Consider the following 68,530-nt stretch of genomic DNA (forward strand, 5'->3'; position numbering starts at 1 on the left):
TATGACAAAAATGCTGATTTTACAGTGACGAAATTATTGTATCGCTACAGTTCAAACATTTAACAAGCTTTCTGCTTTGTTCTGTATCTCACTGTACAACTGTATAGTGACAATAAAGGCATTCCATTCTATTCTATGATGCAAACCTTTCTCCATAGTATATACAGTATTTTGGAGAATGTATAAAATGTCACTGCGTGTGTGTGTGTGTGTGTGTGTGTGCGTACGCATGTTCTATGTGTATAGATTCTTTTCTTACATTCCTACCCTACCATGACAACCCCTTTCCTTTGCCTTCCTAATATTCCGGTTTCAGTTTAGTTCCCACAGTTTTTTTCATCTACCGTCTCTCCTATGGACTTTTTAAATGTCTACAGTCAACATAGCCCTGTCCTCCAGCACTATCAGAGGCAGGAGCAGCAGCAACCCCTCAACAGCAACATTGTACCCCATCAGGTGCATTGCACTGTCCCCACCTGGTGACAGTGATATGATATGATCCGATTCCATATTAGATTCTTGATGAATTTGGGTTGTTATTATTCAGCCCGATTCTATGTGGCCCTTTTTTTTTTTACTTCAAAACTCTGTTACAATTACTGCTAAAGGTTACAGATGTTTTAGGCAGGTGCCTAGTTTAGTTTAAGTAACTAAACTAGGCACCTGCACCCTTGTCATTTTATTGATTTGAATACTTTTAGCACTAATTATTGGAACACAAAATTTGTTTGGTAAGCTCATTGACCCTTGACCTACATACACAGGTAAATCCAAACATGAGAAAGGTGGCCAATTGCAAGTGTTTCTCCTCTTTGTATCTTCTCTGAAGAGTGGCAACATGGGAGCTTCAAAAAAACTCTAAAATGACCTGAAAACAAAGTTTTTTCAAGATCACGGTTTAGGGGAAGGATACAAAAAGCTATCTCTGAGATTTCAGCTGTCAGTTTCCACTGTGAGGAACATAGTGAGGAAATGGAAGACGACAGGCGCAGTTCTAGTTAAAGCCCAAAGTGGCAGGTCAAGAAAAATCTTAGATAAGTAGAGGCGAAGGATGGTGAGAACAGTAATACTCAACCCACAGACCAGCTCCAAAGACCTACAACATAATCTTTCTGCAGATGGTGTCACTGTACATCGTTCAACTATTCAGCGCACTTTGCAGAAGGAGATGCTGTATGGGAGAGTAATGCAGAAGAAGCCTTTTCTGCACACATGCCACAAACAGAGTCGCTTGAGGTGTGATTAAGCACATTTGGACAAGACAGCTTCACTTTGAAATAAGATGCTGTGGACTGATGAAACTAAAATTGAGTTATTTGGACATAACAACAGACAGTATGCATTCTAAGAAAAACACACGCTACCCACAGTAAAATGTGGCGGCAGTTCCATCATGCTGTGGGGCTGTGTGTCCAGTGCAGGTACTGGGAATCTTGTTAAAGTTGAAGGTTGCATGGATTCCAGTCAATATCAGGAGATTCTTGAGAACAATGTTCAAGAATCAGTGACCAAGTTGAAGTTGCTCTGGGGCTGGATATTTCAACGAGACAAGTACCCTAAGCACTGGCATTCATGTGGAGCAACAAAACACCCTTATGTTTGAACCTGTTCACTTTGGCCAAACTGTTGTTTGCGCAGTCCAGTAAGGGAACACCATTCGGGTTCAGATCAGGTGGTCCTAATCATGCCTCTCCATGTCTCACTGTTGTTGTCCACGTGAGTGTTGAAGTCCCCCAGTAAGAGTATCCAGGTGCAGCACCCTTGAGCACCCCTCCCAAGAACTCCAAGAAGGCTGAGTATTCTGAACTGTTAACTGCCATAGGTCTAGGCTGCTGGGGGATTCGTATGATGTGCTGAGTGTTTCTTCTTCAGTCACCCTTTTAACTCACATTTTCACCCCAAACGCTCATGGCAGATAGCCGCCCCTCCCTGAAGCCTGGTTCTGCTGGAGGTTTCTTCCTGTTAAAAGGAAGCTTTGGGGTTTTCTCTGATTTCTTTCTATTATTATAGGATCTTTACCTTACCATATAAAGTGCCTTAAGGCAACTGTTGTTGTGATTTGGCACTATATAAATTATATATAAAAACTTAAATGAATTGAACTGAATAAGTGCATGTGGCACCAGGACACCCTAGGTCACAGGTTGTTGCTCGATTTTTTTAATCGTATCCATGATCTGCGACCATATGTTCTGGACACTTGAGTAAAGAGAAGGGGTGAGCTGTCAACTGATCACCACCTGGTGGTGAGTTGAATCAGGTGGTGGGGTAGGACGCTAAACAGACCTGGGGGACCTAAACATATAGTGAGGGTATGCTGTGAACATGTAGTAGAGGCCCTGGTTCACAAGAGCTTCAACATCCATTTCCAGCAGACCTTCTGATTTGACCATGTTCAGCAACTCTATTGCGGAGGCTGCTGCACTGAGCTGTGTCTGCAATGTGGCTGGCCTACTGGGTGAGGTTTTCCAGGTATGCCCCATCAGGAGGAGGCCCTGGGGCAGATCCAGGACATGCTGGAGAGATTATATCTCTGAGCTGGCCTGAGAACCTCTCGGTGTTCCCCCAGATTAGCTGGAGGAGGTGGCTTGGTTGAAGGAGGTCTGGGCTTCCCTGCTTAGGCTACTGCCCCCATGACCTGGGCCATATTAAGCAGAAGAAAATGCATGGATGTTCTGTATCCCTTTGTGTTTATGTTAATCCATCATTCATAAAGAATAAACGTGTTACATATTAGATGATTATATATAGGTTTATTTAGCAAGCCTAAACCTGATGGTAACCTTTGAAACAATGGATTTCTCAGCTGTCCAGTTGCTCAGGGATTGGTCTTTGCTTTGTATCAGAAAGTGATCGTCCAGAGTCAAAATTAATTGTACTTCATCTCCCTCAGAGAAGCAGCTGACATTCATCTGTTCTGGTGGCCAGCATGTTTGAGACAGTGCTGGCTTTGACACTGGAGCTGAAAGATTTATATAAAAGATGCTGAATAAATACATAAATAAATAAAACAAGTTCCTGAGGAACTATTCTTTTTTTTTAATCAGAAAAACAATGAGAATTATTTAATACTTTAAGTTGTCTCTTAGCTATTTACATTGTTTTTAAATCCTGTTAAAATGTAAAACTATTAATTTGTTTGTCTTATTCTTGAATTTTTATTCAATTTTCCACTTTTCTGTTTAAATATTAATTCACAGTACATTGTACATGCATGTTTTCAATATCTTCTAAAACAACAAAATAATTATTTTTAACCTAATAATTAATCATTTTACAAATTATTCTTCAGTAGTAACCGCAAGTACGCTGCTGTAGTTGCTGATACAAATTAAAGCTTAGACATTATTAGGTTTCATTTCTGAAATTTGTTTATCTTAAGTCATTCACCGCCATACTTTTCGACCTCTTTTACAATTTGTGCATTCTGTGTTTTGTTAATAGCATAACCTAAAAAAAAAACCTGACCTTGAACAAAATCTTGATTTTAAAAAATAAACAAGCAAATAAATACATAATAAGTTACTGTGTACTTTTAAATACACTTTAACATTTTTCAGCAATCTTCCATAAGGATCGAATTCCTCTAACAGCTAATATCCTGAGTGTTTCTTTATAGCTTTACCTAACTTAAGTGTTCCGTTGTTTATGCTTTGTGACTTATCCGCAAATTCCTTATTTAATTTTATTTTCCCCTGATGATTTGTGGTTAAAATCCTGTGTTTGTCATCCTTCATGATTAAAAGTGAAGAGTTAGCTTTGAATGGCAGATGAAAAATTAGCAGCTGTCCTGCAGCTCCGACACAATGATGGTTTCCAGGAGATTTTTCAAAAAAGGCATACAATTGAATCTAAAAGCAACAAAAAAGAAATTTTTAATATTTTTTAAAACGTTTACACCAACTGGAAAACATTATTCATTATATTAAATTATTTTCCATCCCATCCATTTTCTTTGGCATGTATAATTCAGGGTAGCAGCGGGGAGAGGAGCCTATTTCAAGTGCCACGGGGCAAGATACATCCTTAATTTTCTATATATAAAAAAACAAATTCATATATATTTAAAATTAAAGTTTCTCCAAGATGATTTCTATCTTTACTGTAATTTATATTTTAAAAGTCAATGTTTTAAATTTTATTTTATTTTTATTAGTGCAAATGATTGCCTTCTGCCGCAGTCTCATTCAGTGTGTCTTTATTGAAACCCAGGTGAAATATCTTACTTTACAGTGAATACCTTTTGCCAAAGCCGTTGTTGCCAGAACTGCAATACTCATGTAGAAGGAATTCATTGTTTCTATTAGGGGTGGGCGATATAAACAATATACGATAGAAACTATATAAATTTGGCCAACGAGAGATACTTGACCGCAATAGCGCATGTTGATGATGTCATCAAGCTGCGCCTGTTTTGGTCGAAAGCATCGCAGCGGCTACAACCATTATCATCTGCAAATTATGGCGAGCGACAGTCATAGCAAAGAGATGAAGCACTTTTGAAATATGGGGAAAGCCAAAAACTGCGCTTCCTGCACTTCCGTAACATTGATTCATTAATGCTGAATTCTCTCGCAGCTGTTCTATCCATGTTGTTGCAGTATATTAATAACTAACCTTGTATTGTGGATGAATAATCTCAGTTGTTCTCCTGACTGAAGTTTGGCCCATGTATAGCATCCTGCTATGCGATTGCATTTGTCCCTAAGCACCAGAATCCCTCACGTTAACTTTTATCGAGTGGAAAAAAAGTTGGTGTTCATCCTCCAGCTTCACTATGCTAATGTTATGCAACATTGCTGTGTCACTAGCAATCACGTAGCACAACATTATATACCAGGTAGTCCAACTTCAGTAACCCTGCAAACGCCACTGCTGTTTAGTTTTCTGTCTTCATTTATGTTGGAAGTGGTAGCAGAGCTGTACGTTTTCAGAAACGTAGTACGTAGTTTCAAAAATCTCTCAGTCAGAACATGCTATATCATGTTTAAGTGGAAACTAGCGAGCTAACTTCCCGTTAACTTCTAACTCCATTAAATTTAATAAATTCTGTTTACATGGATGCCTGGATGTTAAACTTAATTGTTACACCTGGTAAAGCAGCAACGCTGATGATTTTCTCAAAAATGAAAGAATTTAGACCGTTTTTAACTCTCAGTGTTCATTTTACTTTGGGACCCAGATTACTCCGCAAAGCTCCTCACTACGGCAGCCGTAATGCACTGACAATCCATCAAGCAGTGCGGCTTACCAAAGTTGTACTAAAACATTTTTTAACAGATTTCTGCACGCCAAAATTGGTTCGAGGTCAGTAAGCACAACCAGAATTCATACATAAGACACACTCTTGATTTTTGAGAAAATTAAAGGATTTTAAGTGTGCCTTGTAGTGTTGAAAATACGTTATACAGAAGAAAAGAATATATCGCGATATATATCGTTACCGCACGTGCTTCAATTATACCGCGATATGGATTTTAGGCCATATCGCCCAGCCCTAGTTTCTATAACACAGCAGTAAAAATTTGATTAGTGGCAGTAATTCTCTTACTTTGAAGTCTAGTTCTTAGGTTTTTTTTCCTGTGCCTTGGTGTTTAGCACAGTCTTCATGTCTTTTGTTTTGTTCCCCCAGTCAGTTGCGTCTCTTGTCATTCCTGCCCCTGTGGCCGTGTTCTAGTTCGAGTTTTGTGAACATTTTGAGTTTTGAGAACATGAGATATGTGGTGTGCAGTAAGAGCTCATTTCCTGTTATTGAACTGTGTTCTCAGAATTGTGGTGGACATATGCTTAAAGCACTTTTTCCATGTCTTGTATGGTATACCAAACTCTGTTAAGACTCTAACAGGAAGTTTCAAATAAGACATAAGAACCAAACATGCACTAGTGTGTTTAGACCACAACTTTTTCCATTCTAACAGTCTCTGCTTCAGACAAGTAACGACTAGGATGTTTATTTTTATCTACAAAGATACAATAGAACAGAGAGACACACTAATATAATGAAAGAGAAAGAGATTTTTTTAATGTAGTCATTATATATATATACACACACACATATATATATAGCTGTAAATAAATGTGTGTGTTGTCAAAGTGTATGACAAAACACACAAACTTGCCATTTTCCTAAAAAAGAAGCTACTTTAAACACAGAACATACTGTATCGTGCAATGTGGTTACCTTTGTCTCCATCTTGTGTTTAAAAATGATCAGGGTCTTTCAGTTTGTCCTCTTCTAACATGTTCCTCACAGCAATAACAAAATTTTTTTTGGTTATCATTCATGTTAGTCCTTTTGATTGCTGAATCTTTGAGTAATTATGATAACTCAACAATGAAAAAAATAATAACTAATAACAAATAATAATAACAAATAATCAATAACAAAAAAAATGTACACAAGCAAAAAAATTCATCCATTCATCTTCTTCATGGCTGATCCACTTCAGAGTCAACGTCAGTGCTGGAACCTATCCCAGCTGATTCTCCTGAGTTGATTTTGTTTAATTTGTTAGGAGTTATCACTCTAACATCTGTGTAGATAATGTCACTGTCAACATCATCTGCGGAGGGAAAAATAAACAAAAAAGTGTATTGTGTTTTGGAGGAAGCTATATTGTTTTAAAAGTCTTTTTTTCCAAGCAATGTTTATGTATTTCACTTACCCTCATCAACAGTTGTTGGTCTTGTTTTTTTACAAAACTGTTTTACAGCCAAACTCAAAGCCACAACGATAAAGAGCGTGATGACAGTTGCTATCACAGCCACTGTCAAGGTTGTAACAGAATCTGAAATTGAAAAGCAAATGTCAGACAATATTGAATATCTTGACAAAATGAAAGATACCAAAATGCTTCTCAGATATTTATTTATATTTTGTTCCATTGTTCCATCCACCTGATGTTGAACATACAGTAAGATCATAGGGCATGTAAATGGTAAATGGCCTGTATTTGTATAGCGCTTTACTAGTCCCTAAGGACCCCAAAGCACTTTACACATCCAGTCATCCACACATTCACACAGGTGATGGCAAGCTACATTGTAGCCACAGCTGCCCTGGGGCGCACTGACAGAGGCGAGGCTGCCGGACACTGGCGCCACCGGGCCCTCTGATGCCACCAGTAGGCAAGTATGTATAGTATGTATAATAATTTGTACCCACAACAATTCATAAGTGACATCCAATACCACAATTTGAAGACACTGAGGCTGAAATGTAAGCTGTTTTTGTCATAACCACCTGTGTGGCAGGCAGAGGTTGTCCAGCAAATTGCAGGACTTAAATACAAAAGGATGAACTAAAGGGGGCAGCTTTTTTGCTGTAACAGCAAAAACTCAGGAACACTAAGTACAAGTAAACAAAACTGAAACAGGAAACTAAGAACTTGGAACTTGGAGCTAAGAGTAACCAGAAATAACGAAGTACCTCGGGGAAACACACAGCAACTAGGACGACGCAACAATGGGACAGTGGGCCTAAATACACACCGTATCACAAGGCCATGGGAAACACTAGGGAACACAGCTGGAACTAATACAATACACTGAGACGTACACTGTATAAATATCAGGAACAGAATGACCGAGGGACACGACTTGGAAACAGATGAATAAACATGGAGACAAAACTATACATGATAGAAAACACAGAGAAGCAAAAATCAGTAACACAGGAGATACAAAGTCAAGACCAAGCAACTGGGCATGAAAGGGAACTTACTAAAAGAACAAGTGACTAAGAACCAGAAATACAAGTGATTAAATGAGGAAACTGGAAAAAAAAGACTAAGAAACAATTTCTACCATCATAAGAACAAAAGGTCAAAAAGTCCATAAAACATAAATGCTGGGTTACAGACCCAGCACCATGACAATTTTATCACATATATATTTAAATTCCTTTAAAGTAAAATATGTAATGATATATCAGAAAATATTATTGAAATGGTAAGCAATAGATTTTAAAATACTCTACCTTTGCAGGCTGCCAGGTGAATAACTGTTTCATTTCTGCTAATATTATTCCAAACTTGGCAACTAAGGTTTCCAGTCTGCTTCCCATGTAAGTCGACAGTAAGATATGAAAACTGGGATGTCCCGATGTATGGAGATTGGTTGTTGTCTTTGCTTTGTGTAAGTATCTGACCATCCAAATTCAAAATGAATTGTACTCCATCTCCTTCAGAGAAGCAGCTGATCTTCATATGTTCTGATGACAAGCATTTCTGAGACAGGCCTGGCTTTGACACTGGAGCTAGAAGAGACAACAAAAAGGACAAAGAAAAAAGAAAAGAAATATAGGTAACAAATTTCAGAGTAATCATTCGTTTTTGTTTGTCTAGGTAATTTATATCTGTTTGAGAGCTATATACTTTTAAATCCCATCAGATATGATATGTTACTGTATTTGATCCAATTCAGCCTTTGTCAGGATTCGGCATGGGAATCAAGAACTCATTCTTGTAGAGAACCGGTTCCCAATACTCAAATTCCTTGGAATGTCTATTGATCTGAATTATTGGTTCCAGTTGCACTTGTGCTTCAGTCAGCTGATTTCAGTTTTTGTGTGGAGGAGGAAAATAGCGGTGCAGTCTACAGCGGGTATATCTAGAGTGAAATCTGAGTGAATGCTGACCTCAGCCCAGCCAGACCCTGAACTTCAACAAATAACAAACTGATGAGCATTTAGGCTGCACTCTGTTCATACCTCTTTATGTTTTTAAAGTAGAATCACTGTGCTCTAGTCTTATTGTGCTGGTTGTCATTTTTGCGTTGTGATTTTGGCTTTGTATGAAGAAGTATTAGCGCCACATTAAGAAATTTTTTTTGGATCATTTTGAAAAAAAAAAGTCAAAATTCATATAATAATGTAACAAGTCAAACAGTAAGGTGTTTTGTGTAATATGTGTAATTATTACTTTTTTGTGTAATGACCCCAACACTGATCACAAAAAGACAACATGGACAAACATTTGACCAACAGCATGCAATTAATTTGTACAAATGTAATGTATTTGATAAGCTGCTTAGCGATGGTGGTCACTCACAAAGTGGCGCCAATGAGAACGCAATGAGAATCTATAAGGAATCAAATCCATAACTGATAATAATAATGCAATCCAAATCGCTAAGCCTTAAACAGATTATACCTCAAGATATTCTTGTTTGCCAAGTCATAAAATAAATTAAACTGTTTTTTTTAACTGAAGTATATATTTGTGACCTGAACATCTTCATTAATATTAAAAAGGTAAGTTCACTGAATTCGTCGACAGTAACAAAACAGCACATTTTGCTTGACTTAATCAAACTTTTTTTTTTAAAAAAAAACGTTTTTTAATTTTCTTGACTGAGAGCAAATGCATACTAGTAGAGTTTATGCATTTATGCATTTTTGCATCTGCAAGCAAACATACTAAAACATTCTTGCATTTGCAGATTTAAAGGTTAAAAATTAATATTAATTATTAGCCCATCCACCCTAACACCCAGTGAGCTTATGGCATGGCTAGTTGACCATCATCCTTCTACAATATTGGTAAGAATTGAATCAAACTTGCTCATAGTGATTACCTAATCTGCCTTTTAGTGAAATTTGCACAAAACTACCACCTAAGTAGACACCAAATTGTCCTCTATGTCAAAATCAGATTTGTCATGTTACAGATAATAACTTTGATGAACTGTGAGCTACTCCATTACTGGAATTCTGGTTCTAAATTGTTAATCAGTGTTAACTTTCCAATTTACAGTCCACCATCAAACACAAGCACATTGCTGCAGTTCCTAAAATTAACTAAAATTCATACAACTTATGAAAGATGTATATTTAAGGCTGAAATATTGTCTATTACATGTCTAACATTTATTATGATTTTTAAGTAATACTCAGACATGTTTTTAATTTACTAGGTTTGCAATGTGTGCATTTATAAATCTTTTAATAAAACATAACAGTTTGTATATCTTAACATTAAACATTATTTTGAGTTTAAAACAAAACAAACAAACGAACAAAAAACAACTTACCTTGTATTTTTAGATATACATTCATTTTTTTCAGTAACTTTCCATCATGATCATGTTCTTCCAACTGGTAATGTCCAGAATGTTTCTTTGTGGTTTCACCTACTTTGAGTATTACAGTGTCTATGCTGTCTGACTGATTTACATATTCCTTATCTAATGTAACTTTCCCGTGATTGCTTATTTTCAAAATCCTGTGTTTGTCATCCTTCGTTATTACAATCGAAGTACCATGTTTGTATGACAGATGAAAAATTACCGGCTGTCCTGTAGCGCCAAAACAAGTTGCAGAAGATTCAGAGAAAATGCATTCACCTGAACCTAAAAGAAAAAAAAAACATATTATGTAAAATATATATTGAAATGAAACCAAATATATAAATAAAATAAAACTGACAAATTATATATTTTAATTTTAGGCTCATCCAGTATAATTACTACCTGCACTGTAAGTACTATACGTAATCCTCAAATATAAATCTTTAACTATAATAAAAAAAATTTTAATTATAGGTCATTCAATCAATATTTTTGTATTGAAAGCTGAGTACAACATACTATTAAACTGAGTACCTTTTGCCAGGGCTGTTGTTGCCAGAACTGCAATGCTAATGTAGATGATAATCATTGTTTCTGTAACACAGACGTCAACATTTTGAAACATGTCACTTTATATTTAAAGTTATGCTCGCCCTAGTTTATTCAAACATTTACAAGGTTACATACAAAGCTCTTTTTGTATAAATCAAAAAAAGGTTAAATAATATCTAAAGAATAGTATACATGTGTGATTATTAATACTTTTGTGAAATAAAACTTTAAAGGCTCTATCTTGTTTTAATCAGTATCAATCTGCATAAATTCAAATTAAAAGCTTTCACTCACCATTTAAGGAGGGCATGTGTTCTATGAGGTAGTGTGAGACTGCACTGCTAATTTTTAATAGACTGAAGGTTGTCTTATGGTCATCCTCCTTGCTGCTAAAGAAAGCAGCTACTGCACCCACAGCTGTACAAATTGGTCTAGCTAGCAAGCAAGCAATTTATTTATATAGCACTTTCAGACAACTCCCAGCTGAAAACAAAGTGCTGTACAGTTGACATGAGAAAAAAAAACAATACATTAAATTAAATTTAAAAAATAAACTCTAATAATTGAAATTAAATTAAAACAATAAAATCAGTGCATTAGATTAAATTAAAAAAGTAATATCAGGGTCAAACTGTGTCATAAAGGAATAAAAATGCATTCTATGAGTTCCGTGCAGAGGCCTTTTGAACCAGCTGCAGACAAGAGAGGAGACACTAACTCCAAAATACAGTGTATTACAGTGCATTACAGTAATACAAATGAGATGAAATAAAAGCACGGATTACACTTTCAAAATGCGGCCTGGATAAAATAGGTCTTACCTTTGCAAAGCGTCTTAAATGATAAAAACTGGACTTGACAGTAGCCCTAATTTGAGTGTCTAATTTAAAATCACTGTCCATCTTAAAACCCAATGATCAGCTGTGAATTGTTAGAAACCACATAATTTTCCATTTGTAAAATGAATTTACAAAAATGTAATGTAATGTATACTTTATTGCTCCCCATGGGGAAATTACTCTCTCTGAATTTAACAAAGTCACTCAGTGAAGCAGTGGGCAGCCACAAATCAGGCGCCCGGGGAGCAGTGTGTAAGGACAATATCTTCCTCAGGGGTACCTCAGGGTAGTTGTTCAGTGGATTTGATCCGATCATGTGGCAACGTGCTTCTTTGAGGGATAGCTCAGTAGGTAGCATCTACTGAGCTATCCCTCAAAGAAGCACGATGGCCCTGTGGTTAGCACTGTTGCCGCACAGCAAGAAGGTCCTGCGTTCAATTCCACCACCAGGCTGGGGTCTTTCTGTGTGGAGTTTGCATGTTCTCCTCGTCTTTCCACGTGTTCCCTCTGGGTACTCCGACTTCCTCCCACTGTCCAAAGACATGCAGCTTGTGGGGTTGGGTTAATTGATTAGTCTAAACTCCCCACAGGTGTGAATGCGGGAGTGAATGTGAGCACGAATGGTTGTCTGTCTCTGTGTGTTAGCCCTGTGACAGACTGGTGACCTGTCCACAGTGTACCCCGCCTCTTGCTCTATGACAGCTGGGATAGGCTCCAGCACCCCCTGCGACTTTGAAAAGGATAAGTGAATGGATGGATGGATGAAATTAACAATCATTTTCCTTTTTTCATATTTGCAGTGTATTCAGAAACTGGTGCATGTTAAGGGGATATTTAAAGGGATATTGTTAGGGTGTATGTTTTCTTCTTTTTAAGGTTTGGTATTTGTATATGATAACCATGTTATTCTTGGCGAATAGCTTGCCTCTTGATGCCATTGTTCTGACCATTATTTTATTAAAACTCCCCATGGAATTCCTAATGGTTGATAAAAATTTATGGCTTGTAGGCATGACATTTTTCAGCTTCTTCTATAAAGGGTCAATGGGAATGTTTGGGGCATGCCAGAAAAAAGTTTTAAAACCATCACTCATACAGTTGCCTGCCTTTTTTAGAGACAACTAATATAATAACAAATTAAGCCAAGAGTGAGACTGACAGTTACAAACCACAGTTTCTTTCTTTTTCTGTCACTGTCTCATCTGCAGCATTAATGTGAAACTAACAGGCCCATAAGAAACTTGTCTAACCTCTGGCTTAAAATCAGTTAGACAGAACTTTGAAGACCAAGTACTTTACATTTGATCTCACAACAAAGCAGATTGGTGGAAACTTGGATTACTTTTGAGATTAATTTGGTCATTAAATAAAACAACAATAACAACAACTGCTACACACATTAGGTGAACCAACATTACTGTTTTTGATATTCTTGCACTGTAGCACCGCGTTATAAAATCAGAGGACAGATTTTCTATAGGTAAGGTCTTTGGACAACAGTCCGAATTCATGGTTGTTTGGTTAACTCCAGATTCTAAATTGGGGCAAGGTCTGTGTATGTCTCTGTCTATCTGTTACTCTATTGTGATGGATATTCTTCATACCTCACTCTACACAATGTACAGTACTTTTTACTTTAGCTTATTTACATAAAAGCTAAAAAGAAACCAGAGCGTTATTTATTAGCTATTGCCATTTACTTTGCAAGCACAACAGGTGCCTTAAATTCAAGGTTGGTCTCCAAATAGCTTAGTGAATATAGGTCCAAACAATGTTGTTGGCTCTAATTTTGAGAATTAAGAGTTTAAAAAATATAACAAAATATGGAATACCCTTTGTCATAAAATGGAAAATTTAAAAGTGCAAATTTAAAGCCTATCATATTTAATTGGAAATGCAACAAAGACAATATACCAAATGTTTGACTCAATCCCTGCATCCTTCAGTTAGCATGTTGTGGTATCTTTGAGCAAATACTGATCCCTAAGTTACAAATGATACCGTGCGTCCATTGGGTTACATTGGATTTTGTGTGTGTGTGTGTGTGTGTGTGTGTGTGTGTGTGTGTGTGCGTGTGTGTGTGTGTGTGTGTGTGTGTGTGTGTGTGTGAGAGAGAGAGAGAGAGAGAGAGAGAGAGAGAATGTTGGAGATTAAAAAAATAAAAAGAGCTGTATGAATGTGTGTTTGGGTGGATGAGACTTGCAATTGAAAGTTGTTTGGCTGTCCAGTGACATGTTGCTTATTATTTTGTTTGTATTGTTTGCCTCATTACATTCATTACAAGTCAAAACACTCAAAATTGCTCAATCCTCTTTGTTTTGTACAGCTTTCATCAGTCTCTGGGTTCTTGCAGTTCTGCTTCAGTTTATCTTGTCTCTCAGGGTTTTCTGTAATTCTCTCCAATGAAGACTATCATTACTTTTAAAAAGCAGCCTTGAAGCAAAAACTAAGGACAGAAAAAAATGTTAACATACACATGGAAGAATTGGCTGCAACTGAAAGTAATATAGTTGAGATGATAGTAGTTGCAGATATATTTGTGTTCCCTTGCCTGTACTACAAAGTCATTCTGGTGATGAGGTCATCCAGTCATGTTTGTTGGTCTAAGTGGCAAACTGTCAGGTCTGCATACCTGAAAAATGTTATATGTTGCAATGAATATAATCATAATGACTGGTACCCCAATCCCTGTAATCGCCTTCCAGTAAGAAATGGAGAGGAAAGATGAGAGAACCCATATGGAAAAGAAATAGTAAAAACTTATATGATTTAACTCATGAAAGTGGCCACTTTAAGGAGTAAATCATATAAGGCTTACATGATTTACTCATGAAAGTGGCCACTTTCTCATTACTTTCATATATTGTTTTAGTAAGTATCCAAAACATACACGTTTCATTATATAATTTTTCAAGGGATCTTATATCTGTTTTCACTCTTGTATGCTTTTCATACAAGTTTCACACAAGACAGATACAAACTTTATAAGATTTATATATATCTTTTCCATATGGGAATGCAGTAGCAGAAAGCAGAAGAGGAGGTACAAGACAGCAAACCAGCGGCACCTGAACAGGTGCGCGTTATTTGTTTTTTCAGTTGTTTTTTGTTTTTTTAGTGTCTGGTATGGGATACCACAGCAGGTTACCAATGAGGTTTAAGAAAAACAAATATATGTGTAACAAAAAAAGAGATCACTGAAAGAATGTGGACAAGGAGACCAATTAGAGGAAAAGCAGCAAACAACTAAAACCCGTGCAACTGAAATAACATAGGGTATTATTTCAGGAAAATGTGACACCAGTAGTTTTCTTTCAGACATTTCCTAACATGACCTCACTGAGGGTTTAGACTTAATTATTTCCATTTTTTCAAATGTGAGGATCACACATTTAATTTTAACTTTCAGAATTTGCTTAAGGAGTAGCACACTGTGCCCAGGAATGCTCTTAAAAAGATACTTTCTCAGAAGAACAGACATAAATTATTCAGTGTTTAACTGACAATGCTCAGTTATTCATGCTCAAGGGATTCAAACTAGGAAAATACTGTATGACAGTTGTTGGATGGAAAATAATAAGCCAAAGCACACAAAAAAGAAGATCAAAGGCTCATACACATTTTTTAGAACTACTTCTCTTAATCAAACCATCAATGGCAGATCTTTTGCAGTAAACAATAGACTTGTAAAACTGGAGCCTCTCAAGTGTATTGACTGAAACACAAAAGAAAAAGTTATGAGAGGGAAAAAAAATGTAAAGGCAGCCTAATGTTATAGAAACAGGCCTGCAAATAATAATAAGCAGATGACAGGTGAACAGTTGAGAGCTGTTAGTTTTAGAGAATATATGAGAAGCTAGTTTGAGTGAGTGAACTATAATTAAAGACTGTCTGTTTGTTGAAAAATAGTAACCGCAGTCTCTTGTTAGTAATGGTAAAGGCGTTGTAACAATATAGTAATTAGTAATTTGTTAGATTAGTTGTTACTGAAAAACGTAACGCCGTTAGTAACGCTGTTACTTGTAACTCTGTTATTCCCATCACTGGTTATGTATGCTTTTATGACATCAGACCACACAATAAATAATACCTGCAGCAGAAGTCCTTCTCTGTGGCAGCAGGGCAGGACAAGCTATGGTCTTTTGGTTTGGACAGAAATGAGTAAGCATCTATTTAAAGTCACTGATGTCATATTAAGGCACTTAGTGCTGTATCATACTTTTCTTTACTTGTACAAATATGTACATATACTGTAGTAGCTGGCTAATTTAGACCGATACGTTTTTTAAATATGCATTTCTAAGCTGCTGTATTGAGTACAAGTATAGAGGCACAGAAATCATCTCAGGATTAAACTGTTAATAATAATGTATAGGAAAGAATGTTCAAAGGTACGTTTTACATTAAGTACAAAGCAAGATCTGATATCCTGTGTTAGTATTGTTCCTACGTCTTCATAATAAGATAAGGTCCAAGATCAGCATTGCAACTGACCAGTGCTGTCAGTGTTGTCTGAGCATTTATTTAGCATTATATAATAAATAATTAAAAACTATCACTAGAAAATCAACAGGAAAACGTAACTTGATAACATAATTATTATATTGCAGAAATTATTAAATAAACCAAAACAACTGAAATGCTTACTATTTGTTTCAGAAGACAGTTTTAAATAAACAAGAGTATTTTTTTTCTTTTTCCCCACATTGCAAAGCTATGACATCACAACATCATGATTTGTCAGTTGCAAAGTTGATCCCGGAGCAGTGTTATAATGGTGATACAGGAACAAGCATCCCATTGCATCACTCTAAGATATAGGAATATGAATATATTACAATTTTTCATTTTAAAGATTTTGAAGAAAAACAACCCGTGGGGTCATTTTTGACCCCATGTGTGCATCTAGGTGTTAAGACACAAAGAAAGAACAAAAAAGAAAAGTAAAAGAAGTAAAACTGGAGAGAAAAAGCTCTAGTAGTTCAGGGAGTTCTTATAAATTTACATACCATGTCAGTAGAGTGGGACTGGAGTCTTTGCGGTCTGATTTTGGCCCCAGGCCCAAGTTCCAGTTTGGGACTTTGGCCCCATCATGTGGCTAGTACGGATCATTACATTATTTGCAATTCAATTCTTGTGTTTCACATAAAGGGTTTTTACAATCAGGCAGTCCTGCCTGTGCTCCTGAACAATGACATTTAACTACACATTGTTAAGTTGTCTTGTTGCAACTGAAGAATTCAAACAAAACAAATGCTGTGTGTGTGTAACAGTGCAACAAAACGTTACCTGTACTTTTACTAACTGCTTAAGTAGTGATGGTTATTAGCCGCTAGCTAACTGGGTGAGGGTGTCATGAGTCTGTAGCTCTGCCCACCATTTTGGGGAACATATTTTGTTTTAAAGTATGTTACAGGGCTTTTCCCCTGCCTTTCTGGTGGGCTTGTATTTCACTTAACCCTCAGATGCGCCGGCGCGTCAAAATCACATGACCAATTTAAGACAACACAGCTTCAAGATGCAGTGACTCAGAGTCCCCATTTCAACTTGGGTGAAAAGTGTGGACTTCAAACTATATACCAGCTTTTAAATTGTGTCCTAGGCCACGTAAAACCTAGTAACTATAAACTATCTAATATGCATATCCACATAATTATGGATTGTTATAATTACGATATTAAAAAAAAACCCACACACATGTATTTTAAAAGAAAATACATTAAGACACAGATTATATTAGATTTATATTTCAAATATGACAAAAATGCTGCTTTTACAGTAGCAAAATTATTGTATCGCTAGAGTTTAAACATTTAATAAGCTTTCTGCCTTGCACAGTGGATATTCTGAAATACTGAATCATCATAAATAAATTATTTAATAGTTATTACTTATTGTTTATTGTTAGTGCTATGATAATAAAATAATAAGAATAAAAAAATATGGGAAGGATTCTGGATCAGCAATATGATTTATACCTTTTCCGGTATTCTCCAGTATTGCGGAGAAAATGGACCTCACAGTACGACTGCAGTACATTTTCCAGTTTCATAAACTACTCCTGCATTTGGGGATTATTGAATGAAATGAGAACATAAACTTATTGTACCTTTTCACTTGTTGCTTTGCAGACTTTTACACTGAGAGTAACATCATGAAGTGTAAATTATGTTTTAAAACATCATATAAAAATTTCATATATTTATTATTCTACTGATACTGATAACAAAATCCTAAAAATATAACAACAAAGCATCAGCTGTCTGCCGTGCAGTAAGAGGTCTTTTCTGTAAAGTGCTTCTCAGAAAAGCAGTGAACATACCATTATAGATTTTTTTTTCTTTCATCCACTTGGTACACTCATCAACATAGTCAGTATTACCAAATATTACTAAGTTGTTGTTTTTTTAAAGAAACAAACAGGAAGTTTCACATAAGACATGAAAACCAAGCGTACCAGAGTGTGTTCAAACCACAGCTTGTTCCATTCTCTGCTTAAGCCATAGTAACAACCTAGGGTGTTTATTTTCATCTACAAAGATGGAATACAGCAATGAGATACATTGACAGAATCAAAGAGAATGAGATGTGGCCACATATACAGAGTATTTAGCATTTAAGTTCCTTAAGTGGTGGGAAGTAGCATTTTCACATTCATAAGAATTGCTGTCACTGGGGAGTTTAGTCATTTGCACAGGAGACATTGACTTTTACGTTGAAAACAGTGCAATGTACAAGTCTGGTGACTACAGTAAAGAAAAAGAAAAAAACTACAGGAAAATGCAGTAAAATCACAAAATTGAACAGTCATTGAGAATCATTACATATAGTAGCATCTAGGAAATAATAATAAAGAAATACATGATCCTACACACCTTCAATAAAAACTTCAAATACTTCATTTTTAATGGCCATTGAATTAGAAACCAGGATCTAGGGTAAAGAAAAATTATTTTCTCCCTTTTCCAAGTATATAAAAAGTTCTAAAATACTTTCAAACATTCAAATGCAGTTTTAGTAAAAATGTCATATAGCTGCACAATTCAACGTAAATCGCAAAAACTCTCAAGTGCTATAACGTTAGCCCTAATATCAATTATATTGTGATTTAAAAAGTGATCTTCTGTGTGTGTGTGTGTGTGTATGGTTGCTAAAATTTGAACTTTTTTTAATCAACTACAAAGCAAAATTCAACATTAAAGCAAAAAAAAATAAAAAATAAAAATAAAAAACCCCAGGTCAGAACAATCATATATAACATAGTTTCCTGGAGTTCGATGCTGGTTTTAGTATGTATTTATTGATCCATCCATCCTAATAGTTGCTTATCCGCCTAAAGATCAAGTTCAGGGCTGGAACTTTTATCATGTTGATTTTTCTGCATTGGGTTTCAGTGCAGAAAATGCAGTTTCAATTGGCCTCTCTTATCACTCTAACATCTGTGTAGATAATTTCATCATCCAAATTACCTGTGGGAGAAAAGCAAGCAAAAAGAGTGTTTTGTGTTTTGAAGGAAACTATCTTCTTTAAATAATCGTTTTCCTGACTATATTTCCTATTTTATTTTTTCTTTATTTTATTTTACTTACCCTCATTAGCCTTTGCAGGTCTTCTTTTTTTGCAAAACTTTTTTATAACCATACTCAAAATCACAATGACAAAGACCATGATGACATTTGCGATCACAGCCACTGTCAAAGTTGTAACAGAACCTAGAATGCAAAAGCAAATGTCAAACAATATTGAATATCAGGACTCTGTTTGAAAGCTGAAGTGTTTAATTTAATTTGCTTTAATACTTTAATTTAACCTGTTTAAATTCCTTGAAAAGAAAGTGTGTAGTGATATGTCAAAAACTATTAATCTGTTAACCAAATATACTACCTTTGCAGGCTACCAGGTGAATAGTTGTTTCATCTCTGCTGACATTGTTCCAAACTCGACACATAAGGTTTCCTGTCAGCATCCCATGCAAGTTGATGGTAACCTTTGAAACAATGGATTTCTCAGCTGTCCAGTTGCTCAGGGATTGGTCTTTGCTTTGCATCAGAAAGTGATCGTCCAGAGTCAAAATTAAATGTACATCTCCCTCAGAGAAGCAGCTGACATTCATCTGTTCTGGTGCCCAGCATGTTTGAGACAGTGTTGGCTTTGACACTGGAGCTGAAAGATTCATATAAAAGATGCTGAATACAGAAAGAAGGAAAGAAAGAAAGAAAGAAAGAAAGAAAGAAAGAAAGAAAGAAAGAAAGAAAACAAGTTCCAGAGGAACTATTCTTTTTTTTAATCAGAAAAACAATGAGAATTATTTAATAATTTAAGTTGTCTCAGAGCTAATTACATTGATATTAAATCCTGTTAAAATGTAAAACTATTAATTTGTTTTGTCATACGAGTTGAAAGTCTAAGATGAAAATTATAATGCAATCATGAATCCTGTTTTGTCAGTGTATCTTATTTTTGAATTTTGATTCAATTATCCACTTTTCTGTTTAAATATTAATTCACAGTACATTGTACATGGATGTTTCAATATCTTCTAAAACAACAAAATAAATATTGCAAATCATTTGAAAGGTTAAAGTGGTAATCAGTAGTTTTAACCTAAAAATTAGTTATTTTTCAAATTATTCTTCAGTAGTAACCGCAAGTACGCTGCTGTAGTTGTTGATACAAATTAAAGCTTAGACATCATTAAGTTTCATTTCTGAAATTTGTTTATCTTAAGTCATTCGCCACCAATACTTTTTCACCTTTTTTTGTTTTGTTTTTTTACAATTTGTGCATTCAGTGTTTTGTTAATAACATAACTTAAAAAACCTGAGATTGAACAAAATCTTGATTTAAAAAAATAAATAAACAAATAAATAATAATAATGATAATAAACTTACCTTGTACTTTCAAATAGACTTTCACACTTTTCAGTAATATTCCACGATGATCGAATTCCTCCAACACGTAATATCCTGAGTGTTTCTTCACAGCTTTACCTAACTTAAGCATTTCATTGCTTATGCTTTGTGACTGATCTGCATATTCCTCATTTAATTTTATTTTCCCCTGATATTTTTTTGATAAAATCCAGTGTTTGTCATCCTTCATGATTAAAAGTGAAGAGTTAGGTTTAAATGGCAGATGAAAAATTAGCAGCTGTCCTGCAGCTCCGAAACAATGATGACTTCCAGGAGATTCTGAAAAATGGCATACAATTGAATCTAAAAGCAACAAAAAAGAAACACATTTTTAAAACATTTACACCGACTGGAAAACATTATTTATTATATTAATTTATTGTCCATCACATCCATTTTCTATGGCATGTATAATTCAGGGTAGCGGGGGGGACAGGAGCCTATCTGAAGTACCACGGGGCGAGATACATCCTTAATTTTTTATACTAAAAAAAAAATTCATGTAAATTTAACATTAAAGTTGGTCCAAGATGATTTCTATCTTTTGTTTTAAGTCAATTTTTTGAATGTTATTTTATTTTTATTAGTGCGAATGATTGCCTTCTGCGTTACTCTCTCATTCAGTGTGTCTTTATTGAAACCCAGGTAAAATATCTTACTTTACAGTGAATACCTTTTGCCAAAGCCGTTGTTGCCAGAACTGCAATACTCATGTAGAAGGAAATCATTGTTTCTATAACACAGCAGTAACAATTTGATTATAATAACATATTACTTTTAATGCTAGAAGAAAATGTATAATGAGGTTAAAAGGTTATGTTTAGCCAATCTTACTCAAGTAATTGTGAGGCTAAGTTAAAAAGTGCATTTGATAAAAAATAACACAATAGTAATAATCATAATCATAATATTCATAATAAATTAAAAATGATATGGGCAATCAAAGTGAAATAGCATATATGGATTATTGATCCAAAATGCTAAATTAATTATCAGCTTACATAGATTCAAATTCCAAGATGTCACTCACCACATTTAAAAGTTGGTCACGTATTGTTCGCTGCTGTGTAAGACTCAGTGACTGATTTTTCACTGGCAGAGGGTTGGTTTTATGGTCTTCCTTGCTGTTTGCTTTCTCTTATGATAAGAACGGAAGCAGTTATATTCAAACCCAGTTTACTAAGAACTCTATTCTTACTAAGAGCTCTGTTCTTCTACTTTACGTTCTGTAAACTATTTTTGGTTAGTTCATCTTACATCTGGCAAGTATGCAATGGAACAAGTTAAAAGGTACAATAAGTTTATTTTCTCATTATTATTATTTAATTGTTAACAAAAAGATTTGAGAAGAATTACACTTACTTTACATTTTACTTTTTTCTCTTTAAAAGAGGCAATGTTTGCATGTAATGAACCGTAACTAAAGACAGAAAACTGAAAATGAAACACATTTAAAATTTACATTCACAAATTTGTGTAAAAAGTAATTGAGATACAGCAATATGCAGCAACTTTATTTCACAATCATGTTTCTACATTTCTCCTTAACCTCCTAAGACCTGAACTCTTCTACGGCATGCATTTTTAATTTCTCTTTGATATTTGGGCATATTGGGGCCCGATGAATGTAAGAACAAAGAATTACCAGATTTTTTTTTTACCTTATTTTTGTTTTTAAGAAAAATAAGAGCCAATTATGAGGATATTCGTTTAAAATTTTGATAGGACAGTAGCAGTATAATGTCCTCGTAAGTGGATATCAGGCCCTTGTAGAGCAAAATTGAGTATTTTGGTCTAAATAGCCAGGTCCTAGGAGGTTAAAAATAGTTATTTACAGGTCAATGCATCAAATTATGGATAATTTCAGATACAAACTAAAAATAAAAAATTAAAGAAAGACAGAAATAATAAGAATCAAATTCCTTAATATCTTGATTGATCACTTGAGGACCTCGGTTTCTTGTTGAAATATACAACACCTTTGCTGAAAAAGATGTTTTTCTTGCTAGGGGCATATTTATCTAAACACCCCATATACCTTTAAGCACTGATGGTGAATTTCATTAATTTTTACAAATGTACTAAATTCTTTATATAAACAGATTTGAGATATGTATTTGCTGAATCATACTCATGAGAACATTGAGCATTGTTCAGAGTGTGACAAATCTAATTACTTACACATGGACTGAGTAACGCATATACAACTTTTAACTTATAAGTGCAGATTTTACATTTATTGCCCATAATATCGTACAGACCATATGGTCTGTATTTTATTGCTTCTAGTTACTTGTGAAAAGCATTGGCCCCATCATGTGGCAAGTGCTGATTACTGCATTATTTAGTCACTCAAAAGGCTTGCATGGAATGATAACACTAATTCTAGTTCACAAGTTTGATGTAAAGGTGAATAAATGGTTTTAATGATTTTTATCAGAAAACGGATTTGTTAGTTAAGAATATAACAGGAATTATTATTCATCCCTGTCCTTACAGTATCCCTACCTGGCAGCTCCATATTCAAAATCCGTTGTCCAGTGTATCCAGCATCCCTCCTCCAATGCATCTCAAATTCACACCTTGTGTAATTTGTTTTATATATTCTAATCTTGTTCATCCTGTTCACTCCCAATGAAAATTCTTTAGCTTTGCTACCATTAGCTCAATCTTTTTGTCAGTGCCACCAATGAACTATCTCACTACCAACTTGTATTTTTACCCTGACACAAATCATGCATGATACTCGTCTCCACCCACTCCAGCCTGCCTACAGTCTCTTCACCACTCGTGTACTGTCCAGTGCTTTGGTTGACTCCAGGTATTTAAACTCATTGACCCTCATGCACCTGAACACCAAAGTCCACATAGACCTTGGACTCATCTGTCACTCCTACTGCACACCTTATCATTGTTTTGCTGTTTTCTTACATCTCCTGCACCACCATCACATACTTCTGACTTCCTCATCCAGTACCACAGTTCCTCTCATGGCACTCTGCCATTAGACAGAAAGGAAAAAACACACACACACACGTGCAGAAAGCTCTCAAAATATGTGAAAATCCCAGTGGGGCCTTCATCAAATCAGTGAAACTGTACAGGAAAGAAGGTCAGACATCAACTAGGGAGAAACAAAATGTAAAAATGGACCAACAGTGTCATTTCCTATGTAGCAGGTTTGTCAGAGAAACATTCTCCAATATAAATATGTATAAAAGCACTTTGAGTGGAAAATGTTAGAGCAGATAAGCACAATAAACTGTAAGAACCAGATCATTTACCATACCAGATGATCACAGGCCTTTGACTCCTCTGCTCTGTTATAAGCTACAAGAAAAAATGAGCACTCTTCAGATGTTTTGTAACTTTTGACAAAATAAATGCGCTATGTCTCTCTGTGCCTAGTTGGCATCGACACCCCCCCACCACCACCACCATCTAAGCAGCTGGTGGGTTAAATCACCGTTACTGCTGCGACCTGGGGTATGTTCTGTGTTATATACTACTTGCTCTCTACAGCATGGTAGAGAGCACGGGTGTAGTAAAACTCATATTTACAGATTTCTCTACACATTTATATATTTAAAATTAGAGCTCCCTCCTACATGGTTCTGAATATACAGACATCGACTGAGGTACAAGTATACAGCTCTACACTCATGTTTTAAACAAGAATGCTACAATAATAGTCTGTACATATATTTTTACAATATCTTGTAGATTAAGTAGTCAGCATTGTATTGCTTCTTGTCACACCCTCCATGTGCTGATCACTGTATTACTTGCAAGTCAAATGTATCTCTCATACCTAGTATTTTTACAGTTGCTTCTACAAGTTACATAGAGGTTAGATTATTCCAGAACAATCACTCATCACAAAACAATAGATGTAATGAAAAACAATTTTTCTTGTAGTAGAAGCAGAAGGACGTAAACTGACGTCTACATGGGCAAAGATTTTTGCGTGGTACAGAGATGAGATAATTTCAATGGCCAAGTCAGTATCTAAGTTGTCATGGTCCCCGTGTCTGCCCGGCTGACCCAGGTTGGCTACATATGTTTCTTGTTTTCCTTTCCCTCTCCTTCTCCCTCACGCTCGCCGTGTGTCGCCTGGGCGGAGCTCATTGCAGGCTCCCGCCCCTGGCCCTCGCACCTGTGGCTCATTTCTTCACCAGTGTCCACTACTTAAGGCAGTGGCTGGAAACATGTCATCGCTGGACTATTGAGTAACCTTGGTAGTAAGCTTCCGTGCGCTAGTTTCTAGTTGTCTCTTCGTGTTTTTTCTCGCTGGATTAACCGCTTGTTCCTGTGCGCAGGATTGTCTTCCCCTTGGCGCCCTGGGCGAGCTGAGTTGCTGGTGTGCTGTGTTTTTGGAACTGTGTGACGATTTCCTTGTGTGTGAAGAGCCCTTGTTTCCAGACCTCCCCTCCCCTTACGCAGCAGGAAATTAGGGGGAAAGTCATGTATTTTTGCACAAAATCAAAATTCATATATTTTGTATATATTTGAACTTGTTTATTTTTAAAATTACTGACGTATACCTGACATGAATAATTTTTAAAGATTCTGTCAATTTAGCTTGAGTAGTAGTATTAATGACATAGTTATCTGGTGCAATGTTATACAGCACTGTATTAAATATACACATTTAGAAGATTTCTGACATCCGGCCTCATAATAAATAATATGAAAAATGTTCAGATATCTTCTTTGACCATCTTTGACCACAAATTTCAGCCAGTTCTGCTGCAATCCTATGAGTAAACACAATAAAATACTTTAAGGTCAAAGGGCAGAGTCACACAAATTAGGAAAAGTTTCCATTAGATCATCTTCAAGCGTTTAAAAAATATTTTTTCAGAATATTATATGGCATTACAATGACACAATGATGATGAATATAATGTACTTGACTAACATCTTAACTAGGCTGACATCAGCATAAAACATCAACATTTTAAAATAACCCCTGCCTGTTGTGGGGAGTTCTCTCAGTGCTATTGTACCTATTGGTTTAGTTTATTAGTTAAAGTTTTTAAATTCAATGTACTATGTACTTATCATTTCTGCCACTCTGCCCTCCCTCATGGACATTTTAATTCCCGCAAGATATAAGGAAAAGGCCTGAGACTTCACCTTAAGCATCGCTGGTGACCACTCCCACCTTTCACCCTCCCTCTTCAGCTTCCTTGGGGGAATGACAACATCTAGGCTCAGTCCAATAGACTGCTGAGTAGCTTTATCCACCAGGCTGTCAAAGGACTGAACTCAGTTACATTCATATTTTTTATAGCCGCTGACTGTGACTGTGACTTTTAGTCAACCATTTGCACCATGGTCATACCTGTTGCTTTTGGTCATTTGCACTAATGTTCTTGTACATGTCACAAGCTGCTCTATTCATTTATTTTATTCATATCTTGCACATATCTTCTACATAGGTTTGATTTTTATACATCACCTAGAGCATTTTGATTCTCCTGTATGTCCTGTACATGTAGAAAATTGACAATAAAAGAATCGTTGAATCTTTATTACTCCTAAAAGTAACGTAAACAACTACTTAAAGCATCTATATCATACACTCTTGCTTGCATTGTATCTGGACAGCGACCATCTTAAATCATGCTAAATATTATATGGATACTACCATGACACCTGGTGGTATATCTTGAGGTACAGCATAGCAGACACAAGCCTATGTCAGGATTAAGGATAATCTAGACAAATAGAAAACACTTTAGTTTTGCACTGTTGCTTTTGGTTACTTGTAAAGACGTTTTCCCCACCATGTGGTGAGTGCTGATCACTGCATTACTTGCAACTCAAATTGTCTCTCATACCAATTGTTTTTACAGTTTCTAAATGTTACCAGATATTCAAGATTATCACAGAACAATGAGTAATCACAAGCTGATGAATGTAAAGGAAAACACTTATTTTCATTTACAAGTTTTATGGTAAGATTAGTCCAAATTTAGCACTTTCTACATTGTGACTATCTTTGTTCTTTGTTTGAAAGCTTTGTATAGCCAAACAGTTATTACTATATACAAGATATGTGTCAAAGATTAGAACAGACTTTTTTATTATATTTCCAAAATGCCACACGATCACAAACCTTGACAAATGATTACTGAGCTATATATATGTCATGATTTTAACAACATCTAAAGTATAGTATACCACTTTCTATTAACTTCTTTGTCACTTTGGCAGTATCATATGGTTTAGCAGGTCACTGAAAGCGGGATACAGTGGTTGTCACAACCGGATCCGTACCAGAAACCCGATGCGTACCGCACTGATCCATAACCGATCCGTCCCCCTTCTCTCAACGGAGAGCTTCCCCCGATTGAACAACAGCGCTGTAAAATAAGAAGAATGGCACCTAATTACAGACTTAAACAAAACAGAAGAAGAGAACATCTGCACATGCGCAGTAAGGATCGGGGAGTCCTGATCCATAACTAGCTTTTTATTTTTCATTTATGTCTACATTATATTGAAATGTTTCATTATTGCAAATATTTTAAGAGATACTTATTATTGTTAACATCTTAACGGATACTCTGACCCATAACTATCATAAAATGCTTCAAGCAGAAGTAGACGCCTTTCGCACATGTGTGGTACGGATCGGGTTTCCAGTTCAGATCAGGTAGTGACAATGGTCCCTCGTTTATCGTTACATTCGAAAAATAACCCACAATAGGTGAAATCCGCGAAGTAGCCAACTTATACAATTGTTATAGATGTTTTAGGCTGTAAAACCCCTCATTACATACACTTTATACACTTTTCTCAGACAGGCATGAACATTTTCACACTTTTCTTTCTTGTTTAAACACTCTCAAAGTTTAAACCTTCTTAGAAGAATAAGTCTAGTATTATAGAATTAAACCAAAGGCACTTTGGTTTTGGTTTGCCTTTGACGGTGCAAAACGTTTTGTCGACATTGTTGTGTTTGTTGGGGAGAAAACTTACAAACATACAGTACAGCACTTCAGAGTCACACTGCTAGCGATTGAAGATTTATGTAAATTTGACAACCTGAACGCATTCTGTACTGGACAGGAGACAGGGCACGAAATTGATTGACAATGGCCTACAGCCAATAAGGACGCAGAACACAATGCGCTGTTCAAAAAAGAAAAAAAAATACATGGAAAATTGCACAAAAAAAGGGGAGAAAAAAGGGATCACTGTATAGTTTGTGGTTCTAAAAGTCGCGACAATCCACACAGTGAAGATTACTGACCTAAAACAAGAACCACAACTCACATTTGCTGTGAGCACCCATACCCCAAATCACAAGCAAATCAGCAATTTGAGCACATGTATGAAAGTATTACTGACCAGTAAACTTTATTGAGTCTCCAAGATTAGACAGGTTTAGATTCTGGTTAAAATTCTAACAGAATTAAAGTTCAGATCAGGTCAGTAGGTTCAGGTCAGTAGGTTAAAAGAAATGGGACAAAGATTATCACGGAAAACAAAGCACAATAAAGGCAGTCTTGCATTTAAACAGAGAGAGCATAATGCTGAGGCAAGGTCAGAAAAAATATTTGATGACAACATTCATTTGCGTGTTAATCGGATGCTGTTTTTCTTGCATGCTGTTTGACTCTAACATCTGAGTAGATGATATTGTCTTCACTATGATCTGAAAAATGAAAAAAACAAAAAAAGATGGTGAAATAAGGTAAATATTCCCACTGCACATATTTATGATTTGCAAAAGTATTTTTATGATTATCAAGTAAACTGATTTTTTTCTTTTTTTGTAAACTGAATGAAAAAAAATTAAGTGAAAATTAAGTGCGGTGTTTCTTTTATTTTATTGACAGTCATGGGGTCAGTTTTCTTATTGAAATGCTTTACACCAAGAAAAACAGCCAAAACAAGAAGTAGAGTGCCAATGCTTGCTACCACAGCCACAGTCACAACAGTACCTAGAAAATATATAAATATATTGTATATATTTATAAGTATTGTATATATTGTATGTTATTTAAGGGTTACATGACCTGAAGTCATAGTCTTTAGATATGTATTTAATATTGATGCATCAGAATGTATATTTCCAGAACATTTTTTCAGTAAAGGGAATGAAAACACACTCATACACAAGATAGCTGTGACATAATTACAATAATCAAATTAATAGATTTTTTTAAAACTGTGACATAAAATAGAATTAAATAATTTAATGTAATTAATTACCCGTGCAGCTTGTAATGAGGATGATCTTTTGGCGTCTGCTGACATTGTTTTGAACAATACATGCCAGTTTTCCCATCAGTTGAGCATGTAAGGTGACGGTAACCTTTGAAATGCTGTGTTTTTCTGTACTCTTAGTTGTGGTCTGTAACAATAGGTTATCGTCCAAAGACAACATAAACTCTACTTCATCTCCCTCAGAAGAGCAGCTGATTATCTTCTCTTCTGGTGACAAACACAACTGAGATGTAGCTGGCTCTAACACAGGAGCTGAAAGACATAGATATATTTGCAAATATAGTCATGCATGTAGATGCAGTGCTGTTTGAAATTCAAAAGATCCAGTGCCAGTCCTGCAAACTATCATCATTATGCTTGTGTAAGTTTTTGTTTTTTCAGTTTGAAAGTGAAAATGGGAGTATGCAACTAAAAACACAACATTTTTATAAATAATTCAATTTAAGTTATTTATTTTTAAGGCAAACTTTATAATACAACCTGCGACTAAGGCATAACTACCCTGTGATTACTTGTAATTTCAGGTAACAAGTCAGGTAAAAATTAAAAGACTTTGATCATTTCTATTTATCTTTACACCACATTTCTAAAGTGTACATTTCTGTTAAATGTTATTTGAAAAAAAAAATATTATTCAATCCTACCTTGTATATCCAGATAGATGTTTTTGGTGTGCAATAATGAACCATTAGTAGAGCTGTGTATTTCCACCATATACTCTCCAGAGTCATTTTTTGTTGACTTGTTGATCTTAAATGTCCCATTTTTGAAGACTGTAATATGATTCTTGTATTTTTTATTTATTACATTTAATGAATAATTTGACAATGTTAAAATGTTACTTGCATTCTTTTTCAAACTTGTCTTTGTGTGTGTATTAGTAGGTAGGTAAAAAATGAGCGGTTCGTCAAGTACTCCAAAACACTTTTGTGGTCCAGGTTGAGTTAAATTGCATTCCAAAGCTCCTAAAAGGGAAAAAAGAAGTGGGTTTTTTTGTTTTGTTTTTTTTAAAGTAAAAATCTTACATGTGATGTACCCTTATGAATACAGTAACTAATTAAGAATTCTAGAAAATAGTTGCTTCAAAACCCTGCCTCTCTGTGTTTAAGACAATTTACACCATATTATATAATGCAACACTGTAGTAAAGTTAATAAATATTATTGTAAAATACTTGCTGTGAATGACTTTCAATCTTAATATCAAAATTATAAACATAGCAATTTTGTTCAACTCTATACAGCAATTGCTAAAATGTACCTTGCGCCAGAGCAGTCCACGCCAGAGCTGTGATGATCATGTATACCAAAATCATTTTCTGTGGTGATAGAATTAAAGTATTACCAACTGTTAACAGTGGACATAAATGGCCTCTTTTATTCCTCTTTTAAACCAAATGTCTTCTCAGTCAAAATCTGAACACTGGCATCTTCAAAAGAGGGAACTTTATCCTTTAGGTGCAGATGTACAGCTCAGTATTGACCTTGCGAAGTAAACAACAAAATTCAGTTTTATTTTAAAATGAAGAAGAAAAAAATAAAAATAAATTTCATAAATGCTACACTCAGATAATATAGATATATGATGATTATCTATATAATTGGAAGACAGTTTTAGAGATACAAATATACAAATTTAAAAAGGTTATACTTTTCAAAATTGTAAAAAAAAAAATTGTAAAAGTCACTCACCACATTTACAATACAGGCTCTTCTTTTGTAGTTCATCGATTGGCTTGTTTCTGGTCTTTTTGTCTTGTGTGGAGAGAATTGAGGAGGCAGTTACACTAGTACTGTAGTCATTATCGGGTCAAATACTAGGCTGCATGTAGTATTCAGAAACAATAGGTATATATTCTATGCTACCACCAGTACCTTTGGCAAATGCTTTTATTAAAAGCACAGCCTTTTCCTTTTTTTGTATTCTTTTCCATCAAACCAAGAAGAAGAGCTAAAATATTCCAAACTACAGGCAGATTAGAATTAGAAGCTGGAAAACACAAATATCCAGATGGCATAGTAAGATATGGTTGATATGTATATCAAAAATACATACTCTTGTACATGGTTGTATTCTACTGGGCATTCAACATAAAATGTTTGCAGAGTGGCCGATACTAAATGACGCACATAGCCATAAATAGCAAGATTTAACTTCAGATTAAAAAGATAATTTAGTAAACATGTGCTGTCTTTTGCATTATTTCTTATTATCTCTTCTGTTTTGGATCATTTTAAAATTAAAAGTATAGTAGCTGTTGTGCATTTTTTTTAAATCATAAGCGTAGCATTACTCACATGCACCTTCCTCTTAGTGGCAGCAGGATAGTTTGGGCAATCTACTCTATTTGTCTTGTGGTTTTCTTAGAATGTAGGAAGTATGTAGAATCATTGAACTACTCAGAAACTTGGGGCGTTATTTTATTTGTTCTCATTTTAACGACAATACAAGTTGCCAACTAATTATGTCATATATTAGTTGGATAAAGACTGCTGGTGTAAGTTAGAATAATTTTTCAAACTGTGTAGATGTTTGAGTTTAAAGTTCTAAGTATAAATTATGTGAGCTGTAATATCCTTAATTTAATTCTACTATTGACTTTTCAGTTACACTAACAACTTAAATTATAACAAAGAAAATGATCTGAGATGATTAAACTGAAGTGGAAAAGACTTTTTCTGTCGGGGAACCCATTCTCTTGAATAATTTCCCTGAGGAGATCAGATTGGTGAGCTCACGTTTATCCTTTCAATCACTCTTAAAGGCATGTGTGTGTAGCCTTTTTCTTTGTCTCCATTATAGTTATTTCTCTTTCAAAAGTGTTTCACCACCTTCTCCAATAACTAACATTGTTTCACCTTTATCTCCTCCTAAATGTTTCTTTTGGGGTTTTTTTCTATCTTATCTTGAAAGGACTTTTTAACTTCAATAGCCCGTCTTTTAAAAGTGCTACATAAATAAGTATTATTATTGTTAGTGTTGTTGCTGTTTTTGTTAAAGTATTTAGTTGAATCAGAATGGCATTTATTGGCCAAGGAAACGATAGTGTCTCTCAAGCACAACGATGTAAAACACGCAATATATAAGTGAGACAATGAACAATATACATAAACCACAATAAAAACAAACAATCAAAATCCTTATATAGAAAAAATACAGGATTACAAATATGAATACCACAGAATGTACATAAAGTGCAGTTGCAGTTTGGCAGTGTGAAGCAATGTGACAGTTCAACTATTCAGGAGGGAAATAGCAAGGTGTTTAGTATTTAAATTATTTAGTAGTATGCTCCACAGAATATGAAAGATTATTAACATTAAACTATTCATCCTTCATTTATGGAAAGTGTCCCAGGCGATCACTGTGTGAATGTGGAGAAGAGGAAGACAGGACCCAAATGCAGGACTCGCAGGCTGGTGAAGGATGTGGACAGGCAGGGTGACCAGAATTTAAAAGATAGACTAATGCTGACTGAAACACTAAATGGCTGGCTAACTGAACTGAAAAACACAAATGCGGATTAGGAGATGACAAGACAAGGAACTGAGGGAAACTGAGGGCTTAAATACAATGGATAACAATGATGATTAGACACAGGTAAGAACACAGCTGAACTGAATCTAACTAAAGACACGCAGGAAATAGGACGGAACATAAGGCACGGAGACAGATGGCAAACACAATAAAACTGAAAACATGAACATGTGGAACAATTCAATTCAATTCAATTTTATTTATATAGCGCCAAATCACAACAAAAGTCGCCTCAAGGCGCTTCATAGATACAGAGAAAAACCCAACAATCATACGACCCCCTGTGAGCAAGCACTTTGGCGACAGTGGGAAGGAAAAACTCCCTTTTAACAGGAAGAAACCTCCGGCAGAACCAGGCTCAGGGAGGGGCGGGGCCATCTGCTGTGACCGGTTGGGGTGAGAGAAGGAACATAAACAGAGAACGTGAACAAACTGAAAACACTGGGTCAACGACCCAGGAGCCCTGACACCCAGCACTGGATAATTCAGCTCTCTAGAGTGAGATAGTACCTGACACAGCAAGCAAGGGTTAAGATCACCAGTGGTGTACAGCGGTCATATAAAAATTTTGTCTTTTTTTTTTTTTACATACAGAACCTGTAGTATGCACATGGTGAGGGATTACTAAATATAAACATAAAGTTATGGTGCCATTTAAAGTTTTATTTTACAGGCTTTTAAAACAACAATAAGTCTGATTTCTACAGCGCCAAATGGGACAGTCAATAATAATAATAATACTAATAATAATAATAAATACATTTATTATAAATAAAAAAAGCTTGAAAAAGACTTTCATTAATTAAAGGCAATCTGTCAAGTGTGGACTGTATTTTTAAAACCTACATTAATGGTACAATCATGTATTTACTATTCAGACCAAAGTAGCAGTATAAATAATAGAATCTCAAAATATTACAATGAAGTATCTGCCCTCTGCCATGCAGTCAGACCTCTTTTCATGGTATTGATATTTTTTTTCATGCCCTGCATAGGACACTCAGCAACATAGTGTGAATTATCAAAGCTTGTTCGATGAAGCTAACAGGAAGTTTCACATTAGATATGAAAACCAAATGAACAATAGAGTGTATTTACACCACAAGTTGTTCCATTCTCACTGTCTCACTGTCACACTAGGTTGATTATTTTTATCTACAAAGATAAAATACAACACAGAGATACACTGATAAAATGGAAGAAAAACAAATGTAGTTACGGTACCTTCAGTTTGATTGAATTATTCCCCCAAAAAGTTTCAATACATATGTAGTGTTACACTATATTTTTGAACACTTACATATAGGACCGAAAACAGTGCTGTATGTATAACTGAAAACTAATTTAGTTTACTATATATGTATATTCCCTGAAATAAAATATGCAGTTATATGTCAGAAAACATTATTAATCTAGTAAACAAAATCTTGTAAAAACTTTACCTCTGCAGGCCGCCAGGTGCCAAAATTAGTACATAAAATTTGAAGTTAGCTTATGTTTATGGGAACATTTGAAACACTGGATTTCTCCACTGTCCAGTTGCTCGATGATTGGTTGTGATCTTTTCTTTGTATGAGAATTGAAACAAAATTAAATTATCTTTTACAGAATAAAATGCTATCATTTTGATTTTTGTATCATTATTATTGAGTTTGGATTTCATCATGGGTGATGACTGCTAGTGTTTTGGTCTCTCTAGCGCTCTAGTTCTTCTTTTGCTCTCTGAATTCTAGTTCTTAGGGTTTTTTTCCTGTGCCCTGGTGTTGAGTATGGGTTTATTTCAGTATTGATGTTTTTTGTCAGTGTGCCTGTGGCCATGTTCCCTCTGTTCTGTATCAAGTCCGTGCCTCTGGGCCTGTCGCATGTTTCCTCTTTTATTTTGATAGTCCTTGGCCCTCGTCAGTAGCTATATCTAGTTTTGCCTTCCCTCATCTCTTTATGTCTGATTAGACCCAGTTGTGTTCCCACCTGTTTCCCATCCTCTCGTGTTCCTACTTGTGTATTTTAATTCTGAGTCTTCCCCTGCTCAGTGTCACGTCGTACCTTCACATTAGCTGTGTGTTCCTCACCCGTCGTGTTTTGTTAGGTTATGTCATGTCACGTCATGAACTCCAAGCGCAGGTCATTCTTCCTAGTTTGAGTTTTGTTTTATTTCTAGAGCTCATGTATTATGTTCTCAGTTTGTGTTTTGCCAGCAAATAAAATACGCTGAGTCCTGCATTTGGGTCCTCCTCCTGCCTGCCACACAACCAAACCGTGACACCCAATTAAAGTAAAAGATGCAGCTCCTAACCCTACTCAAGTAAATTTAAATAAAGTAAGTATTTTTTTAAATTTACTTCTAAAAGTACTTTTATTGCACCATGTTCATTCACTCATGAGCTGCTGTAACATGGAGCAACTGGCTGAATTGCCACCTCAACATGCAGTCAAGTTCTATTGAGTCTAGCTAATGGCCTACTAATTTTATTCAGGTGTGTTGCAGCATGGACACATTTAAAAGTTTCAGTAAACCAGCCCTTGAGGACTGTAGTTTGACATCCCTGATGTAGAATCACCTTATTGCATGTGATCAAGTGGTTAAGACATTTAGACCTTCCAATAACCACTTTATTTCCCATTCCTGACATTTTCTTGCCAGTTATGATCCCACTGACAGTAGTTAAACACATGTTGGTGGTGAGGCTCATCCCTCAGGCCCTTGGTTATATAACGTGTGCGAGTAGCACCTGCAGTATGTCCATGGTGAGGAATTCCTAAATTAAATGAAACCATAAACTTATCGGGTCTTTACAGACCTTTACACTGACAGTCATCTCATTAACTGTGAATTATATTTTTAAAGCATATGTTAATGCACTGTGATACATTTATTGGTGATAGCAAAATCATGAAATTATAGTAACAGAACATGAGCTATGTAGGGTGCAGTAAGAGCTCATTTCCTGTTATTGAACTGTGCTTCTCAGAATTGTGGTGGACATACGGTTGAAGCACTTTTTTTTTCCATGTCTTGTGTGGTATACCAAACTTTGTTAAGACGCTAACAGGAAGTTTCAAATAAGACATAAGAATCAAACATGCGCTAGTGTGTTTAGACCACAACTTTTTCCATTCTAACAGTCTCTGCTTCAGACAAGTAACGACTAGGGTGTTTATTTTTATCTACAAAGATACAATAAAACAGTGAGACAGTAATCTAATGAAATAGAAAGAGATGTGGTTACAGTACACGAAGTTAGACTAATTAAAAAAAATGTAGAGTTTACTTTTGAATATTACTTCCTTATGTGATGGACAGAAGCATTTTTTGAATGTATTTTTGAAGCATTTTTTGAATATATATATATATATATATATATATACACACACACACACACACACACACGCACATATATATATATATATATATATATATATATATATATATATATATATATTAGGGGTGCAACGATACTCGTATCGATATTGAACCGTTCGATATAGTGCTCTCGGTTCGGTACGCATATGTATCGAACAATACAAAATGTTTAATTTATTTTATCAACTTTTCTTCTGACGATGCTGTCTGTGTTGAGCGCTCAGTGGGTCTGCGCTCGACAGTGCAGCCTAGGCGGAGTAGTCGAACGCAGATTTACTGAGCGCAGGGCAAGCTAGCAAGACAGAAGTTAAGCTCTCCTTGCAACATGGCAAATTGAACCTCCCCCACCCTCATTCAGATGTGGCGTTTGGAACTATTTTGGTTTTCATGTGAAGTATGACCCTGAAGGTAAGCGCGTCATGGACAAAAGTAAAACAGTATGTCGGATGTGCCACGCAATGCTCAATTGCATTGGTGGGAACTAGTGCATTAGCGCAGTTTGCTCGTTAGCGTGTTGGCCGGCACTAGTGGGAACACAACGAATATGACTGCACATTTACTCTGACATCATCCTAGTGCAAAGACAAGTGGAAGCAGACAAAAACAACAAGCACGCAAGCAACAAACTTTACCCAAGTCATTTAGACAGCCGTTAGCACATGATTCTCCTTATGGGGACCTGATATGTTTAATATGCTGCTGAGAGTATACACCAGAAGAAGCGTATAGTATAGCTTTTATTTTGGAAAGAGCCATTTCTCTGTAACAAATTCTCTTTAAAAGATGAGTGATTTCTCGATCAGATAGATTTATTTTTTTTATTACTTTGTTGTTTCAGCAACATTAAATTTAAAAACTGTAGTTTTGAGTTAAAATATATTTATAATTTTAATAAATGACAAATTAAAAAGGCATGAACATTTTTTTTGTATCGAAAAAATATCGAACCGTGACACCAAAGTATCGAACCGAACCCCTAATATATATATATATATATATACACACACACACACACAGATATACACGCACACATATATATATATCAGAGATGTGCAAAGCAGCCGGTATTTGTATGTGTATTTGTTGATGGGGGGAAAGTATTTGTATTTGTATTAGAGTAAAATTCAAAATAGGCGTAAAAATCCAGTTTTTTGCATTACACTCCTAATTAATGTTATAGTGTAAGTATTCTTTAATTATATCCATTATATTAATTATGGATATGCTATATCAGCTGATGTTTTTGCATAAATCCAGCAATGAAAATGTAACAAGGAACGTCATTGAAAAGAAAATAACACCAGCCATTGACTCATCCATGGTTAAACCAACAACTAATAAAATACCATTGTGAACATCATGAACCCCATTCACCGACTGTCCTTGTTGGAGGATGCTGAACAGACAGTGAAACTGACTCGCAGGAGCAGAACATGGCTGTGATGATGAATTGGTGCTGGTGGGGGTTGTTGGCAGACAGTACCAGGAATAAAATGCTTTAAGTGCATATGATTATACATAACAGATGTTGACAGATGTTTGATATCTCTGCCTCTGCTGATCTGACTTTTGCACACATTACATATCAGTTTGGTTTCATCTGCAGCGCTGAGTGTAAAATGCTTCCACACAGAACTTGATCAAGTTGTTTTGGCTGGGAGAGGACCAAGAGGTTGCAGCAGGAGCACTCTTTTCCATTTGGTTGGCCAAATCCATGTGGGGAGTTTCAGCTAAGCTAATGAGTGAATGGACAACGGGAAGCTCTGCTAAGGTTAACTAGCCTATAGCCTATATCTTGCTGTCTGCAAAAGACAGAGCAACCTATATGTACTGTATAACTCCCACAAGTGCATACAATTCGACACAACTACACAAGCATTGTTTTATCCTTTTGAACCGAACTTTAACGTTAGTCTGTCAACAGCCTATTGTCTAAATCCGGTCCCCAATCTTTTTTGCGCCACGGACCGGTTTATGTCAGACAATATTTTTACGGACCGGCCTTTAAGCTGTCGCGGATAAATACAACAAAATAAAACCAGTACCGGTACCAAAAAAAATAAAATAAAATTTATTCATAACACACAGGAAAAGACACAGGGAAACTCAGGTAACGATAAAAACAATAAATATTAACAATAAAAACGAATAAAAACCCTGAAAACCATAAATTTCACACCCGAACCTCAACACTCGCAGCCCGGTACCAAACAACTCACAGACCAGTACCGGTCCATGGCCCCGGGGGTTGGGGACCGCTGGTCTAAATTACAGAGCTAACAGAGCTACGTAAACAGAGCGAACATGAGAGCACCCGACTGCAGACGTCAAAAATGCAGCGTAATTGATTAATCTCCCTATCCTCGCGAAAATTATAAACTTCCTCCGGAACCCAGTTATAAAAAAATCTATTCAACAAAAATAGTGATGCAGATAGGTCTCCATCTTGTGTTTAAAAATGATCAGGGGCTTTCAGTAGGGATGGGTATCGAAAACCGGTTCTTGTTGAGAACCGGTTCCCACTGTTTCAATTCCTTGGAATTGTTTGCCATTTTTGCAAACGATTCCCTTATCGATTCCAGTTTCCCCGAATGACGTCACCACGTTGCGGAGCGTCATTTACCTGGCAGGAAACATGGCGGCTCAAACGCTCAAAAGTTTGGTTATACTTTTTGAGAACGGATGACAACAGGGCAACTTGCAATACTTGCAAAGTAGATATTTCATTTAAGGGAGGAAACACTACGAATATGCAAAAGCATTTGCTCACAAAACACGCGATAACCTTAAATGAATGTCGTGTTTTTAATTCCGCTCCGGACTCGTGAGTCTCAACCCAGCAGCAGCGGTAACGTTTGCACGTCCTCTCCCGTTAATGCGGCAGGTAAATAATCAACAACAGTGCATATTATGTTAGCGCGATCTGCCTTATTACAAAACCTGCCATTACTGTGCATTTAGGTGACCATGATGAGAGAGACAGACGGAGTCTGGCTGGCTCAGATGCTGGCAGTTCTCGCTGCAGTCTACCGGTAGCGTCTCCTTTCAGGCCAGGATAGACGAATGTCACCGAGCAGTGACTAAGTTTGTGGTCAAAGGCTTGCACCCATTTGCCACAGCAGATGCCCCGATTTTCGGTAAGTGAATGTGTTTAATTGTAGGCAGGGACATTACTGGATATTCTTGTGTAATTGCTACAGAATAATTTACGTTATACTTTGTTATTGCTAATAACAATATTTAATATTTAATAAATAATATTTCTTTTATTATTTTACATTTACAATTTTTTTTCCTGGGGACCCTGTGACACCCCATTGAAGAGCCGTAGGCTGGATCTCTTAAGATCTCACTGCTGGGTTTGTAAGGCCATGTTACTCCTAAATTTCTATCTTGTTCAAAGAGAAGATATAAAACAAAGTTCTAAGCTATTCGACCTTAGTGTTCTCCTTTTTTAAAAAGAATCGATGAGAATCGATAAAGGATCGAATCGTTAAACAGAATCGAAAATGGAATCGGAATCGTGAAAATCTTATCAATACCCATCCCTAGCTTTCAGTTTGTCCTCTGTTAACATGTTACTCACAGCAATAACACTATAGTTTTGCTTGTCATTCATGTTAGTCCTTTTGATTGCTGAATCATTGAGTAATTAGGATAACTCGATAGTGAAAAAAATAATAACAAATAATCAATAACAAAAATTTTTGGAATACAAGAAAAAAAATTCATCAATCCATCTTCTTCATGGCTGATCCACTTCATAGACAACGTTAGTGCTGTAACCTATCCCAGCTGATTCTCTTGAGTTAATTATGTTTAATTTGTTATCATTTGTCACTTTAACATCTCTGTAGATTATGTCACTGTCAACATCATCTGAGGGGGAAAAATAAACAAAAAAGTGTATTGTGTTTTGGAGGAAGGTAGATTGTTTTAAAAGTCTTTTTTCCCAAGTAATGTTTAAGTATTTCACTTACCCTCATCAACAGTTGTTGGTCTTGTTTTTTTACAAAACTGATTTACAGCCAAACTCAAAGCCACAACGATAAAGAGCGTGATGACAGTTGCTATCACTGTCAAGGTTGTAACAGAATCTGAAATTGAAAAGCAAATGTTAGACAATATTGAATATCTTGACAAAATGAAAGATACCAAAATGCTTCTCAGATATTTATTTATATTTTGTTCCATTGTTCCATCCACCTGATGTTGAACATACAGTAAGATCATAGGGCATGTATAATAACTTGTACCCACAAGAATTCATAAGTGACATCCAATACCGCAATTTGAAGACACTGAGGCTGAAAGGTAAACTGTTTTTGTCATAACCGTGTGCGTGGCAGGCAGAGGTTGGGACACCAATTGCAGGAATCAAATACTTAAGGATGAACTAAAGGGGGCGGCTTTTTTGCTGTAACACCAAAAACTCAGGAACACAAGAAAACGAAACCAAAACAGGAAACTAAGAACTTGTAACTGGGAGCTAACCAGGAATAACGAAGTACCTCAGGGAAACACACAGCAACCAGGACGATGCAACAATGAGCAGAGGAAGACAGTGGGCCTAAATACACACCGGATGATGATGCCATGGGCAGAGATGGGCAGTAACGCGTTACTGTAATCCGATTACTTTTTTCAAGTAACGAGTAAAGTAAGGGATTACTATTGCAAAAACGGTAATTAGATTACCGTTACTTTCCCGTAGGAACGCTGCGTTACTGCGTTACTAAAACCGTGATTTTTTTGCAAGAATGTCTCATGACAGTGACGTAAGCAAGTGCGACGTTTGTGACAACAGCTGTGTGCAGATCAACAATGGATCATATATCGAGTAGGGAGAGAGTATGAGCGTGCAGCATTTAAAGCGTGGAAGTACTGACCTTACTTTGAGTTTGATTCCATAAAAAGTGACAAAAACATTAGCGTCCGTTGTGCGTGGGAAGAAAACTTCTTTTTACAGCGAAAAAAAACCCTAAACTTCCGAGCAAGCACCGAGTGCGCTATGACGTAATGGGAAACTCGCGGATTCTTCCACTGACCGCTGCGGCACATCTGCACCAGGGTAAACCTCCGCCTAACCCGCTCCTGCTTTACAGGTGAAAATAGAGCAACAGGACCACTAGTCTTTGACTTTATTTATTTTCTGCTGTGTTTTACTTGCATCCATTTGAAAGAGTGAGTGTAAACACACACAAAAAAAAAAATTTTATGTGCTGGAATGTGCAGAAAATAGGTTTAAATATTAAACAAATTTCTTCCAGTCAGAGAATGTTGCATATAATTAAATTTTTGCTTGATGCATAAAGTTAAAAGATTAAAACTAATAAAACAAGTTTTAAAAAGAGACTTTTCCATTTGATTACATTTTGTATGATGGATTATGTAGAAAAAGTAGAATTGGGCTGAAAGATCTATCGCTTTATCACCTATTCAGGTTGTAAATCGTGTTTTTAAAAAGTAACTAAGTAATTAATTACTTTTGAAAATAAGTAATCAGTAAAGTAACGGGATTACTTTTTTGGGGAAGTAATCAGTAATTAGTTACTGATTACTTTTTTCAAGTAACTTGACCAACACTGGCCATGGGAAACACTAGGGAACACAGCTGGAACTAATACAGAAAAGCGAGACTGAAAAGGAAAACTGAATGCGATTTACGCACAAACAGAGACTGTCAGAATCCAACAGGAAGCACACACTGACACGTACACTGACTTAATATCGGGAAGAGAATGACCGAGGGACACGACTTGGAAACAGATGAATAAACATGGAGACAGAACTATACATGATAGAAAACACAGAGAAGCAAAAATCAGTAACACAGGAGATACAAAGGCAAGACCAGGCAACTGGGCGTGAAAGGGAACTTACTAAAAGAACAAGTGACTAAGAACCAGAAATTATAGTGATTAAACGAGGAAATTAAACAATAACAGAAAAAGACTAAGAAACAATTACTACCATCATAAGAACACAAAGTCAAAAAGCCCAAAAACATAAACGCTGGGTTACAGACCCAGCACAATGACAATTTTATCACATATATACTTAAATTCCTTTAAAGTAAAATATGTAATGACATACAGTACTGCATGACTATTCAATTAAAAAGTTAGTTGGGCCAGATTTTCAAACTGAGGAATTTATCTGGGCCAGGTATGTTTTTGCAGCCAGCAAGCAGCAGATCATGATATATTCTTTTTTCCCTGTAAATCTGGTGACTTCTCACAAATGCACACCAAATGGTCCATTTTAAAAAAGGTAGCTATAACTAAACTTTTTAGCACATTTAAAATAATAAACATTTTCATAATTCCTTTTCAAAACGAAATAAATATTTTGCTCACCCAGACACATTTTAAAGGACAATGGTCACATCTGCTGTTTCTGGAGGTTTTTTGCCTGCTGTTGCAGAGGAAAATTGTGATCTCCTCTTTGAGATCACAGAAATGCTCCAGTGTCCTGCCTTTGGACAGCCACCTGACACTGTGCAATAGCAGGTCATGGTGCTCAGCAGACTTTTCTGAGAGCAGCATGCGGAATAAGCGGTGCTGGAGGCTTGATGTGGAGCGAATAAAATTAATTGTAGCCATGACGCTGTCCATTGTCGTTTTGAGCTCTGTACTTAGTTTTGCGCACAACACCGTCTGATGCACAATGAAGTGTAAGGTTCTCAACTGAGGTGCAACAGCCAACCACCGCGCTGCCAAACCACTCACTTTACCTGCCAAGGATGGAGCCCCATCCGTCACATGCATACAGACACGCTTCATATGCAGACCACTTTCCTCAAAAAAGCTGAAATCTTCTCTAACATTATTTCGCCAGCTGTGTGTCGGTAGTAAGCCGAACAATTTGCCATCAAAAAACGATATATGCACAATTTCATTTTTTTCTTTTTTTAAATTAATTAATTAATTTATGTATTGCCTTTTCTCTGCGTTTCTGCCATGACCACAGGCAGGGCCACTCGCAGGTTACTTCTGGGAACATGTGGCCCGCGGGCCACCATTTGAATAGGTTTACAGTACTGTATCAGATAATGTTATTGAACTGTTAAACAATAGTTTTTAAATACTCTACCTTTGCAGGCTGCCAGGTGAATAACTGTTTCATTTCTGCTAATATTATTCCAAACTTGGCAACTAAGGTTTCCATTCAGCTTCCCATGTAAGTCGACAGTAAGATATGAAAACTGGGATGTACTGATGTTTAGAGATTGGTTGTGATTGTTGCTTTGTGTAAGTATCTGACCATCCAAAGTCAAAATAAATTGTACTCCATCTCCTTCAGAGAAGCAGCTGACCTCCATCTGTTCTGATGACAAGCATTTCTGAGACAGTCCTGGCTTTGACACTCGAGCTAGAAGAGACAATGAAAAGGACAAAGAAAAAAAAAAGAAAAGAAACATAGACGTGACAAATTTCAGAGCAATGAGAAAACACATTTTGTTAGCTTGACTGAAAAATAAACCTGTTTTAATTTTCTTGACTGAGATCAAATACCATTAGTGTTTATGCATGTACATGTTTTCCTTATCAGGAAGTAATGCAAAGTTCGTGTCAATTAAATTACTGAAAGAAAAATAAGATTTCAAAGATGAACCTTCCGTGTTTGCATTTTGTTTTTTCCCATATGAATGAATGAATCAAGGCTTTATTGGCCACATGCAGGTTGCCCCGCAGTGGAATAGAAACCCCCCCCCCCCGACTTACACACACAACATAGACATCACATGGGAATACAGGTCGGAGATCGGCAGCGTTACAGAAAAACACTGAAAAAGTACACAACAATGGGAAAGTAGAAGAGGAAAAAGAGATCTCTACTCATGCTGGGCTCCTATGGGAGGACAGCATGACAACAGGAAACAAAAAAACTCCTCCGCACGGAGAGCACAACACAACATTATGGAGCACGTGACAAGCCACAGGGTTGGGTAGGGGGTGAGGAGTAATCTGAAGGAAGCACAGCAGTCATCCTGCCCTGCGCTATTATTCCATCGTGGGCCCAGACCCGCCGTGGTCTCCAGGAGGGGACAAGCATCGAAGGCGTTTGGAGAGGGAGGGGGGATGAGTGAGTGCGTATCAGTGTATGTGTATGTGTGTGTGTATCCTTAGTTCAGCTGAGACAGTGTCCTCCGCCCTATCAGGCTAAGTAAACAGTCTGCCAGCCAACCCAGGTGGCCTTGCATGGAATGGGAAGAACAGTCAACACACAGTCGTTATCAGGGAGTTTTCGTTCGGCTCCAGCCTTGAGCCCACAGCTGGCGCCGAGCAGGTATCCGCATTATGATGTTGATGATATTCAGTGTAACTGACAATTCTCAAATTTCAATTCAGTTTTCAGCTTTTCCCTTAAATATCTGTTTAACTGTACACTGCATATGTGCATAATTTTAAAATCTGCAAAGCAAACATACTAAAAGTATACTTGCATTTGCAGATTTGAAGGTTAAAAATTAAAATCAGTTATTAGCCCATCAAGCCTAACACCCAATGAGCTTATGGCACGGCTAGGTGCCCATCATCCTTCTACAATATTGGTGAGAATTGAATCAAACTTGCACATAATGGATTGCATTTATATAGCGCTTTTCGAGACCCTCAAAGCGCTTTACATTACAATTCCACTATTCATTCACTCTCGCATTCACACACTGGTGGAGGCAAGCTACAGTTGTAGCCACAGCTGCCCTGGGGCAGACTGACAGAAGCGAGGCTGCCATATCGCGCCATCGGCCCCTCTGGCCAACACCAGTAGGCGGTAGGTGAACTGTCTTGCCCAAGGACACAAGGACCAGGACAGACAGAGCTGGGGATCGAACCGGCAACCTTCCGATTACAAGATGAGCTTCCCAACCCCCTGAATCACGATCGCCACATAGTGATTACCTAATCAGCCTTTAAGCGAAATTTGCAAAAAAAAAAAAATAAAATAAAAAATCACCTAAGTTGACACCAAATTGTGCTCTATGTCAAGATCAGATTTGTCATTTTACAGATAATAACATGAATTGTGATGAACTGTGAGCTACTCCATCACTGGTGTTCTGGTTCTAAATTGTTATTCAGTGTTAACTTTCCAATTTACAGTCCACTAGCATACACAAGCACGTTGCTGCAGTTCCTGATATTAACAAAAATTCATATAACTTATGATAGATGTATTGTTAAGTCTGAAATATTGTCTATTACATGTCTAACATTTATTGACTTTTTAACATTTACTAGGCTTTCAATGAGTGCATTTATTAATCTTTTAATAAAACATAAAAGTTTGTATATCTTAACAAAAACAACAAAATTTGAGTTTAAAACAAAACAAACAAACAAACGAACAAAAAACAACTTACCTTGTATTTTTAGATATACATTAATTTTTTTCAGTAACTTTCCATCATGATCATGTTCTTCCAACTGGTAATGTCCAGAATGTTTCTTCGTGGCTTCACCTACTTTGAGTATTACAGTGTCTATGCTGTCTGACTGATTTACATATTCCTTATCTAATGTAACTTTCCCTTGATTGCTTATTTTCAAAATCCTGTGTTTGTCATCCTTCGTGGTTACAATCGAAGTACCACGTTTATATGACAGATGAAAAATTACCGGCTGTCCTGTAGCGCCAAAACAAGTTGCAGAAGATTCAGAGAAAATGCATTCACCTGAGCCTAAAAGAAAAAAAACCCCAAGATATTATGTAAAATATAGATTGAAAGGAAACCAAATATATAAATAAAATAAAACTGACAAATTATATATTTTAATTTTAGGCTAATCCAGTATAATTGCTAACTGCACTGTAAGTACTATATGTAATCCTCAAATATAAATCTTTAACTATAATAAATAATTTTTTAATTATAGGTCATTCAATCAGTATTTTTGTATTGAAAGCTGAGTACAACATACTATTAAACTGAGTACCTTTTTCCAGGGCTGTTGTTGCCAGAACTGCAATGCTAATGTAGATGATAATCATTGTTTCTGTAACACAGACGTTAACATTTTGAAACACGTCACACTATATTTAAAGTTGTGCTCGCCCTAGTTTATTCAAACATTTACAAGGTTACATACAAAGTTGTTTCTGTATAAATCAAAAAAAGGTTAAATAATATCTAAAGAATAGTATACATGTGTGATTATTAATACTTTTGTGAAATAAAACTTTAAAGACTCTATCTTGTTTTAATCAGTATCAACCTGCATAGATTCAAATTAAAAGCTTTCACTCACCATTTAAGGAGGGCATGTGTTCTATGTGGTAGCGTGAGACTGCACTGTGAATTTTTAATAGCCTGAAGGTTGGCCTATGGTCATCCTCTTTGCTTCTAAAGAAAGCCGCTATTGACCCACAGATGTACAAATTGGTCTAGCTAGCAAGCTAGCAATTTATTTATATAGCACTTTCAGACAACTCACAGCTGAAAACAAAGTGCCATACACTTTACATGAGAAAAAACCAATACATTAAATTACGTTTTAAAAATAAACTAATAATTGAAATTAAATTAAAACAATAAAATCAGTTAATTAAAACCTAAGTTAGTAACAACAAGTTTGAAAAACTCTGCCGGGTTCCTAAACTAATAGAGGCAGAATCACAAGGTCTGCTTGGACTAAACACGATCACCTTTGTTTTGCTTGAATTACATTTTAAAAGGTTTTGGGCACATCCAAGTTTCAATATCTTCTAGACATGACAGAAGCGATTTAATACAGAAGGCATCTTTCTGCTTCAGAGGCAGATAAATCTGGCAGTTGTCGGCATAACAGTGGAAGGATATTCCATGCCTTCTAAGGATGGTTCCCAAGGGCTATAAATATAACGAAAAAAGAATCCTAGAATCGAGGCCTGAGCAGGTCCAGAGGCCGGCCGCGTGGAAGACTCCTCCAGCGGAGGCAGAAGGCTGAACGGGCCCCTCGGACCATCCAGCAGCTTTAGACAAAGGCTGGCACGGTTCTCCAGAACCCCCAGCAGGAACAGATGAAGGCTCATGCGGTTCTCCAGAACACCCAGCGGGAACAAACGAAGGCTGGACAGGCCCCTCGGACCCTCCAGCAGAGGCAGACACAGGGTCAGCAGGTATGGAGACCCTTGACTGAACAGATAACTGAGCTGTGGGCAGAGCTAATGGCTGAGCTGGTGAGTGGGCTACAGGCTAAGCCAGTGAGTGGGCTAACGGTTGAGCTGCAGGCTGCGCTACAAGCTGAGCTGAGCTGAGCTGCTGACAGGGTAGGTGACCAAACTGCAGACTGAGCAGATAACTGAACAGATAACAAAATGGATGACTGAGTCAGAGGAGCTGGTGACTGAGCAACAATAACAATAACACTGAACCGAAGGCAACACAGCAGGTAACTGAACTGCAGACTGTGCAGAAAACTGGGCTGGTGACTGAGTCAGTTTTTTAATGTCCACAAAACTCACCAAACAAGGAGTGCAGGACAGGAAGCTGTCAAAGAGCACCACCTGTATGTGCTGCTTGCAATTGTCTGTGGCATCGATTATGCTCCTGCAGTAGTCCCATAGCTGCGCAACCTATTCCTCCTCCGAGGCAAATCGTGAGTCTGCTGGGTCCATGTTGTGGTCATGTCGTTCTGTCCTGGTCTGTGTGCAGGCAGGCAGGAAATGGACCCAATGTGCAGATTCACAGAGGCACAGATATTTAAAGGGATATTGTTAGGGTGTATGTTTTCTTATTTTTAAGGTTTGGTATTTGTATATGATAACCATGTTATTCTTGGTGAATGGCTTGCCTCTTGATGCCATTGTTCTGACCATTATTTTATTAAAACTCCCCATGGAATTCCTAATGGTTGATAAAAATTTATGGCTTGTAGGCATGACATTTTTCACCTTCTACTATAAAGGGGCAGTAGGAATGTTTGGGGCATCTTACAGTTGCTTGCCTTTCTTACAGACAACTAATATAATAACGAATTAAGCCAAGAGTGAGATTGACAGTTAAAAACCAAAGTTTCTTTCTTTTTCTGCCACTGTCTCATCTGCAGCATTAATGTGAAACTAACAGGCCCATAAGAAACTTGTCTAACCTCTGGCTTAAAATCAGTTAGACAGAACTTTGAAGACTTTAACCAAGTACTTCAAAGTTCTTACAGGTAAGAGGAAGACAGCTTCAACCGTCTGTGTGTTGAAAAATAGTAACACATCCGCACCATATTTTCTTGTTAGTTATGTTAACAGCGTTGTAACAATAGAAATAGTAATTAGTTAGATTACTCGTTATTAAAAAAAAAGTAAAGCCTTTAGTAACATTGTTACTCTTAATCACCATTACTTTTAACTGTTACTTTTTGTCACCTCATATCCTGAATGTGGGTTAGTCCTGTATATTAATGCTCAGTCTGTGTTCCCCTCTCACATCTGGCTGCCTGCCAGGCCTATACAATAAAATCTTGATTCTGAACAGAAGATAAAAGGTGGAGATGTGGGAGCAGCAGGCAGTCAGACAAAAGTAAATGGAGTCATTCTCCAAATCAAGGCCAACTCATTGGACTGCTACAGTTGTAACCCAATTATTCCCAAGCCATATGTTTTCAAAGAAAACCTATGGCCTGTAATGGTATATACAGTGATATATACAGTGAAAGGTGGTGGACCAATTACAGCCGAGGAGGTCGGATGCACCCTCCCCCTTGCTTGGGCAATGGCTCTGAAAGCAATCTTATCACAGACAAACATAAGAAAATGGTATTGAGGTGAAAAGGAACGCGATTTGTCCTGTATTTCAGCTTGAATGAAAAAAACCATGTGGTGTAGATAGTTCAGGAGGTTAACTCAACCAAGCAGTCTTTTGGTTTCCGCTAAGTACTGTTTAGAATACCACAATAGGGAGGATGGTGTAGGGTTAAGTTTATTAGATTGATACATATGTACCAACAAGATAGTGTACATCACTGTCACAACAGCGTTTGTTTTCATTCAAAGGCTTTATGGCTTTTCCTATAATACCTGGTGGGCCGGTCTCTAGTCAAAATGCCTGGGACGATTTTTTGTCCCAGTCCAGCCCTGGCTGTGGGTAAATGATGGTACGGTGCTTACGGAAAGATTGTAGGAGTATGTATAAAAATTGCCATTTGGGCACTCAGATGAGTGTGAATGAAATATAATAGTTTTGTAAATTGTATTTTCCTTTTCCACACATAAAAAGAAAAGCACTGAGGATGTTGTGATATACATGAGAAGTGAAAAAATACATAAGTAATGAACAAAATAAAAAAAAAGAGTGCTGGCTCAATATAGACAAGATGACATAACTTCTGGGGAATAAAAGGATGTGGTTTCAACTATAGTGTTCTGTGGTCTAAGTAATGATGTGAGAGTGAGTTTGAAGAAATTATGTGCAAGTTAAATTTTCACCCATTAAACTCTGCTGTTCTATCTCTTTTCTTTCTCAGTTACTTCCTTCAACCCAACAAGTGACAGTTGACAGTTTTCCTTCATGAACTTAAAAGAAAAAAAATGTGGTAATTTTTTATTCCACTGATAAACAAAAACTGACATGAAGAGCTGTCACTGATGGTTGATGCCATTTAAGTCTTTAAAGAATTAGATATCAACTGAAATATATATTTTTATACAGGAAAAGCACACTTTACCAAAATTTACTTAAGGCCATGTTGCACTAAAGATGGAAAAAACAGGCAAATGTAAATCACACTGTCAGTTGATCAATACTGTTTGTATCTAATATGAAACTTTCACACTGTTAGTTAATAGAAATGCCTTTGGCCCCATCATGTGGTCAGTGCCGATCACTGCATTAAATGCAAATCAAGCTTCATCTTGTCTCAAATTGTTCTTTCCCTGTACTATCCAACATTACAGATGTCGACATATTGACACAGAGAAATTGATAATAATAAAGTAATACAAATAAAGAAAATGTTAAAAAAAAAAAGAAGAAGAAGACGAAAAAATCAACTTGTGTATTAAGGAAAAGGCAGCATTATTCTGTTTATGTCTTATGTTTGCTTTTGTTGTAATGTTTTTATGATAAAACACACAAACACAGCATGAGGAAAACAAAATCTTTATTGTACTTAAAAAATGGGACATGATGACAAATGTCTTTTTTATACATATCAACAAACATTCTTATTACTGCTGCATTTGTGTCACATAAAATATTTAAAAATGTCATCTGGTTAATTAGAACTATTTCCACAATGAAACAGGCTAATGTGTAAAGTCGTTACAAGCTGCCTCGTGTGCCCTTCATGTTTTTTGTATTGTTGCTTGATAAGAATAAGTGAGCATTTACTATTATGGATCATCTACTATGATTCGTAATAGTGAACAAACAAGCCATTGTTATGCATGGTACCGATACTGTAGTTGCACACTGACCTCTGTGCAACGGCAGCAGTTGTTTAGCAGTTTAGCAGCTCAGTGACCACACGACCTTGTGGTTTCTAAGGTTGTGACAATCAACGCAGTGAAGACCAGCTATGATGCTTGAGGCACAGCTCACATCTTCTCAACAAAACACAATGTAAGCAAAGCACCAACACTATTGAAAAAAGGCTTTGTTTAATCCCCGGGGGTAAAATTTTGATTAGGACTTTTACAATATTGTCAATATTGTTGTTGTTTATTTGATATATGTCAGTATGCTTAAAAAAGGTGAATGAAGATTAGCCCAGAGAAAAGAAGGCAATACCTTTCTTATTACATGAAGAATACCTCTTCATGTAATAAGAAAGTAACATCAATTGCAGATGTCTTACTTTGATAGGAATCGTCATTGTAGAGTTTCAGCTAAGTTGAGGTCAGATATAATGTTTTGCGCAAAAATTAAATTAAAGTTTTCCTGTGACTTGAGTGATGTTTTCTTTGTATACAAGTTTAGAGTTAAAAATGTTATCTGCAGCAACATCTGAAAGAAGTAACACAAGGAATGTAAATGTGGTGTAGTCACATTCTGTTACTATTGCATTTATCTGGGACTCTCCACCATTTGACCTTAGAACTGAAGAAGCTTCTCGAATGCGAGGTGAAACGTCTTCAAGCAACTTACAGAAGTCCAGAAGCTTTTCTTTCCAAGCTCCTTAGACTATCTATCACTATAGCTGACTGCTAGATACTGAATCCAGACACTCCTGTTCCAGTTGTGTTAAGAATATTATTTTGAGGACTTTTTATTTGTTTGTTTTATAAACAAAGATATACCACTGGATACTTATGAACACACCTAAAAATTGAATACCATATGATTTATCCTATGTAGCACGTCTGTCTGTGTCTGCCTGACACCAACTGCACTGGGTAGCGGATGTCTCAAAATAGGCTTAAGTTACTGTTACTGCCAGGACCTGGTGATATATACTGAAGAACAGCGTGGCAGACAGCCTGAACCTGTGCTCTTCATCCCAGGATTAATGTCAACTGTTTATTTTGCTTTTTTATGTCCTGCAATGTACATTTGTCAATATAATCTGCACCACAAAAGTTTGTGAAAAAAAGCAAAAGGAAGTATCAGTTAATACTCTGGTGTGAAAACCACATTAGATTAAAGTCACAACTCTTTCCTTTTTTTAGTGTCTCTGCTAAAGACACACTAACATGTATGTTCTGAAGTACTGCGTGGGAGACAGCACGAACCTGTGATCTTCATCTCAAGATTTATGTCAAAAGATAGAGAAAAGTCTGTTCACACACATTTATGTATAAACATTTGCTACCACAGAAGTGAAACAAAAATCACATGTAAAATGTGACAGCTGCAACTGATGGTTTGTCTTTTTTCTCAGCAGCTTCAGAAAATCACCCATTTCTGTGCACAGAGTTACAGATTTGTCTCCACGTTTACAAATCAAACTTTTAAATCTGAGTGAATTTCACAAGATCTTGCAGATCACATGCTCTCATTTTAATGCTTTTAGTTAACTGTAAAAACTTTGGCTCCACCATGTGATGAGTGCTAATACTATGCGTTTTTAAATTTACTACTAAAGGCTACAGGTTTTACTAGATCATCACAGAATTATCACTAATCACCAAATAATACATGTAAAGGAAAACACCGATTCTTGTTTAATGTAAGGGTTATTACAGCGTTGTCCCTTTCTACATTATGCTTGGCTTAAACGTAATGGTTTGTATGGTTGAGATACATACAGAGAATAAATGTAACACTTTGAGACAGATTCATGTAAAACATGAGGAGAGCACAGATTTTACTGTAGTTAAAAATTGGCATGGGATCACAAAACCTGATAAATATTACTGGAAATCTAAATGTTGGTCAACAAGCTTCAAAGCATTTATTATCATTGCATTTGAAAAGACAATGAATTTTAATTGCATCACCAGGTTGCCAACCAAACACACATAGTTATACGTGTCTCACAAAGTCCATTTACTGACTTTTTCACACATGTCAAGCATATAACATAAGTTATTGATGGATTTGTGTCACCTTACACAAGATATTCATATTAATCACACTTTTCATTAAAATACTACTTAGAAGAACTGCCTGCAGGGGAGTTTGTGCCCTTCATGTTTTTGTATTGCTTGATGTCTCTGTTGGTTCTCAGTCATCCAAAACACAAGCCGAACAACAAAGCATATGCTGTGCAGTGCAGAGAGCTCTACATTGGAGAAACCGCATAGCCACTCGACAAATACGTGACACAACATAGAAGAGCCTCCTCAACAGGTCAAGACTCAGCTGTACATCTGCATCTAAAGGACAAAGTCACTCTTTCAGGGATGCCAATGTTCACATTTTGGACTGAAAAGACAGATGGTTGGTTTGAAAGAGGAGCAAAAGAGACCATCTATGTCCACTGTGAACGACCACCTTTGAACAGAGCGAGTGGCTTACGACACCAACTGTCAGCTACCCACAATGCAGTCCTGAGATCCCTGAATAGGTCACATGATAGGGTAAAGGTATTACAGTGGTTTCATCCAAAACCTCTGATGGTAATGGCCCATGCCTTTTTACATACTATGGCTAATGTCATGTCGCAGATGATTAATAGTGGGTCAATGATCACCTCCTAGGGGTTAGATAACTGGGACTTTCCACCTGATGAGAGGTAAAACTTCTTCAAAAAAATTAAAACCTTCTTTTCATTTCATTTCAGATCTCTTAAGTCTCTACTATGATCAACAGTTGTGACCAAACAAGCCAGTGTTTTATGCATTATACAGTTTTTTTTCCTTTCTCACTGACAACTGTGCAGCTTAGGTAATGTCACATGGTTTAGAGGTTTAGCAGCTCAGTGAATACAGGATATAGTTTGTGGTTTTAATGTCATGACAACACAGAAAAAAGTAACCATGATGTTTCACTGTGTTTTTATCTCAAACAAAAGGCACAGCCCACGTCTGCTAAACACAACACAAGGAAAGCACCATCACTGACCAAAGCCTTTTATTCAATCCCCAAGGTTAAATGTTAAATGTTGGTTAGAACTTTTACAGGGCTGTTGTAGTTTATTTAAATTATGTCAAATAAAATGTATATTAAGTATTAAGTATTTAATTTAATTTAATATCTCATTATATTAAATGCCTTCTAAATACCTTTTTTATCCCTTTATGTTTTCTTCAAAATTAAAGTAATCCAGTGAGTACTTGTAAAATATGTTTACTTTTACATTAACTGCAAAGATGGAACTGCTAAACTGGCATAGTTTTATTAGCTACTTGACAAAAAAGTCAACGTTAACTTTCATCTTGATTTGAAATAGGTGGTGTTTCTCTTGTTTCCCTTCCATCCTGCTTCCGTCTAACCTCTGAGTAGACAACATCCACTTCAGCATCATCTGAAAGAAGTAGAAAGAGAAATCTGTGTCTTGTGTAATCAAAGGAGATTAATATTGTACATCAAAAACTTGTAGCAAGAAAGTTTTCACAAACATTCACAATGACACAATATTTGTAGCTTTGGCTCTGTACATCACCACAGTGGATTTTAAATCAAACAAAAAACTGTGATTGAAATAAAGACTTTAGTTTTAATTACCTTTAATTTAAGGCATTAGGCCCAATATTGGATAATTATTGGGGGTAGCAATTTAACAAGATAATTGCGATTAATTAGAAAAAAAGGGGAAAAAACGCATTTAATCACACTTTGCATTCCAAGCAAAGGGGAACTTTTATCAGTGTTGGATTTCCTGGTATAACAATTACACTGATGCACACATCAGAGCTACAAAGAATCAGAAGAAAGCATGTTGCTAGGACTGATCGGAGGCAAATTTCATTTCAAAAGACTACCTGACGGAAGCCTTGAAAAAAGCGTGGTTTTGTGCAAACTGTGCAAAAAGGAGTTTGGATACCACTGAAGCACTTCAACCTTACGGTACCATCTAAATGCAAAATATGTTGCAGCGAGCACAGAAACTGTGGGAGCTGCTAGCTCCAGCAGTGTCAGTTTGAGTACCAACAATTGTGTTGACAGCCTAAACTTGATGAAATGACTGGCTTCAGGAAAAAAATGTAAGTCAACATCAGACAAACTTACAAGTTCTCTCGCAAAATGGATTGCTCTGGACTGTAGACCATGATCAGTGGTAGAAGATAAGGGGTTAGAAAATGTGCTACAGTTAGCGTCAGGTGATCTAACTTTCCAACTACTTTTACTTGAAGACTATTTCAAGTAAAATTCAACAGCTTCATGACACTGAAAAGCAAACAAAATTAGATGCATTACAGACAGCCCTGCTAATGTGGAGGAACTACACCAGGAGCAAACAAGACTGGGGCAACAGAAAGAGCCACTCATACAGGATGTTTCCACACAGTGGAATTCAGCGCTGGATATGGTTTTTTGTCTACTAAAAAATCAAGAGGCTTTTTTTGCTGCTTTGGACAAACAAGCAGCAAAAACAGCGCTATACAAATACAGGCCATTTACCATTTACCATTTACCAAAAGCACAAGCTAGTGATTTTAACTCCATCAGAGCTGATAAACCTCCAAAAGCTGGTGACTGTTCTTGAGCCATGCAGGTAAATAAAACAATTTTTTTAACTTATTGTTACTGTTTCTTCAAAAAGATCCATAGTTAACAGTCATTGTGTAGATTAATAATTACTCTCTTGAGCTGTCTACTGCAGATTTGTGACTGAGCTTCTTGGAGGTGAGACATATGTCTCATGTTCATTGGTTTTACCTGCTTTCTGCCACCTGCATCACACCGTGGAGGTCTCCAATTATGACTCAAACTACATGGTGAAATTTAAGACTGCCTTCACAAAGGACCTATCCCAACGTGTAGCTACACTCAACCATCAGCCTGTGCTTGACCCACGCTTTAAGGATTTCAAGTGTCTTGCAAGGGGAGCAAGAAGAGGTTTGAACCAACCTTGAGGCCCTGCTGCAGGAATAGTGTAAAGATGCCACCACAAAGGAGCCAGCAAAGACAAAGTGCCTCCTCCTCTCTTCATTGTCTTTAGACTCTGATTCAGATGAAGAAGCCCTGAGTAACAGGGCCCTGAGTCTGTACAGAGCAGAATCCACCACCAACAAAGACTATCTGCTGCAGTGGTGGTCCAGTTGAGCAGGGACCCACCCACAGCTGTCTGTCCTGGCCCACAAGTATCCGGCCACTTCTGTCCCATGTGAGAGACTGTTCTCACTTGCAGGTCACATGTTTCTACCTTATTTTTTTAAGAAGAAAAACTGCACTTTATGTTGAAATTTTTATTATTATTATTATTTAAAGACAATACCACTTTGAAAATGTATGTAAAGGACTTAAAATAGCACTTTCTTTTTAAGTCTGCCCAATTTTGGCCAGGGATATTATTTTTTGTTTCTCTGTTTTGAATTTAAATGCAGTTTAAACCCTATTTTTTCTTTCCAGAAATTAAAAGAGGTGGAGTTTTCAATATTAATGGCCATGTCTATTATTTGATTCTGTCACCTAATAAAACCCTTTTAAATGAAAAAAATGGCGCCTTGGGGCAAATCTTCTTGTGCGATTAAATGCGATTAATCAAGATTAATTACAAAGCCTCTAATCAATGAATTACACAATGGATGGAAAAGTAGCATCATGACCAAGTTCTGTTTCTTTTTTATTTCTGGAAAAATGAAGCAGACATCATATCTAAAGTCATAACAAAGCTCTAAATTTGTATTTTATAGCTTTTTGATGTAATTTTAAATATAATGCTCAAGTAGATGTCAGTATAAATAAAGGAGGCCATCATTCTGTGGAAAAAGCACAGAAATAAACCAGAGAGATGGCAAAACATTTAGGAGTGGCCAAACAACTTTGTATATTCTTAAAAATGTACAAGGTTGAGCTGCAGTGCCATCTCAAATACACCATTCTTCTTCTTTCCAAGAGATATTCTCTGACCCCACCTTGATCCCATCTGTGATGTGGCACTCCAAAGAACACGTCCACGCTCTAGAGTTCAATGGTGGTGTGCTTTACACAACTGCTTGCAACACTTTGAATCACCACTTTGCACTGGGGGGAGGGGGATAAGGCTTGGAAACCCATTCCATGAAGCTCTCTATGCACTTTGACTCTGCAGAAAGTTGGGGGCCTCTGAGTACTGTGCCCCACAGCATTCACTTCCAATTTCTTATAATACCACTATCAGTGGACTGTGGAATATTTAGTAGTGAGGAAATTTCATGACTGGACTTTTTGCACAGGTGGCATCCTATCACGGTACCATGATGGAATTCCTGAGAGCTCCTTAGAGAGACCTAATCTTTCAAAAATGTTTATATAAGCAGTCGGCATGGCTAGGTGTTTGATTTTATACACCTGTGACCATGGAAGTGACTGGAACACAATTCCATAATTCCATTATGTGGATGAGTGAGTAAATAGTTTTGGCAATATAGTGTATATATTTACTCCAGTTATTTTCATCCTTTTTGCCACTACCATTTATCCACATATGATCCCTAACACTACCTACTCAACACCTCATGAGCTCCACAATATCTAAAGAAGTCAAGAACATAAAGAGATGAGTGTATCACTGTCAAGATCTACAATCAAGACCATTCAGGAATCAACCTTCCTGAGTGGAAATAAATAACATATATAACAAGCATTCATAACAAGCTGAAAACCACTGGTTACACTCAAGCAGAGTAAGGTGAGGTTTGATCTAAAAAGAGCCTGCATGTTTCTGAAAGAAATTTTCTGGACATATGAAACCAATATTAATTTGTATCAGAAGGGAGGAGGAAAGTATGGAAAAGGAGTGAAATTGCTCATGAGCTTAAGCATACCACACTGTATGACTAGGTGAAAGTAATGTTACGGGCAAATGGCCACAAGTGGAACTGGGTCGATCGTGTTTATTGATGATGCGACTGCTGGTAGAAGTACATGATGAATTCTGAAGCAAACAGGGCTATTTTCTCTGATCAGGTTCTGTCAAATACTACATAACTGATTGGGCAGTGCTTCACATTGCAAATGGATAATGACCCATAACAATCTACTAAAGAAGCCCAAGATTGTCTTAAGGCAAAGAGATGGGATATTATTCAGTGACCAGTCAGCCACCTTATACATAATTGATTGATAGCCTGCAAACTAGCAGCAACAGAAGGTGGCCCTGCAGTGCAGTCCTGGAAGAGCATCACAAGAAAAGAAAATACCATGGTAATGTTTATGGGTTGAAGGCAGTCTTACTGCAAGACTGAAGTATAAAACAGATCCTTACACTTTAAATCATGTTAGTTTTCTAGTAAATTTTGATCCTCTGAAAACGAGAGACTGGAAAAAAAAAAACCTCCACTGGACAGTGGTACCCTCAGCGTCAAGGTAGACAGACCTATGTTCTAACTTTCAAAATCCCACGTCACTTTGTTCTCAAAAGTTGTGATTTTTTTTTGTAGATACACGAAAGATATCAATTTGAAACTCCTACATTGCTTTATTCTCAAGTTATCACAATGATAAACCCACCTGCCCACCGCTTGTCAGGATGACAACAATAACCCATCAGCCTTCTACAGCTGAGGAGAAAATGACTGTAATTACTAAATATTTGATAAAAAAGTTTTGTAAAACTCATTGAATTAAAGGTGAAAGTCAGCATTTCAATCACATATTGATTATTTTACTTAAAATCCCTTGTAGTCCTGTACAGAAGCAATACAAATAATGGCGCTTACTGTAAAGGTTTTATAACAATTTGGCATACAATATAGTTAATTTAAAATATTACCTTCATTAACAGTCATAGTGCCAGTCTTTTGGATACCAAGAAACACAGCCAGAATTAGTAGAATGGCAATGCTTCCTACCACAGCCACAGTCACAACACAGTGGTCAGAAATATTACCTAGAAATTGAAACATTAAGAAGAATGTACTGAGATAATGGGGATATAATGGCCTCAAGTCACTTGCAATTTATGCTTCAGTATCTATAGACCTATAAGATTGATTTTTTTTAACTCAAATAAATAACTTAATTAGAACAATGCCTATGAATACATAAACTAAACAAAATAATTAAAAATATAAAATAAATGAATATCTAAGTAGAACATTTTTTTATATTACCTGCACATCTTATAAGGTGGATGATGGTTTGTTGTCTGCTTATATTGTTTTGGACAATACACATTAGCTTTCCCAGCAGTTGACCATGTAAGATGATTGTAACATTTGAAATGTTGTGGTTTTCTGCAATGCTGGGTTGGGTTTTTATCAACAAGTTATCATCTAATAAGAAGATGAACTCTACTTCATCTCCTTCAGAGGAGCAGCTGACTTTCCTTTGTTCTGGTGACAGACACATCTGAGATACAGCTGGTTTTGACACGGGAGCTGAAAGACAAACATGTGGTCACATATGTATGCAGTACGAATTGCAATTTAACATCCACTGCCAGCTCTGCGAACTATCATCCATGTCTTCAGAAACTCTGTTTTTAGTGGTACCTGCTAAGTTATTCTAGTTTTTAAAAAACTGAATTTTGCAAAAAAAAATTATCTTTGGGAGACTTTGTCAGCATAGATAACCTTTAAAAACAGATCTATGCTACTAAAAAATGTTACAGGTTATTAATGTCTTTGATTATCCAAAGATATATTTTAGCTTTACAATACATTTAACATGTTCATTTCTATTACATATATTTTACATTACCTGTACAGCTTGTAAGGTGGGTGATATTTTGTTTTCTGCTGACATTATTTTGAGCAACACATGTCAGGTTTTCCATCAGCTGACCAGGTAAGTTGATGGTAACATTTGAAACGCTGTTGTTTTCTGTACCGTTGGCTGTAGTCTGTATCAACAACTTATCATCCAAAGACAGAATGAACTCTACTTCCTCTCCTTCAGAGAAACAGCTGACTGTCATCTGTTTTGGTGACAAACACATCTGCATAACAGCTGGTTCTGACACAGGAGCTGAAAAAACAAACACATAGTCACATATAGACACAGTATCAACTGCAATATGACATTCACTGCTACTCTAAGGAGTGTAAATACATATCAATACAGGCTTTAATGTAAGTGCTTACTCATAGCTTACTTATATAAAATGTGTGCATAAAATGAATGATAATTTGATAACTCTCTTAATAATATATAACCAGCAATAAGAATAACGATAAATACAATCTATAAACTGTTCATGTAACTACCTGCTTTTTAAATTTCTGGTTTTAGCTCTAAACCGCATTTTGACATGTACATTGTTATTACACAGATGTTATTCAATAAGTCAATAAGTTGTTGGTCTTACCAAGTATATGTAGATGGATGTTAACTGTGTGCAATAACACACCGTCAGTAGAACTGTGTGTTTCCATGCTGTACTCTCCAGAGTCATTTTTTGTTGCTTTGTTGAGCTTAAATGTTCCATTTGTGGAGACTGTAGTACGATTCTTGTATTTTTCATTGAGACGAATTAATGTATCATTTATTAAGGTTAAAATGTTATCTGTACTCTTTTTCAAGCTTGTCTTTATATGTGGATTAGTAGGTAGGTAAAAAACGAGTGGTTCTCCTAAAACTCCAAAACACGTCTGGGGTCCAGGTTCAGTTAGATTGCATTCTGAAGACCCTGGTAAGAAAATGAATAAACAAATGTATACTAAGAGGGAAATTAATAACTATCATTTATTTGTACTAAACAGAAATCCATAAACTTTATATCTATGTAACTGATTAATAGTTACTGACAAAATCCATGTGTATGGAATTTGAGTAATAGTATTAATGACACTGTTATCTGATGTAATGTTGTACAGCACTACATCAAAGAGAAATGTTCTCTCATCAGACAAAACATTTAAATGCTTTAACCTCGTAGCACCTGGTCCACATATGTGGACATCATTCAACATTTGGGTTGTCTAGACCAAAATGCTGAATTTTACTCTACAAGGGCCTGATATCCACTTACGAGGACATTAGACTGCCACTGTTCTATTAAAATTTAAAACGAATGTCCTCATATGTGGATCTCATTTTTGTAAAAAAAAAAAAATCAGGTAAAAAATAAAAATCTGGTAATTCTTTGTTTTTACATTCATCAGGTCCCAATCAGCCCAAATAGCAAAGAGAAATTAAAAATGCATGCCATGAAAGAGTTCTTAGGAGGTTAATAATGACTTAACATTGTAGATTTGTTTTGTTCTTCTACGTACTGTTTAATAGTTGAAGTGTACCTTGTGCCACAGCGGTCATTGCTGGAGCTGTGATGATCATGTAGATCAAAATCATCTTCTGTTTGGACAGAATCAGATTATTTTGCATGTGTAGTGTACTATCAAACGTGTGAATTATCTACATAATGGATAAATAGAAACTGTTCTTACTTTGGAAAATAATGCAACAACTATTGACATACTAGACATTTGCGTGCTTTTTAACTAATGTCGCCATGACAACAGTCACTCACCACATTTAAAAGAAGATCACTTCTTAGTCTCTGGCATGTGAATTCACCACTGGCACCTGGATGGTATATTTCTGGTCTTTTTTCCCTTTCATGAAGAAAATCGAGGAAGACATTATTTGCCTTCAGCACAACCAGAGCACTAGACTCAATGTAAATATTAAATAAACTTGTTTTTATATAGCACTTTTCCACTTGAGCACTCAAAGAACTTTACAACATGTCTCATACACACACAATTTTTTGATCTTACTATCTTACAGTTGCACACACATTCCAACTCTGACAAACACACTGGGAGAAACTTGGGGTTCAGTATCTTGGATTCACCAATGTTCCAATTAGGAGATGACCTGTGCTACAGCTAATCCCGTGAGAGCAGTTACCAAGCTTTATGTCACATTCAATGGGTGTTCATGTTAGCCCATTATGAATTAACAGGAGTCATTCTCTGACATTAATCAACAATGCTGCTTCTTGCTTTTATTTGTTCACTTTTTATTTGCATGTACCAAGACAAGAATGCACATGAACATGATGATGAGAACTGGATGATTAAAAATGCAAATATCCAAATTAGATTATAAGATATAGTTGACATGTTCATCAAAGATCTTCCTGAAACATTTCCACAACATAAAGTAATTTAGCAAATATGTAGTTACAAAACAGAAGGATAAGAACAACATGACATGTTTAGCATAAAGTGCTAACTGTAAATACCCAGCGGTACAACAGTACAACGTTTAGTTAAAGTTCTGTGTGCATATGTGCAGTGTTGGGTAAGTTACTTTAAATTAGTAATTTAGTTACATTACTAGTTACTTCTATCAAAACTAACTCAGTTACTTCAAGTTACTCGTTACTTTCAGAGTAACTAGTTACTAGGGAAAGTAACTTTGATTTTACTCAGAATTCTCTTGTTAATGTGTTGCTTCCGTAACTGGATGCCCAGCAAGATTACCAGTCTTCTAGCTTGCTTACTTGCCACAAGTGCACTGTGCCACCTACCAATAGAAAGGAAAAAATAATGTGCACATTTCCACGAGAGAAATCCCACGCCTGATTCTATCCTAGCCTGCTTTTTACATCCAACACAAAACTGCAGTCGTGGTGCTTTCGATTGTACTCAGAACTCGGAAATTCTGCCTTCTGAATAGGAAGATGTAGGTAACACCAGACTGCAGATGAGCTGCATACAGAGCTGGACTGGGACAAAAAAAATCGTCCCGGGCATTTTGACTAGAGACCGGCCCACCATTATAGGAAAAATCATAAAGCCTTTGAATGAAAATAAACACTGTTGTGACAGTGATGTACACTGTTCTGATGGTATATATGTATCAATCTATCAATTGTTTGTTGCAAGACTCAGGTAATTATTTTTTTAAAAGTGAGACATTTTAAATGAGAATAAGAAAGTATTTCCTTGTGCCCCCCTTTCCCTTTTAATGCCCTACATGGACCCCTGGCAACACTTTGCTAGACCGCCCCTGCACAGTTACCAGCTGTCAGCTACTTAGAAAAGGATCCTGGTGTTATTTGTCTCTCAGAAACAGTTCATGACTTCCCTTCAAATCATTCATGTTAACTAAAAGGTAAACCTGTTTCTCCATCACAGCTCTGATGATTCAGTAAGGACATCTCCTGGTTTCATCTTCATGTTTCCCTCTCATCACATAACCAAACCGATATCATGACCAGCAGGTTTACAGCTGTGGCTCCAGCCAACATCAGCTGATACTAGAAATTAATATTAAATAAATTCTAACAACAGCTGATCAAGCTTAAAAGTGCTGCTGTTGTTTACCGCGACATCCGCTGGTTTCCTCTTTCTGGCGCAAAGTGGGCGATAAATAAACAAGAGAGAAAAGCCGATCAGCTGATCATTGATCAGTTTCATGATTGAAGTAGAAACAGGAGAGGGAGGGTGAGAGGATGAGAGAAGAAGAGGCAGCTGTGAAACGTAAACAGAATAACTCCAGCTTTGTGTCTTTTTCATTGTAGCTGAAGTCCAGGACAAACTGTGTTCCTTTTCACCTCAATACGAAACGCGTAATATTTTCTCTGAATACGAGACGATTCCGTTTTTTACGGGACGGTTGGCAACTCTAATAATTAACCTTATGAACAAAATAAAGTTCAACATCAGTAACATAGCACCCACCCAGCTGTAAAGAAACTCCGTCATGCTAGCTAGCACGCAGTACGAAAAAGTCAGCGTAACGAAAATAAACTCCACCTAAACTTGGTTCATATCTGACCCAGATGGACTGCAGGTTATAACTTCTTACCTGAAGTTCAGTTCACCTGACACTCTCGGACCAGCGGCCGCTTCGGGTCTCTCCTCTTGCCTCCCTTTTCCTTCATCCACCTGCTGGCTTCCACCACTTGCTAATGTTACTGAATCTGTGGAAGCTCCGCAATAGCCACCACACGAAGTAACGAATAACGAGCCTATCTAAATCCCAGTAACGAGTAACGCGTTCCCGGTTTTGGCATAATAACTAGTTACCGTGCTCATTACCACAATAATAACGTAGTTACTGTAACGCGTTACTTAATAACGCGTTAGTCCCAACACTGCATATGTGTGGGTTGTACCTGTATGTCAGATACCCACAGTATAAAACTTCCCATTATTTTAATAAGTCAACAACTATAATTTTAATTGTTATATTAACTGTTATATGGCTGATAATTATAAATATCTGGCTTAGAAAACATTTTTATTCTTTACTTTGTTTTTTTCTGTGCTAGCTGGTAGAGGCCACATTTCTTTTCTTGAACACCATATTATTATATATTAGGGCTATCCTATCAAACAAAATATTACTACTTTTAAAATCTTAGTCTGTTTTCAAATCGCTACTTTAAGCTTAAATTTTGTAGTTCTGGTCAACAGATTTATGACATATTTGTCTAAACTGTGGAAACCAAAGCTATGGTGACCAATCAAAAGGGTTTCATAACATTTCTTCTTGTATTATCTAGTATTTTTTACAATCATAATCAATGGATCTTTGAAATCTTTTTAAAATTGTTTTTATAGTACAGTAATTTCACCGATGAGAATTAAGTTTAGCATTACTTACCAGCACCTGGGGTTCTTCTCTGTGGCGGCAGGCATGACGGGCTTTGGGCTGCTGTGTTTGTCTTGTGGTTTGGACAGAAATGAGTAAGCATGTATTTAAAGTCATGTTAGTCTTACTAGCATTTAGTGTCTCATCATACTTGTCTTTACTTATGCAAACATGTAAATATAGTAATTAGACAAATTAGAGTATTACTTCTGATGATATTCAGACATTTTATTTCTCATGTTCTTAATATCAAGCATTTTTGAGCTGCTATATGGATGGAATTTAAAAAGAGCAACTTTACTTACAGTTACCAGGGCTCTAGAGTGCGACCAATTTGGTCGCAAATGCGACCAAATTTTTCAGTGGTGCGACTAAAAAAAAATATTTGGTTGCACCTGTGCGACCAACTGTTCGGGTAGCGAAAAAAAAAAAAAAAATCTGCAACCTTCCCTGTGGTCAACAACAGACACACATTTTGCCCCTATCGTGGACTAAACCAATCAGAGATAGTAAGGGGCGGGACCTCTCTGATTGGCCGTGGTCCAGTTGAAAGTGCAGGTGGAAGTGGGAGGTGAGTAGCTTGAATAAAGCGATATCAATTCATTAAATCCTGAATCGACTTTTAAATATAACTGTGTTTTGCCAGAAACGCCAGATTCTCAGATTAAAGCTCACAAAACCATTTCAACAACAACCAAACAGTAAATGAGAGCAGGTACACGGATTCCACACAAAGACGTAAACACAGAGCGGAACCGACGCATCAGAATCAACTTTGTCTTTCTCGGCTTTCTCACCCGACGGCCCGTAGACGGACACGCTGTCGGAGCTTAGCGATTCTGATGCGTCCGGTCCGCGCTGTGTTTACGTCTTTTTGCGCTGATTCTGAGCTGCAGGTTTTGTCTCTCTCCAACCAAAATTCACCGAGCCAGCAGCAAAAGAAGCAGCAAACTGCGCTTCACATTTGATCAATGTCGTCATGAATTTTGCTGTTTTGCTTCCACGACTATTAAAATCACACTTCATGCACAGCTAGCTCTCTCTCTATCTCTCTCTGTACTTCAGGAACAGTTTCCCGTCTCCAATCTCTGTTTTCTGTATTATTCATTCGCTTATTACCCACCAGTCTACCGTTGTTTACAGCGCTGTCGGCTGCTGTCTTTTTCTTTTCTTTTTCTTTTTTTCACTTAAATGACCTCGGACAAGAAAGCCTATTTTTTCTGTTGTTCAATACTGAAGAAATGTAAACTTTATATGCAGAACATTGTAGAATATTTTTAAGGTTATCTGCTATAAAAAGCCAGACCAGGAAAATCTCCTTCATGTTTTTCTGTGTTTTATTCTCAGTTACTTTCACACAAAGGCATCTGCTGTGATGTTCACAATTCTGATGAAGTCAGTACTGATAAATGATCAGAATTATAATATTTCTGACTGTCTGAGGCTAAGTTGAATCGAATCGGGACTTTGAAAACCGGAATCGAATGGATTATAGAAATCAGTGATGATACCCAGCCCTAGTGAGCAGCCTAGGCACGACAGAAGTGGATGTAGCTGTAATAGGAAAATAACTATTGCTAACTTTTCTGTTAAGTTAAGGCCTGATCCTTCTGAAATTCATAGCCAGTGCTCTGACACGGTGTCATCAATCTTTGAATGCTGAAAAAGCACAGTGTATCCAGAAAAACACATTACATTATATAAATTATTATAAAATTTGTGTGCGCCTAACTTTTGTGCCGGTACGCCTAACTTTAAAAAGTTAGGCATACCGGTACGCCCATGGCAAAAAGTTAGTCTAGAGCCCTGGTTACTAAGTGTAGCCCAGAAAATCATCTCAAGGTTAAACTGTTAGTAACAGAAGAGAATGCTTTAAGGTGTGCTTAAAATATATGCAAAAAGACAGCATTGAGGGTTCCTTTAAATCATGGAAAATCATGGAATATGTCCCAGATAATCCCATATTATATTCTCACTAGACTGACTGTGATACCGCATGCTTCTCTGAATCTCTGTAAATATACCAATAAAGCACTATATGCCTTTAAAGGGATTTTATTCTCACGTCCTGCAATGTGAACTCATCAACATGGTCTACAGCAAGTATCGGTTTACTTTTTAATGTGGGATGCTAAAACTATGTTAGGTTAAAACCACAGCTCTTTCTATTTTAAATTTGTTGCAGATTCACTGACTGATTGAAGTTTATGTTTAAAAATACAAAGAAAATCTACTAGCACACCCACACAGAGTGAGAGAGAGGGGTACAATATCATATAAACTGCAAGGAGAGAGATCTGATTATAATATATTAAGGTTAGTTAAATGATCTGGTATAAAAGTAATAGAATAATGTTAGTGTAGTTAGAGTTGTTTATACTTTCTGGGAAATTACTTCACAAAGACACAGTGAAGCTCCTTCCGATCGTCTCTATACTTTTACATCAACTCCCTGAAAGCAAACTGTATCTGTAGTGCTCTTTCTTGGCATTATGCTTAACTGTTGCTCACTCGTCATTTTCTCTCTTATTAACCTAGCTGCAAAACTTCCCTTTATCATCATGGTTGGCTCATCCACTTCATCCTTCTGTACGTTACTAGATTTATTAAAAAACGGTACAAGTGCAATTCTACATTCCTCAGCCATCCTCTCACTCTACAAGATTGAGTTAAAAAAAAAAAAAAAACTAGTTAAAAAGTCTATTTTTTTCTGTTTGTCTTACACGGATAGAATCAAATTATCTGCAACACACTGCTGTAATGTTTTACTATCAGTTTCAGGTGCATCACGCTGGCTGCCAGATAGGTGCTGAACCTACCAGTTAGCTCATTTCTGTCACTTTGTATATGGGTTTGATAGCTGAAGCATAAACTGAGCTAGCAGTTGTTGCATTAACAATAAGAGTCCAGTTTTTACAAAGCTACACTATACTTAGACTAAAAAATAACATAAACATGTACTTACACAATACATGTCCTTCAGCCTGTGTAGTCTCTCCATGTAAGTCTACTTTGTATGTATGCAACTAACACTTGCAGCATACTAGGCAGCTGGTGGCTAAAGTCACTGGTACTGGCGCCACCTGGTGATGAGCCTGTAATGCTTCATCCCAGGGTTAATATTAACAGACAGTCTGTTGAAAGAAGCTGTAACTGAGGAGTTTTCATGTGTTTTCAGTGCTTTGATGTCATGTCAGCTAGTAAATTATTCATTTCCATTTTATTTTATTGCTTCCGGTTATTTGTACATAACACTGGATTCATGAGGTGAGTGCTGATCCCTGCATTTCTTGCAGCTCAAACTTCTCAAACTGTTTTTACATTTACTACTAAAGTTTACAGATTGTTCCAGAATATGACAGAACCACTAATCAGAAACTAATATAAGTAAAGGAAAACAATCATTCTTATTCACAAGTTGCAGGTTGATACATACAATACTGAGACTCTAAGCTGCAGGCAAAAAGCTGTATGCACTGAAAATACATGACTTAAATAACAAACTGTAATAGAAGCACAATTACAGCTATTTCTAGAGTAAATCTTTCATGTTTTTTGTATTGTTAGATATAATAAGTCGGCATTTTGTCATCTGCTGTGATTCTTAATAGTTAAAAAAAAAAAGCCAGTGTTATGCAAGACACATGTATAGTATGCACTTTCTCACTGTGTGCAACTAAGTTAGTATCACATGGTTTCATTGTTTTACGGTCATGACAGACACAGTGAATATTAGCTAAAATGCTCAAGCTATGAGATGATGGTTGATGCTTGACTCTGCTGTTGTCTTAGAGAGGCACAGCTCACCTTTCCTGTTATCTGCTATATATACAAAGCACAGCACAAGAAAAGCACAAACACTAATGACCACAGCTTTTTAAATCTCCAGTGTTATATGTAAGATGTTGGTGAGAGCTTCTAACTGAAACTGCTAACTTGGCATGAACAGGTTTAAGACTGGTGCTAGGTCAGAATGTATTAGGGGAAAGCTAACTTGCATCTTGATTTGAACGTGGTGTTGCTTTTCTTGTACGCTGTTTCACTTTAACATCTGAGTAGATGATGTCATCTTCAGCATCGTCTGAAAGACAGAAACAGAAATTGATTTTTAGGTAGTCAAAAGATTTTACAATTATATATGAAAGACTTAACAATAATGTTAAGATACTGTCAGATTCAAAATCTTTTGGACAAACAGTTTGTGCTATCTGCACCACCACAATGGATTCTAACAAAACAAACAAAATATGACTGAAGTCTAGATTTAAACTCAAGGAATTTAACAAAAGTGTTGCATCAACTTTTTTATGAGTTGGATCTATTTAACCCTGATGTTAGATGGCATCCCAAAGACCCTGATGACAGTATAAGTGATGCATACCTCCACCTCAGAGGCTCAGAGAGATCCCTCATGTAATCCCACCCCCACTTTGACCTCCTTCCTCACACTGCACTACTGTCTCACTGTCTTTGTCTTCGTACATGTCCTGCACCATCATCATATAGTTCTTGGGCACTCTTCTTCCTCACACAGTGCCCTGTTTTCTCTTGATCCACCAAGGTGCAGTGCACCTCCTTCTGGCCATCTCTATACTTCTCCATCAATATTGTCTCATTGGCTGTATCCCAATTCAGGGTCTGCAGCCTTAAAGTACGCAGCCTCAACGGTCCTCAAGGGCCGCATACTCAAAGACCGCTAAGGCCAGAAGTGTGAGGCTTGTGAAATGGGACGGTCTAGCCTCCGTCGCGCTGCCCAGGTTGCCTTGCAACCATGATAGCGGGAAACGTGTGGTTGACAGAAATGAAGGAGAACATATTTTGTTCGTTTGTTTCTACATGAGCTTTGTGTGATTCAATAAGTATCTGAGGCTGAGACCACAGGACTGTAAAACATGATTGTTGGGCTTCATTTCTGTACTAGTAAATAACAAATAGTTAATGTTGTTCATGAGACTAAAGTCAGTGTAGATATGATATGGCCAATATTATAGTTATTATATTAATCATTATTAGTTATTACAGCAG

General features: G+C 36.6%; 4 protein-coding genes across 4 annotated transcripts in view; all 4 read right to left on the reverse strand.

Annotated features, from left to right (window-relative positions):
• Positions 1 to 6,429: 6,429 nt before the first annotated feature.
• On the reverse strand, positions 6,430 to 21,100 carry LOC146379439 (uncharacterized). The gene is made up of 6 exons (XM_084941107.1): positions 21,046 to 21,100; positions 20,352 to 20,675; positions 19,344 to 19,622; positions 19,049 to 19,171; positions 6,666 to 6,788; positions 6,430 to 6,563 (listed from the first exon to the last, which is right to left on the reverse strand). The coding sequence occupies exons 1-6, from the start codon at positions 21,098 to 21,100 to the stop codon at positions 6,430 to 6,432; spliced, it is 1,038 nt and encodes a 345-aa protein (XP_084797233.1).
• A 5,539-nt stretch (positions 21,101 to 26,639) lies between these two features.
• LOC146379440 (uncharacterized) lies at positions 26,640 to 29,931 on the reverse strand. The gene is made up of 5 exons (XM_084941108.1): positions 29,877 to 29,931; positions 29,463 to 29,581; positions 29,261 to 29,402; positions 28,602 to 28,868; positions 26,640 to 26,743 (listed from the first exon to the last, which is right to left on the reverse strand). Exons 1-5 carry the CDS (start codon positions 29,929 to 29,931, stop codon positions 26,640 to 26,642), a joined length of 687 nt encoding a protein of 228 aa, XP_084797234.1.
• Positions 29,932 to 53,201: 23,270 nt separating this feature from the next.
• On the reverse strand, positions 53,202 to 60,250 carry LOC146379441 (uncharacterized). Its single transcript, XM_084940701.1, has 6 exons — positions 60,193 to 60,250; positions 59,265 to 59,585; positions 58,658 to 58,924; positions 58,069 to 58,335; positions 57,729 to 57,845; positions 53,202 to 53,336 (listed from the first exon to the last, which is right to left on the reverse strand). Exons 1-6 carry the CDS (start codon positions 60,245 to 60,247, stop codon positions 53,236 to 53,238), a joined length of 1,128 nt encoding a protein of 375 aa, XP_084796827.1. The 5' UTR covers positions 60,248 to 60,250; the 3' UTR covers positions 53,202 to 53,235.
• Positions 60,251 to 67,494: 7,244 nt separating this feature from the next.
• The window catches only part of LOC146379442 (uncharacterized), a 10,995-nt gene continuing 9,959 nt past the window's right edge, over positions 67,495 to 68,530 (reverse strand). The window contains exon 5 of the mRNA XM_084941109.1: positions 67,495 to 67,586. Coding sequence (XP_084797235.1) covers positions 67,495 to 67,586 — 92 coding nt within the window. The remainder of the gene's footprint in view (positions 67,587 to 68,530) is intronic.

The sequence above is a fragment of the Perissodus microlepis genome, chromosome 10 (genome assembly GCF_051167445.1).
Source record: "Perissodus microlepis isolate ML-2025 ecotype Zambia chromosome 10, ASM5116744v1, whole genome shotgun sequence".
Taxonomy (NCBI): domain Eukaryota; kingdom Metazoa; phylum Chordata; class Actinopteri; order Cichliformes; family Cichlidae; genus Perissodus; species Perissodus microlepis.

What these genes read in the sequence shown, in the direction of transcription:
- LOC146379439 (XM_084941107.1), bottom strand. Translation starts at nt 21,100, where the DNA reads ATGATTTCCTTCTACATGAGTATTGCAGTTCTGGCAACAACGGCTTTG. An exon ending in AGTCTATTTGAAAGTACAAG is followed by an intron (nt 19,623 to 20,351) that starts GTAAGTTTATTA and finishes TGAATCTTTCAG; the next exon opens with CTCCAGTGTCAAAGCCAACA. An exon ending in ACCAACAACTGTTGATGAGG is followed by an intron (nt 6,564 to 6,665) that starts GTAAGTGAAATA and finishes TTCCCTCCGCAG; the next exon opens with ATGATGTTGACAGTGACATT.
- LOC146379440 (XM_084941108.1), bottom strand. Translation starts at nt 29,931, where the DNA reads ATGATTTTGGTATACATGATCATCACAGCTCTGGCGTGGACTGCTCTG. An exon ending in GTGGACTGCTCTGGCGCAAG is followed by an intron (nt 29,582 to 29,876) that starts GTACATTTTAGC and finishes TTTCCCTTTTAG; the next exon opens with GAGCTTTGGAATGCAATTTA. An exon ending in AGACAAGTTTGAAAAAGAAT is followed by an intron (nt 29,403 to 29,462) that starts GCAAGTAACATT and finishes AAAAAATACAAG; the next exon opens with AATCATATTACAGTCTTCAA.
- LOC146379441 (XM_084940701.1), bottom strand. Translation starts at nt 60,247, where the DNA reads ATGATTTTGATCTACATGATCATCACAGCTCCAGCAATGACCGCTGTG. An exon ending in AATGACCGCTGTGGCACAAG is followed by an intron (nt 59,586 to 60,192) that starts GTACACTTCAAC and finishes TTTTCTTACCAG; the next exon opens with GGTCTTCAGAATGCAATCTA. An exon ending in CATCCATCTACATATACTTG is followed by an intron (nt 58,925 to 59,264) that starts GTAAGACCAACA and finishes TTGTTTTTTCAG; the next exon opens with CTCCTGTGTCAGAACCAGCT.